Source organism: Rutidosis leptorrhynchoides, chromosome 9 (assembly GCF_046630445.1).
Source record: "Rutidosis leptorrhynchoides isolate AG116_Rl617_1_P2 chromosome 9, CSIRO_AGI_Rlap_v1, whole genome shotgun sequence".
Classification (NCBI taxonomy): domain Eukaryota; kingdom Viridiplantae; phylum Streptophyta; class Magnoliopsida; order Asterales; family Asteraceae; genus Rutidosis; species Rutidosis leptorrhynchoides.
Genome location: NC_092341.1, coordinates 141069339 through 141141427, shown reverse-complemented (window position 1 = coordinate 141141427; position 72089 = coordinate 141069339). Strand labels below are relative to the sequence as shown.

At 32.7% G+C, this 72089-nt stretch overlaps 2 protein-coding genes across 2 annotated transcripts; both read right to left on the bottom strand.

The window, feature by feature from the left end:
- Window positions 1–43126: 43126 nt before the first annotated feature.
- On the bottom strand, window positions 43127–43429 carry LOC139868407 (non-specific lipid-transfer protein 2-like). Its single transcript, XM_071856741.1, has one exon. It carries the CDS (start codon window positions 43427–43429, stop codon window positions 43127–43129), a length of 303 nt encoding a protein of 100 aa, XP_071712842.1.
- A 1468-nt stretch (window positions 43430–44897) lies between these two features.
- On the bottom strand, window positions 44898–64949 carry LOC139865982 (uncharacterized). Its single transcript, XM_071854104.1, has 20 exons — window positions 64665–64949; window positions 62447–62599; window positions 61897–62060; window positions 54572–54679; window positions 54195–54365; window positions 53632–54117; window positions 53478–53552; window positions 53245–53373; window positions 53071–53145; window positions 52555–52764; window positions 52257–52409; window positions 51950–52164; window positions 51754–51871; window positions 51539–51671; window positions 51242–51443; window positions 51053–51158; window positions 50821–50961; window positions 50585–50708; window positions 45511–45627; window positions 44898–45426 (listed from the first exon to the last, which is right to left on the bottom strand). The coding sequence occupies exons 1-20, from the start codon at window positions 64861–64863 to the stop codon at window positions 45038–45040; spliced, it is 3468 nt and encodes a 1155-aa protein (XP_071710205.1). The 5' UTR covers window positions 64864–64949; the 3' UTR covers window positions 44898–45037.
- Between the last annotated feature and the right edge of the window lie 7140 nt (window positions 64950–72089).

The following is a 72089-nucleotide window of genomic DNA, read 5'->3' as shown; positions in this document are numbered from 1 at the left end:
GCAACGGACTAAAAATTACAAGTTAACTATGTATATAAATATAATATAATATATAATTAATTATATTAATTATATATATATTATATATATAAATAAAAACCGTTGGTAGAGAAAGACTCCAAGGACTGAGCTGTAAATTCATTCTCCGCGACTCGCGGAGTTTGAAGAGGATTTTACCGCGAGTCGCGGAGCCCCAAAATGAATTTCTGCCTATAAAGCCAACCGAATTTTGATCGCATTTTCATAATCTATTTCTCTCTTCTCTCATATATACGATATATATATATATATAATTTATATTTTAATTTTAATTTTAATTATAATTCTAATAATAAGGGTATGTTAGCGAATGTTGTAAGGGTGTAAGTCGAAATTCTGTCCGTGTAACGCTACGCTATTTTTAATCATTGTAAGTTATGTTCAACCTTTTTACATTAATGTCTCGTAGCTAAGTTATTATTATGCTTATTTAAAACAAAGTAATCATGATGTTGGGCTAATTACTAAAATTGGGTAATTGGGCTTTGTACCATAATTGGGGTTTGGACAAAAGAACGACACTTGTGGAAATTAGACTATGGGCTATTAATGGGCTTTATATTTGTTTAACTAAATGAAAGTTTGTTAATGTTAATATAAATATTTACAATTGGGCGTCCCTATAAATTACCATATACACTCGATCGGACACGATGGGCGGGGTATTTATATGTACGAATAATCGTTCATTTAACCGGACACGGGAATGGATTAATAGCCACTAGAATAATTAAAACAGGGGTAAAATTACATTCAAGGGTAATTGGTGTAATTGTTAGCAAAGTAGTAAAACCTTGGTTTACACGCAGTCGATAACCTGGTGTATTCATTAAACAAAGTATTAAAACCTTGTTACAATTCGAATCCCCAATTAGTTGGAATATTTAACTTCGGGTATAATAATAATTTGACGAGGACACTCGCACTTTATATTTATGACTGATGGACTGTTATGAACAAAAACCAGACGGACATATTGAATAATCCAGGACAAAGGACAATTAACCCATGGGCATAAAACTAAAATCAACACGTCAAACATCATGATTACGGAAGTTTAAATAAGCATAATTCTTTTATTTCATATTTAATTTCCTTTATTTTATATTTAATTGCACTTCTAATTATCGCACTTTTATTTATTGTTATTTAATTGCACTTTTAATTATCGTCCTTTTTAATTATCGCAAGTTTATTTTATCGCACTTTTATTATTCGCAATTTCATTATCGTTATTTACTTTACGCTTTAATTTAAGTCTTGTATTTATTTTATATTTTACATTAGGTTTTAACTGCGACTAAAGTCTTAAAATCGACAAACCGGTCATTAAACGGTAAAAACCCCCCTTTATAATAATAATATTACTTATATATATGTTTGTATTTTTATAAAAGTAAATTAATATAGCGTTGAGCTTTGTTTAAAGATTTCCCTGTGGAACGAACCGGACTTACTAAAAACTACACTACTGTACGATTAGGTACACTGCCTATAAGTGTTGTAGCAAGGTTTAAGTATATCCATTCTATAAATAAATAAATATCTTGTGTAAAATTGTATCGTATTTAATAGTATTTTCGCACCAAAAATAATACTATTTCGTACCCTCACGCTACATCATCAAGTATTTTTGGCGCCGCTGCCGGGGAAATCTCTTAAAAGCCGGAAGCGGAACGCTAATATAAAAAAAAAAGATTTTTATTTTACTTTTATTAAAAGTCGCTTTTGTAAAAATACGTTTTAAAAATTCGAAAATATAAAAAGAAAAACAAAAATTTATATATTTTTAAGAGTTTGTTAAAAGTTTTATAAGTTTCTTTATTTTTATTTTAGTTTATAAAAATATAAGTTTTATTAACTATCTTTTATTTATAAAAAAAACAGAAAACAGATAAAAAATAAATAAATAAATAAATAAAGAAAAAAAAACGCGTTGAAATTATAAGCTGTCAGCTGAAATTTGTAAGAGTTTGTTAAAAGTTTTATAAGTTTCTTTATTTTTATTTTAGTTTATAAAAATATAAGTTTTATTAACTATCTTTTATTTATAAAAAAAAACAGAAAACAGATAAAAAATAAATAAATAAATAAATAAAGAAAAAAAACGCGTTGAAATTATAAGCTGTCAGCTGAAATTTGAAACCCCGCGACTCGCGGGGTTTGATGCAATAAATACCGCGACTCGCGGAGGGTACCTGACACACGAACAGAAGCCCTAATTCAGCATTTATTACGGTAATTATTAATTAATTATTATTAAACCCTAATTATTATTATTATTATAATTAATTTTACTTTAACTTTTACTTTTTATTTAATTTATGTATTTAGTATTAATAAGTTTAATTAAATTGTAAAATTAGTAGTTTTATTAAATAAATAATATAAAAATAATATTTTTATAAAAATTGTACTTTTTACAACTTTTTGTATATTTTTATATTTTGTCTCTTTTTAATCGTTGTAGCATAATATTTGTATTTTTCTCTCATATTTAATTTTAAACTTAGTTTTTGCTATAGTTATTTTTACTCCTAGATTTTTAGGCTTTGCCGTAGAATTCCTTAAGTGCTTTTTCTTTAGACTAAGATTTAGGTACTTTAGAATTTTGCGACGCCTTTTTAAGTTTTAGTTTCTTTTTAAGTGATTTCCATTTGGGATTTAGTTTTTCCTGTAAGCTTTAATATTTTTAGACCTTTTACTATGTATCAATTATCATTCCAATTAGTAATTTCAATTTGCGATTATAATTTTAAGTTAGTTGTAGTAATAAGATTAGGTTAGTTAAGTATTTTTAAGTTTTTATAAGTTTCTTTTATTTTTCCGTCACCTTTTATTTTTCAACCATTTTTTTTTTTCTTTTTCGACCTTTTGCGACGAACTCTTTTTCTCTCTTATTTCTCGCCATTCTAGTTTTTAGGACTTAGAATTTTTTCTACTTCTTATCTAAATTTCTTAAAATTACGAAAATTTATTTTAAGTGGTTAAATTAATAGACATCAAAATTTTCTAGTTCGTAGTAATAGTTGGATTTGTACGTGGACCGGGTTATTGGAGCCAAACAGTCCTTAATTATATTGAGACCAAACGAATCCTGCCCCTCTGCTGCATCTTTTGGCTATTCGAAACGTGGGCAAAATCAGAAAAGTCTATTAATTGGATAACTTATTATAATTTTTCTTTCCTTTTTAAAACTAATAGGATATTCAGTGAATGCACCGAGCAAGACGTTCATCACCTTTTGTACGTTCACCACCTGTAACTAGATCAAGACATTTAGCAAATATAACCGCCGTTGATTTTTCTTTAGAATCGTCATCCAGTCGACCAAGTACTTCAGTTCAAATTTCCGATAATCCATTTTTTGAACCCGACCTCACAATTGAGAATCCGGAGAATATTCAGGAACGGTTCGTAGATCCTGAACCACTAAACTTTCCTCCGGAACCACCAATCATTCAAACAGAGATTGTTGAGGAACGAACCATTAAATCAGAATCATCTAGTGATACCGATTCAACAAATTCAATTATGGAGAATCTGGAACCTTTAAGTATGGAAGACCGAATGAGAGCTAAACGCACTGGCCAAGGTCACGCAATTACTCATCCAGACATTAATGCGCCAGATTATGAAATCAAAGGACAAATTCTACACATGGTGACTAATCAATGCCAATTTAGTGGTACGCCGAAGGAAGATCCAAATGAACATCTACGTACCTTTAATAGGATCTGCACACTATTTAAAATCCGAGAAGTGGAGGATGAACAGATATATCTCATGTTATTTCCCTGGACTTTAAAGGGAGAAGCCAAAGATTGGTTGGAATCGTTACCTGAAGGGGCGATTAATACATGGGATGTTTTAGTTGACAAATTTCTTAAACAATTCTTTCCTGCATCTAAAGCCGTAAGACTTCAAGCAGAAATTGTTACGTTTACACAGAAACCAAATGAAACTCTATATGAGGCGTGGACAAGATATGGAAAGTTGTTAAGAGGATGTCCGCAACATGGTTTAGACACCTGTCAAATAGTACAAATATTCTACCAAGGATGCGACATCACTACAAGAAAAGACATAGATATAGCAGCTGGTGGTTCTATTATGAAGAAAACCGAAACTGATGCTTACAAAATTATTGATAACACTGCTTCCCACTCACATGAGTGGCACCAAGAAAAAGACATCATTAGATCATCTAAAGCAGCTAGAGCCGATTCTAGCCATGACTTAGATTCCATTTCCGCAAAGATAGATGCTGTAGAGAGACGAATTGAAAAGATGACTAAGGATATTCACTCAATACGAATTAGTTGTGAGCAGTGTGGAGGATCACATTTGACAAAAGATTGTCTCAGTATTGAATTAACAATGGAACAAAGAGAGAATATTTCATACATAAACCAAAGGCCTAGAAATAATTATCAGAATAATTATCAACCGCTAAGACCGATTTACAATCAAAACCAGAATTATAACCGAAATATTCCATACAACAACCAACAAGGTCCTAGCAATCAACAAGTATCCAATAATACTTACAATCAGCAAAGACCTAATTTTCAAAACAAACCACCACAACAAACCGATGATAAAAAGCCGAATTTAGAAGATATGATGACGAAGCTAGTTGAAACTCAAACGCAGTTTTTCACATCTCAAAAACAAACAAATGAACAAAATGCTCAAGCATTTAGAAATCAACAAGCTTCTATTCAAAATCTGGAACAAGAAGTAAGTAACCTAGCAAGGTTAATAGGTGAAAGAAAACCGGGAAGTCTACCTAGTGATACAAATGCTAACCCCAGGAATGAAACAGCTAAAGCTATTACCACAAGAAGTGGTACAACACTTAAACCACCTGAAATACCTGTAACTTCTGATGAAACTATTCCTACTCCACAAGAACCACAACCTGATCAAGATAAGGAAAAAGAACCGGTAGTTGAAAAGGTTAATGAAAATAACACAGTTAAGGATAAACCTTATGTTAAACCATACCAACCACCACTTCCTTACCCGAGTAAAATGAAGAAAGAGAAACTTGAAGCCGAGCAATCCAAATTCTTGGATATGTTTAAACAGATAAATGTAAATCTTCCTTTCATTGATGTGATTTCAGGAATGCCAAGATATGCTAAATTCTTGAAAGATCTAATCTCAAATAGAAAGAAAATGGAAGAACTCTCGGCTGTTACTATGAATGCTAATTGTTCAGCAGTGCTGTTGAATAAGATACCAGAAAAACTATCTGATCCAGGAAGTTTCACAATTCCATGTTTTCTGGGTAGTCTTAGTTCAATAGAAGCATTGGCAGACTTAGGTGCTAGTATAAATCTAATGCCGTATTCACTATACGCTAAACTAGACCTTGGAGAATTGAAACCAACCAGAATAAGCATACAACTAGCCGATAGATCAATAAAATATCCTAGAGGGATAATGGAGAACATGCTAGTTAAAGTTGGTACTTTAGTATTTCCAGTAGATTTTGTTGTTTTGGACATGGAAGAAGATTCTCAAGTCCCTCTCATATTAGGAAGACCATTCTTAAACACGGCTAAAGCAATGATAGACGTGTTCGGTAAGAAATTGACCCTAAGAATAAAAGAAGAAGACAGATATCGATATAAATCATCGATAGAAGAACCTCCGAAATTAGAGTTAAAGCCACTTCCAAACCATTTGGAATACGCTTATTTACATGGTGAATCTGAATTACCTGTAATAATATCGTCTTCTCTTACTGAAAATGAGAAATCACAACTCATTTCTGTGTTGAAAGCTCATAAACCAGCCATTGCATGGAAGATTCATGATATTAAAGGAATAAGTCCTTCGTATTGCACACATAAAATCCTTATAGAAGAAGGTCATAAAACGTATGTGCAACGCCAACGAAGACTAAATCCTAATATGCAAGATGTAGTTAAGAAAGAGATTATTAAACTGCTAGATGCAGGTTTGATATATCCAATTTCTGATAGTCCATGGGTAAGCCCAGTTCAATGCGTACCTAAGAAGGGTGGCATGACTGTCATTACAAATGAGAAAAATGAGCTTATTCCTACTAGGACTGTAACAGGATGGCGTGTATGTATTGATTATAGAAAATTAAATGACGCCACCAGAAAAGATCACTTTCCCTTACCTTTCATAGATCAAATGTTGGAAAGATTAGCCGGAAATAGTTACTATTATTTTCTAGATGGATTTTCCGGATATTTTCAAATTCCAATAGCACCCGAGGACCAAGAGAAAACCACATTCACGTGCCCTTATGGTACTTTTGCTTACAAACGCATGCCATTTGGACTTTGTAACGCCCCTGCAACCTTTCAAAGGTGTATGATGGCGATTTTTCACGACATGATAGAAGAATGCATGGAAGTTTTCATGGATGACTTTTCAGTCTTCGGTGATACATTTGAATCATGTCTAGTTAATCTGGAATGAATGCTTCTTAGATGCGAACAATCAAATCTAGTACTTAATTGGGAGAAATGCCATTTCATGGTTAAAGAAGGCATCGTTCTTGGACATAAAATTTCAAAAGAAGGAATTGAAGTGGATTGAGCTAAAGTAGATGTAATTGCTAAACTTCCACATCCCACCAATGTTAGAGGAGTTAGGAGTTTTCTAGGGCATGCCGGTTTTTACCGACGTTTCATAAAAGATTTTTCTAAAATTGCCACTCCTATGAATAAACTCCTAGAAAAGGATGCGCCATTCATCTTTTCAGATGAGTGTATCAAATCTTTTAATATTCTTAAAGAGAAACTCACTAATGCACCGATCATGATAACACCAAATTGGAATCTACCATTTGAACTAATGTGCGATGCAAGTGATTTTGCAATGGGAGCCGTTTTAGGACAAAGGATTGAAAAACGATTTCAACCTATATATTATGCTAGTAAGACGTTACAAGGAGCACAAACAAACTATACAACTACTGAAAAAGAACTCCTTGCTATTGTCTTTGCTTTTGACAAATTTCGATCATATCTCGTTCTAGCAAAAACGGTGGTCTATACCGACCATTCTGCTCTTAGATACCTATTTTCAAAACAAGATGCTAAACCAAGATTAATCCGTTGGATCTTACTCTTACAAGAGTTTGATATTGAAATCCGAGATAAAAGAGGAGCAGAAAATCTCGCCGCTGATCATCTTTCTCGTCTTGAAAATCCCGAATTAGAAGTTCTAAATGAATCAGCCATACAAGACAACTTTCCTGATGAATATCTATTGAAGATAGATTATAATGAAATCCCATGGTTTGCAGACTATGCAAACTACTTAGTTTGTGGATTCCTTGAAAAAGGATTATCGTACCAAAGACGAAAGAAATTCTTCAGTGATATAAAACACTATTTCTGGGAAGATCCACATCTGTTTAAAAGTTGTCCCGATGGAATAATACGCCGATGTGTATTTGGAGATGAAGCTAGTAAAATTTTAAACCATTGTCACACAGGACCAACAGGAGGGCATTATGGGCCTCAACTAACAGCAAGAAAAGTTTATGAAGCTGGATTTTATTGGCCTACAATTTACAAAGACGCACACCTTCTTTGCAAATCCTGTGATGCATGTCAAAGGGCCGAAAAAATAAGTCAACGTGATGAAATGCCACAAAATGTCATCCAAGTATGTGAAGTATTTGACATTTGGGGTATTGACTTTATGGGTCCATTTCCAAAATATCATAATAATCTATATATACTCGTAGCCATTGATTATATATCTAAATGGGCGAAAGCACAAGCTCTCCCAACTAACGATGCACGAGTTGTAGTCAACTTTTTAAAACGTCTTTTTGCAAGGTTTGGAACACCGAAAGCTTTAATAAGTGATCGGGGAACTCATTTTTGTAATAATCAACTTGAGAAAGTTCTTAAAAGATATGGAGTAACTCATAAAATCTCCACCGCATATCATCCACAAACAAGTGGACAAGTTGAAAATACCAACCGAGCTTTAAAACGTATTCTAGAGAAAACCGTAGGATCAAATCCGAAGGAATGGTCCATTAAATTGGAGGATGCACTCTGGGCTTTTAGAACAGCCTACAAAACTCCAATTGGAACCACACCTTTTAGACTTGTTTATGGAAAAGCATGTCATCTTCCAGTAGAAATTGAACACAAAGCATTTTAGCCTTTGAAAACATGTAATCTTGATTTACATGAAGCTGGACGTCTACGATTAAGTCAACTAAACGAATTAGAAGAATTAAGACATGAAGCATACGAAAATTCGTTAATCTATAAAGAAAGAACGAAGAAATGGCATGATAAAAGAATCAGAAGTTCAAAAGAATTTAAAGAAGGAGACAGAGTTCTTCTTTTCAATTCACGATTCAAGCTATTTCCTGGAAAATTGAAATCAAGATGGTCTGGACCATTCATAGTCAAAAGAGTTTTCCCATACGGAACGATAGAATTAATAAATTCAAATGGGATTGAATTTAAAGTTAATGGTCACAGAGTTAAACATTACATACATGGTCCGATGGAAGTCGACAACGAAGTTAATCACAATTTCGACACCACAGCTAACTAAGTGTGGGGAGAATCAAGTCTTTAAAGGATAATATGTATTTCTGTTAGAGTTAGATTGTCTGTTTTCGTGTAGTTCTCGAAAATGGAACCCGAATGGTCTTTCCCTAGCAGACCCTAAAGAACTAGTCTTCTCCCCCCATTCTGAATTTTTATTTTTTTTAGGTTTTTACGAAATGAAGACTGCCTGTGAACTAAACCATGGTCTAATGCTACATGCTTTGATCACTAAAAGAAATAATGACATACTACCGAGTGAAATAGTATCAGTAATCAGAGAAAGAATGGACGGAGTTAGAAAAGAATCCAGATGCGAAGATAATAAGTTACAATTTGGTAAAGGAAAATCAAAATCCGCAGCGAAAAGAAGAGCACGACACCTAGAAAGATGTCACAAATGCGGAAAATGGTCACATGGAGGTAAATGTTCAAATAATCAAACCTATTCAAATACCGAATTTGTTACTTTATGCAGAGACGGACCGTTCATATGTTTAGAAGAAAAGATACTGAATGCTCGAGGTTACGCCTATGTAGCCATGGAAAACCAATTAAACCGACTATCTTATGAATGGAATAGATCATATAACTAAGAAATCTATTTCACAGGTATGTATGTACAGTTTTTATTTTTATTTTTATTTTTAACCTTTTGATAATAAACGCTAATTTGTTCGCTAAAAAGTATTAAATTGGTATTGAATAAAATTAGGTTTGGCGACCGAAATTATTGATATCATTCAAAAATTTATTACATCACTGCGAAATTTAACGTTTATTCTTAAGGTATAAATATCTTTAAACAATCAACCCAAAATATTTCAAAAATTCGTCATGAGTTAAATTAGGTCTTGGAACCGAAATTACTTTACCGAAAAGAGGGGCGCATATTTTTGATAATATTTGATTGATTAAAGTGGGATAAAAAGACAAAAAGATTTTTAAATTTATTTTTACCATGTTTTTAAAATTAATATTTAAATCTTAAATTAATATTGTAAACTTTGTAAAAACAATATATTTAAAATTGTAAATATTTGAAAAATTAATATAAGTTTGATATGAATTTATAAATTTTTAAATTAAGTTTGGTGTGAATTTTTAATTTTTAAAATATAAATTCTTAATTTTATGCATTTTAAATTTTAAGTTTGGTGTGAATTTTTAATAATAATTTTGAATTTTATATTTAAGTTGTGTGAATTTAAAAACAAAAATTTACTTTATCTCATTAAGTTAAGAATATGATTTTTAAAATTCGTCGTAAGTTGAAGACTAGGTCTTTGAACCGAAATTGCTTTACCCGAGGGAGGGACGAGAACTTTTATTATCATTATTTTTAATCTTATTGAATTAAAGTATGCCAAAAACATTGAAAAAACCCAAAAATCTTAGCTTTTAAAACAATCGCTACAAAAAGACAAATTTTAAAATTTTATCGAGGGACGAACTAGGACATCGATCCGAAACGACCTCGTCCTAAATAACAAGGGAAACAAAATTTTAAAATTAATTACTTAATTGTTTTAATAAGTTAATGATTATAAAAAAAAAATATATATATATATATATATACCAAACTCCGCGACTCGCGGAGTTTGGAGGGTAAATCCCCGCGACTCGCGGAGGAGTCGGATTACAGAAAAAAAAATAAGAGCTGCAACAGCTCAGTTTCACACTCCACAAACTCAAAAACTGCTGCGAAAAAACTCCGAAAAACCACCCAAAAACACCCCAAAAATCACAATTTTTAACCGTTAATCACCAAATCTTTTGCTAAAATCATGTTGAGAAGGATGCTATCTAAGAATTACTCAAGAAAAATGGTAAATTTCTACACCTAAACACCATTTAATCCGAAATTTGGTGTTCTTGAGCAAATTTTTCCCCAATTTGATTTTGATGCTTTTTAGTGTAATTAAGCTTAAATTGTTTATGTATTATGCTTGTATAACCTAGATTGATGCTGTTTAACATGATTAGAAGCCTTAAACTTCAAATTTTGAGTAATCTAGGGTTTGTGTTCTTGAGCAATTTGGGGCTTTTTGATATAAACAGGTTATGACCGATTTTTGTCATGAATTGTTGCTAAATTGAGTGGTGTAACATGTCTAGGTAGTTAAATGATCCAAACTTTGAGCCTAAACATGATTTTGAGAATTAAAGTGGACTTTTTCAAATCTAAAATTCATGAACTTGATTTTTGAAAGATAATGCCATTTGAGACTTGTTTAATTGCTAGTAATGATTATTTTGACATGTTATTTGAGTTGAATGCTTATGAACTTGGCGAACATTTTCGTATATGCTTATTTGAAAAAGTGTAGATTTGATGAAAATATGAAAATGAGCTTAAGTTTGATATAAATTGATAATGTCATTGTAATTATTTTGATTGATGATTTTGCTGACACTAATGCATATTTGGATGCACAAAAATTGTGTTTGATGTGTTTTGTAGAATGAAAGGGATGAATCTTCATCCCAAGCCCGCAATGCTCCTGCTGAGAATTTGGAACAACAGGAGGTGGATAACTACTACAAGCAGGATATACCTCATCCAGTCATGACCTTTTCTGATATGCACTTGGAAGAGTTGCACCCGAACCTGAGATTTGACAGACTTTGGATAGATTATCCAAAATATCAAAGGGGTTTGCATACTCTTCATTCTAAGGTTGTTGAGGTACCGAGGGTCATAGAATGGGGACCCTTAGAAGCTGTAGAATTGGCTGGGCCAATTAGGGAATTACTTGTACAGAGGTATGGTAATTCTTCTTTTAATGACTGGATATGTTTATTCACCATACGTAGACCTGTATATAAAGTATGGTGTGAAGAATTGTTATGTAGTATAGAGTTAAATGATCGGGTAGCTAGTTTAACCGATCGTTCTTTTATTAGATTTTTGTTAGGCGGTTCGATGCGCCACATGTCTTTACTGGACATGGCTCAGGCTTTACGTATATATACGCCTGAGGAGTTAGCGTCTGCCGATTGTAGAGGATTGATACTAAACGGTAGAAAGATAGATGAAAATTTTGATACACACGGTGTGTGGAGTCAAATGACAAGCCATCACCGTTTCAAAGGGGGAAATTACTCTTATTTGGATATAGATAGAGCCGAATTAAGAGTGATACATAGATTTTTAGCTAATTCGATTACACAAAGGGGTAAGAACAAGGAAAAAGTAAATGAACAAGATTTGTTTTACCATATGTGTATTCGAGACCCACAAAGCGCTGTAAGTATACCATATTGTGTGGGTTATTATTTATCAGCTATGGTTCGGGGGATGCGACCGCATAGCATAATAGGAGGTGGTATTTTTATTACTTTGATTGGTGAATATCTCGGTGTGGATATAAGTCGGGGGGATTATTAGTAGAAGAACCAGAACCCCGCGATACTATAGGTTTAAATGTATACCATGGTGCGAAAGTTTTGAAGAGGCGAAATAACGCCGCAGTACGATACCATGGTAAACATCCACAGGTGGAGAGAAACCAACAACAAGGTAATGTAGGAGGGGGGAATGAGATGCAAGAAATGCATAGGTTTATAGCTTCTCAGGAATACGAAAATGCTAGACAGAGAGCATTTGAAGATTGGCAAGTTCATCAGAACCAGATCATAGCTCATTGCCAACATATAGGTAGAAACTATATTCCTACACCGAAACCCATCTTCCCTCCTTGGTCTATAGAGATGCAGCCACCATATCCTACGTATGACCCTGCCGAAGCATTCTATAGCACCTATGGTTATGCCTGGAACCCCTATTGGTACCAATATCATCCTTAGTTTACTTATTATTTCGATTTATTTTTTATTTTATAATTTGTAATTATTGATACGTTTAATACTTTTGTTAATATTGTAATCATTTTTATAATTATCTAACTTTTATTCTTAGATTTTAATAATTTTTGAATGTGGAGTAATATACCAAACTTCAAAAATATGTATATATGTTTGCAGTTTATCTTATGTACACAACAGGGTAAAACAACGCATTTTCAAAGACTGGCATTAAGTTCAGCAAAAGCAACTAATTTTGACGACAAGATGCAAAATATATGTGAAATAACAACAAGACGGAATGAACAAATGATGTGCACCATTTATCATTCAGCAAACAAACGCCAATATATTTGGAAACTTTGGTAAAAATTTAATCATTTTCACACAAATCACCCTCAATAATTTAAATTGTTACTAATTTCTTGCAAATGAGGGCATTGCAAGATCTTAAGTGTGGGAAGGGGTTAAATTCTTTCGGATTTTAAAATTTTTATCTTAAACACTTGGTTACCATTAAAAATACTAGTAAAGCAGTAGTTGTATTAGAATCTAGTGCTCTCTGATAAAAAAAGAACAGCCCTAGTCTTATATACTGACTACCCAATTCTAGTAAAAATTTTTAAAATTTTCAATTAATTCAAAATCATGTTTATACATATTTATGAACGATAAAACTAGGTTTTAACACCGAAATTATTGTTATCTCGGAAAGGACATAAATTGAGAAACAAATCAAAATGTTAAAATTCATTTAAAATGGAATAGAGGACGATAAAAAGGAAAATAAAAGCCAAGTGTGGGAAAATTTACCAAGTTATCTTAAACATATGTCACATATATCTGTAACAAATAACTGAAAATACTTTTACTTTGGACTAAACTAAACTGTTTTACCCGATGAAAGAAAAGAAGAGATGGATCTACACGATGAATCAATTCCATCATTAAGAGGAAGTAAAGTCTTCTGAAAAAGACACGCGCTTCTTGATTTAGGTCATGAAGTTGTCGTCCAGACCAGCTGTAGGTTGACGAAAAATCTAGAAAAGTCATCACTAAAATCAGCAGGAAATCCACGGACCTCAGCATTAAACAGGGTCGCCATGTGGTCAGATTTATCCTAACCATGAGAAGGATTTATCTCGTACAATGGGGGGCACCGTGCAAATTAGCTTGATAAGACTAATGAATCAGATCCCCAGAAAGGATAATCTCCTTAAAGATTAAAAATCAGCTTTTAAGACTGATATTACTCAATCCTAGAGATTGACCTTAAAGATTGAGAATTACAAACTCATGGAATTCAATGATATCTAAACTCGAGCTCGAACGAGAAAATATTTTGATCAAAATTACAAACCGATTTGTTTTTTGAAAACCCTATTTTCAATACGTTCATTACCATTGAACGTAAAATCCTAGGAATTCACCTGGAATTCATTAGGTCACCTGAACTAAATCGGGTGTCAACCGTAAGAACGGTGGTTGCATAGTGGTCAAAGACAGGACCTTGTGCCATACCGAAAAATTATAAGGGTGAGCTTTACTATTGCTCCTACCAAGGATAGTAATTGCGTTCGACACGTTATAGACCATAATTAAAAGCATGTCAGGGGACATTGCCTTAACAGTTGCTTGTTCAACGCTTTCCTTTCAACCGGACGGTAGTTTACCGAAAGGTAATATACGGGACAAGTAAACTGGACGTGTTGCTTTCCAAATACAAGGTTAGCAAGTGGGTGACACAAAACCATAAGTTTTGAGCTAAAATTTTCAAATCTAAAACCCACACAACCCACAAAAATAATTTGCAAACACCGGTGAAGGGTTATTTCGGAAAATTTATCTAGGGTAAAAACTAGATTTAATTTTCAAAAGATCAAATGTTTTCATAAAGATCCAATTTCCTTAATGGATCTAAATTTTTATAGTCATGTGGGACTGTAAACCATATCGTTACTACCATTGTTTATACCGCCGTATAGATATCACTGATGTACAAAGTGTGAAGAATAAAGAAGTGATTCTAGTATTTCAAGACGATATTGCTTGAGGACAAGCAACGCTCAAGTGTGGGAATATTTGATAATGCTAAAAACGAACATATATTTCATAGCATTATTCCTCAAGAAAGACAAGCTTTTAGTTGCAATTGTTCTATTTACAAGTGATATTCGTTTAAATAATAAAAGGTGAAGACAAAAGACAGATTCGACGAATTGAAGACGCAAACGACCAAAAAGCTCAAAAGTACAAAAGACAATCAAAAAGGTTCCAATTATTGATAAGAAACGTCTCGAAATTACAAGAGTACAAGATTCAAAACGCAAAGTACAAAATATAAAATTGTACGCAAGGACGTTCGAAAATCCGGAACCAGGACCAGAGTCAACTCTTAACGCTCGACGCAACGGACTAAAAATTACAAGTTAACTATGTATATAAATATAATATAATATATAATTAATTATATTAATTATATATATATTATATATATAAATAAAAACCGTCGGCAGAGAAAGACTCCAAGGACTGAGCTGTAAATTCATTCTCCGCGACTCGCGGAGTTTGAAGAGGATTTTACCGCGAGTCGCGGAGCCCCAAAATGAATTTCTGCCTATAAAGCCAACCGAATTTTGATCGCATTTTCATAATCTATTTCTCTCTTCTCTCATATATACGATATATATATATATATATATAATTTATATTTTAATTTTAATTTTAATTATAATTCTAATAATAAGGGTATGTTAGCGAATGTTGTAAGGGTGTAAGTCGAAATTCTGTCCGTGTAACGCTACGCTATTTTTAATCATTGTAAGTTATGTTCAACCTTTTTACATTAATGTCTCGTAGCTAAGTTATTATTATGCTTATTTAAAACGAAGTAATCATGATGTTGGGCTAATTACTAAAATTGGGTAATTGGGCTTTGTACCATAATTGGGGTTTGGACAAAAGAACGACACTTGTGGAAATTAGACTATGGGCTATTAATGGGCTTTATATTTGTTTAACTAAATGAAAGTTTGTTAATGTTAATATAAAGATTTACAATTGGGCGTCCCTATAAATTACCATATACACTCGATCGGACACGATGGGCGGGGTATTTATATGTACGAATAATCGTTCATTTAACCGGACACGGGAATGGATTAATAGCCACTAGAATAATTAAAACAGGGGTAAAATTACATTCAAGGGTAATTGGTGTAATTGTTAGCAAAGTAGTAAAACCTTGGTTTACACGCAGTCGATAACCTGGTGTATTCATTAAACAAAGTATTAAAACCTTGTTACAATTCGAATCCCCAATTAGTTGGAATATTTAACTTCGGGTATAATAATAATTTGACGAGGACACTCGCACTTTATATTTATGACTGATGGACTGTTATGGACAAAAACCAGACGGACATATTGAATAATCCAGGACAAAGGACAATTAACCCATGGGCATAAAACTAAAATCAACACGTCAAACATCATGATTACGGAAGTTTAAATAAGCATAATTCTTTTATTTCATATTTAATTTCCTTTATTTTATATTTAATTGCACTTCTAATTATCGCACTTTTATTTATTGTTATTTAATTGCACTTTTAATTATCGTCCTTTTTAATTATCGCAAGTTTCTTTTATCGCACTTTTATTATTCGCAATTTCATTATCGTTATTTACTTTACGCTTTAATTTAAGTCTTGTATTTATTTTATATTTTACATTAGGTTTTAACTGCGACTAAAGTCTTAAAATCGACAAACCGGTCATTAAACGGTAAAAACCCCCCTTTATAATAATAATATTACTTATATATATGTTTGTATTTTTATAAAAGTAAATTAATATAGCGTTGAGCTTTGTTTAAAGATTTCCCTGTGGAACGAACCGGACTTACTAAAAACTACACTACTGTACGATTAGGTACACTGCCTATAAGTGTTGTAGCAAGGTTTAAGTATATCCATTCTATAAATAAATAAATATCTTGTGTAAAATTGTATCGTATTTAATAGTATTTTCGCACCAAAAATAATACTATTTCGTACCCTCACGCTACATCATCAACCCGAAACAACCTTCTTCCTCCTCGATTGAGCTTTCTCTCACAAGGAAACTCTCTCTCTCTCTCTCTCTCTCTCTCTACTTGAAGTGGATGAAGATAAGGTAGGTAAAAGTGAAGTAAAGGCACCCACCAACTGACCTTTGGAGTGAAAGGACCCGTTCATATACATTATAAACGATTCACAATAGTTGATTACATTGCGAGGTATTTGACCTCTATATGATACATTTTACAAACATTGCATTCGTTTTTAAAAGACAATCTTTCTTTACATCAAAAATTGACAGGCATGCATACCATTTCATAATATCCACTATCCAACTATAAATTGATTTAATAATAATATTTGATGAACTCAATGACTCGAATGCAACGTTCTTCGAAATATGCTATGAAAGACTCCAAGTAATATCTTTAAAATGAGCAAATGCACAGCGGAAGATTTCTTTAACACCTGAGAATAAACATGCTTTAAAGTGTCAACCAAAAGGTTGGTGAGTTCATTAGTTTATCATAATCATTTATTTCCATCATTTTAATAGACCACAAGAATTTCATTTCCAGTTCTCATAAATATACGTCCCATGCATAGAGACAAAAAATAATCATTCATATGGTGAACACCTGGTAACCGACATTAACTAGATACATATAAGAATATCCCCTATCATTCCGGGATCCTCCTTCGGACATGATATAATTTCGAAGTACTAAAGCATTCGGTACTTTGGATGGGGCTTGTTGGGCCCGATAGATCTATCTTTAGAGTTCGCGTCAATTAGGGTGTCTGTTCCCTAATTCTTAGATTACCAGACTTAATAATAAGGGCATATTCGATTTCGATAATTCAACCATAGAATGTAGTTTCACGTACTTGTGTCTATTTCGTAAAACAGTTATAAAAATTACGCATGTATTCTCAGTCCCAAAAATATATTGCAAAAGCATTTAAAAAGGGAGTAATGAAACTCACCATACTGTATTTCGTAGTAAAAATACATATAACGTCATTGAACAAGTGCAAGGTTGGCCTCGGATTCACGAACCTAAATTAATTATATATATTTATGTGTTGGTCAATATTTGTCTAACAAATTAGGTCAAGTCATAGTGTACCACAATCCTAATGCTCGAGACTAATATGAAAAAGTCAACAAAGTAAATTTGACTCAAAATAATTTCCAAAAATCTATACATGATTAATATATAGTTTAAATATCGTCATTTTATATTTTTAAATATTTTTAAAAGATTTATTAGAGTAAATAATATAATTTATTTTTTAATAAATAAAATTTATATTATATTTATATAATAAAATATACTTTTATATATATTAAGTAATAAAATTTATAGGGTTCATTTAATATTATAAAGATAATATGATAGGTATTATTAAGGTAAGTTGTTACACGTAGTAAAATATGTTTGTATCAAATATTTATTTGATAAAATAATATCTATAATGATAGTAAGTAAAAGTTGTATTATTTTGTAATAATAATTATTATTATAAAAATATCAATATTTATAATTACTAAGATGACATTATGATAAAACGATAATTCTAATTATGATAACTTTAATATTTACCATAATTTTTAATATTATCTTTAAAATAATAATTCTATTTAAAATAATAATAATAATAATGATATTTTATAGTAACAATGACATTTATATTAAAATGATAATTTTTGTTAAAATGATAGTTTTAATACTAACGATAATTTTAATAATAATAATAATGATGATAAAAATAATAAGAACGATAATTTTATCTAAATCAATATCTTATAATATTTTAATTTCATCATGATACTCTTATCCATTATTTCCTAATCGTTTCATTTAATATCTTTTAATCGTCGTTTATATCGTGTTCGTAATAATGATAATAATAGTAATCAAAATAATTAGGTGTTACAAATATTTGTTTTAATTACACTAATATTAATAATGATAGTTACTATAACATTATTAACGATAATACTAATAATTATCTTAATGATAATATAGTAATAATAATAATAACAATAACAATAACCATTTTTAAATAATGATACATATATTAATAATGATAATAATAATAATAATACCAATAATAATAATAATAATAATAATAATAATAATAATAATAATAATAATAATAATAATAATAATAATAATAATTGGATAATAATAATAATACTAATTATAACTTTAACGATAATAACGATAGTAATAATAAAAAAAAATAACAATTTTTAATGATAAATCCTTTTATTGATAAAGATAATAATAATAATAATAATATAAAACTAGAACGACGATAATAATAATCATTTTTAATAATAATACAAAAATTTGATGGACTATAACTTCAAATCCGTTCATCGAAATCATTCGATATCTAAATGAAAAGTTCTTAATTTTTCGCTAGCTTTCCAACGACATGCATATCTTATACCTTATCTCAGTTGCATATATAACTAATTCAGGATTCAACATAACCTAACTAAAGGCAATATAAAAAGTACAAACATGCATAATCCTATATACTCGAGCACTAGTCAGGGATACACTATTAGTATGTAAAAGTTAAATTATGAGTACTCACGTATCAATATTGAGATTCAATATTGCAGGAAAGGTACGTAGACGCAACGGAGATGATAAACACTATATTGATCTCACGAGCATACCCATGAACCATACCCAATCACCTCCATAGCTATAACCCATAATTTCCTTAATCCAATCCCACTCGAAAAACAATTTCGAAATCACTAGGACAGCACTCTGACGTAATATTTTATGTATACTAATAATATCTTGAAATAATACGGAGTAACTATATATATGTAAATCGATTGAGAGAGTTTAGAGAAAAATATTTTCAAGTTTCTTATGAAATAATGAAACATATTGAATTCTATTTATAATAGTTTTTTTAATTATTAAAGTGAATTATTAAAGTATGAATTATTAAAGTGAATTATTAAAGTATGAATTATTAAAGTGAATTATTAAAGTGAATTATTAAAGTATGAATTATTAAAGTGAATTATTAAAGTTAAAGTAAAGTAAAAATAAAGTAAAGGTAAAGTTTAAGTATAGTAAAAGTATAAAACTATGTACGTATAATACGCGTATAAATATATATAATATTAATTTAAATCGTTATATATATTTAATAAAATAAAATATAAATATCGTTATCTTTATCATACTGGTTAAGTAATGAGTTGTCAAAAGTGGTTCTAGATATTTATAAAAGTTATATACGTTTTAATAATAAAGTTCTTTTTAAACTGAAAACGTTTTTGTACGTTTGAAACTAAATCAAATAAATATAATAATTTTGTTTTCCAAAACCAGATATATTTTTAAGAATCATTTTGTTTAAAGGTTAAAATAATGGAAATCGTTATATCATAAAATGTTTTAGAAAAGTAGAATCATATATATTCATAATAGGTTTCAAGTTTTTAAATTACAGTTTGTTGGTGAAGCATGGGATAAAGTTCAAAGGTTAAATAAACGTATGAAATCATCTTAATGAAAAATGTCGAGTTACATAACTTGTCGATATCCAACATCTAAGTTATTTACACTTCACGTTCTTACTTATAAATCACTTTACCATTTTCCGAATGTTGTAAAAAAGAATAGATTTCTTAAATCACAGTGGACCTCATAACATAGACCCGTAATCATATCATAATGTATCTGATAAATCAATCATTTGATATTATCTTCTAATTCTATCGATAAACATATTGAAACAAATACGTTCATGTAAAGTATTATACGTTTAATACTTTATTAATATTCTCAAGTTATAATATATATATACATATATATACATATTTATTTATATATAACGGTTCGTGAATCGTCGGAATTTGGTCGAGGTTATAATGAATGTATGAACACAATTTAAAATTCTTGAGATTTAACTTAACAAACTTTGCTTATCTTGTCGGAATAATATAAAGATAAAGTTTAAATTTGGTTGGAAATTTCCGGGTTGTCACAGTACCTACCCGTTAAAAAATTTCGTCCCGAAATTTGAGTGGAAAGGTCGCGAATGATAATAAGTATGTTTTCATGATGCATACAGGCTGAAAATTAGAGTTTTATCATCAGCGAATAATTTGGATAAACAATCCATTTATATGAAGAGTACGAATGAAGCTAACATAGAAGAGTGAAATGAGTAAGTGTAGATTCATCTTATCATTTGACGTAGATATGATTGATTTCCAGATTTCAAGGGATTTGAAGAAAATCTTTGTAATAAGATTTGATTCTCCGGTAACAAAAGGAATTAGGATCCGCTTTAAATGTGATCGTCCATTTTAATTCTTCTGTCGGAGATTTTCTTATAAATTCACCTCCTTCGTTTTCTTACAACTCACACCTTCTGTTGATGCATTTTACGCAAGTCCCTAGACATCTACCCACGTCCATTGCAGGTACAACAGTTTACAGGCTACCATGATCGTTCGTTATTATCCTATCCGTGTTTGTATGTGGTTACAGCAACTGCAGGAACGAGATTTAGATGTTTGACTATGTTAGACTTAGTCAGACGTCCGAGTGAAGCCTCACTCGTACTGCTGATAGGCTCATACGCACGGTTGATGCTGAGATAAGTCACAATTACAACCTAAATGAGAAAACACGAGTGAGTGATCACCCGTATGGCTGATGAAGCCAACTCGTATGTGTGATGGATGAATCGTACGGGTGAGTCAACAGCAGGGGTATATAAAGTCTTATGTTCTTCATTTTAGGTTAAGCCTCTCATTTGTTACACACACTCAGATCTGGTGAGCTCCTCCGATTCTCTCTCAACCCAAATCACCCAGGTGGTGAATAATAGCTCTAGGTGTTGATCTAATCACACTTGATTTAGTTGTGGTATGACTAAATTAATCCCAAAAAGCTTAACCTATTCACTAGAGGGTTTGATTTACTTATTCCGTCATTGTGTGTGTTAAATCTGTTGATTTCTAAGTTCCTAGTCATGTTTCATCACCTTCTATTCTTTCCCCCTCAACTCATATTTTAAAGTATTCATCAATATGCTCCATCCAGTTCTGATTCTTGATATACTTATAACTTTCATATCGGTCATTCTTCTTTTTCATCTACCGCCAGAAGAATCTATTTACTTCTACTATACTCTTGGGTTTATAGTGTTTCTAGTTCTCCCGTGTCTTTATATTGCTATATGCATTGATATATATATGGTTTATAATTTTTGGTTTGTCGTTGGGCTTTATATCTTCCCTTATATTTCAAAGTCTCTGTTTCTATCTTCTATAATCATTGTCATCCACAGTTAATGCTCTCTTTTATTTGCTGCAATTTATACCCCAATTTCTATTTCGGAGTTTTGTCCTTTCGTTTCTTCTTCTTGCGATTAAGCACCGCTTGTAATGGTCCAGAATTCACAGATATGAATTTCGGAATGAACATTGTTAATGTTCTAGGAAAGAAATTGTGATGGCACGATCTTGACTTGTCAAATTACTAGAATACCTTGTAAAAGGCCGAATCATCAAGAAATATTTTCTTGATATTTTAGAGGTTAAATAGAATACAATAGTCGTATAACATGGTACATGATGATGTTATGATCTGTGAATCATCACGTTCCATTTAGAAACTCAGCATGAATTACTGTAATATAATCACGTTGATCAAGTGTCATTATATTATACTAACTCATGCTTCAGTTTCCAACACTACTTCAAAAACATTCATATTTTAAACTCAAAGGTTTACAGAGTATAGGAACTAAACAGTTTCCTTTTTGATGTAATACAGATAGTGCAAAGAGATAAATAATTCCAGATAAGAATAGTTATGGAAATATCTTCAGAAATATGGAGGATATTTATAATGAAAGATACGATGATATCTTAGAATTTCTAATATCAGAGGATGCTGAAGAATATTGTCTGTAAGGGTTTAGTGTCAGGAGCAAGGTATTCGTTAATGACTTCAGCAGACACTGAATCATTTGGATTCTTTGAAGGCAGGTTCAGTCTTTGTGATTTGTCCACAGCCTCCTTCATACTTTGCTCAATCCGTTTTCCAGTTCTAAAACTTCTCTATTTCTGAGCTTTGTTAATACACTAATCTTTATCATCAAACTTTTTACTGCTAAGGTCGTTTACAGTTTTTGTTGCTTCATCAGCATTTCGAGAACTAGTTCGCTCAGAGTGTTTTTCAGAAACTTCACATTCGAAGTATGTAAGCCTTGGAAATAGACGTTATGTATAACTATTGGCGTCAACATGCTGTGAGATTTCAAAATACTGATTGCTAATTCCCAATGATTCGTATGGCAATTCTCGTTACAAGAGGCAGATGAGTAAATGATGAGGTTTCGATAAATATAAAGATTCTTCGGAGTGCCCAAGATCAGTGAAGTTGTTGGTAAGTTTATTGCTAATGTGGTGGAATATGAAAGGTTCTCCAGTAACAAAAGGGTAATCACATATATCAAAATTATGATAAGGCTACTCCGAATGAAAAAATCGAAGTTGTCTTGCTGGAGCTGTGATATAATTTGCTACTTTGCAAAGGAATTGCAAGGTTATTTTGGCTAATAAATACCAAAAGATCTGACACAGATATGTGTTGAATTATGACTTTGGTTTTGAGAGCTTTTTAAGTACATAACTGTGGGTAATATGTGGTTGGATCATCATCTCGATTGCTCATTATTTGAAGTGTCTTCAGAGATTTTTGAAGGGTTTGAACACAGATTGTAATCGTTTGTATACATTTGATGTTCTAACACACTTTTGAAGTCAAAGTATAGCTTTGAAAGATATAAGAATCTAAAAGTGATGGTACCGGTTATATCTCGAATTGAATTCTGAGACTTTAAAATCAGAATATGTAATTGGGTTTGAATGAGTATGGTTGTTTTGATTTCTATGAAAGAATGTATATTATTGTGAAAGTAGGAAGTATAATTGATAATTTGCTTAATCTGATTCGAAGAATGTAACATATTAATTGTGAATTTATATATCTCTCTCGGGTATTACCTACCCGTTAAAAATTTTTCACAATTAATATTTTGTACATAAGAATTTTATTACAGTCTTTATGAAAATATATATGTATATATTCTCCTCAGATGTAACATAGATTTTAATGAGTTAATACTAAATTAAACTCATTCGATTTACGGTTGGAACTAGAATTGAATAATTCCTTGAAGGCTTTAGAGGTTACATAAGTATTTCTTCAATAATATTGAAATTACGAATCAATACTTCGTTATTTGTTGAGATGTGATGTTGGTTTTCGTTAAATTGTTGTGAACTTCGCCAAGTACGAATGATGTTATCTGAAAAGTTTCGGTTACATTAATGATGAAGTGTAAAATCAAATATATACTTGATTTATTAGGAATTGGAACTTGTTGAATTGAGACAGAGATTGTAATTAACGATGGTTAAGTTGCGGGCGAGGGACGGACATTATTGCATATTTGTAATATGAATTAACCGAGTAGTTAAGATTCACACACAATAGCTTAGCACGGAAAGATTTATTTTTTATTTCAAAATATATATATATATATATATATATATATATATATATATATATATATAATTTCTTCAGAGGGAATGAGTTAATTCTTCATAACTTGTTGATACAATATACACGTTATTGATTCGTAATGATGTCCACAGTGATTCTTGAACTGATGGAGTTTGTGATGTTATAGGTGTTGTTGATTCTGGTGTTGACTGTACTGACGATGCTGGTGACGTTGACGGTACTGTTGATGCTGTTGGTAAAACAATTTTAACTTGTTAATCACACACCATTTTTGTCAGGGTTTCTACTCTTCCTTCTATCATTTTGGTTCGCTTAACTGATTTATGGTTAGGGCTAGATTAGATAATCTCTAAGACTTTAGAGATTATATAATCGCTGCGGAATGTTTCTCCAATGAAGTTATGAATTAATACTTCGTCAGTTATTGTTGTTGGTACTCCATGGTATCTATGGTGCGTATGATGTTGATGCTCGTGGGACAGATTGTGAAGTTGAGGTTTACAACGCGGTTGTGGTTGGAGGTGGTAATGGTACTGTTGGCGTTGATGATGGTGGTACTGGTTATGCTGCTGGTGCTGCTACTGGTGCTTGTAATCTCTGCACCATATTCTCCAAAGCCACTACCCGAGCGCGAAGTTCGTTGACTTCTTCTATTATTCCAGGATGATTGTTGGTCGGAACGAGCGGATAAATAAAATCTAGAATTTGATGTAGTATATAATCATGACGAGATACCCTGGAAATGAGAGAGAAAATGGTGTCTCGAACAGGTTCGCCGGTAAGTGCTTCAGGTTCTTCGCCAAGAGGGCAATGTGGTGGATGGAAAGGATCGCCTTCTTCTTGTTTCCAATGATTGAGGAGGCTACGAACCCATCCCCAATTCATCCAGAATAGGTGATGACTGATTGGTTGATCCATTTCGGTCACACTGCTTTCGGAGCTTGAGTGAGATTCCATTTCGGAATCCGAGTGACTTGAACTGATGACAAATTCCATTTCGTACGATTGGATAAAGGATTTTCGATATAAAATGATTTTTCGGCTATCGGGTGATATTCTATTTACATAGGATATCTATATATAGAGATCAAAAGATTTCATAGATTACGGAGGAATTTGCGGGATATGTCAGGCAAAGTTTAAGTAACAGATACGATAAGATATGATTTAGCAGATACGCTAAGATATGAATTTTGTCTATACACTACTCATGCAATTAATGTAGCAAGATGTGTCTAGACTAATAATGATAAGCAGGTAATTTCCTATGGATGATAAGCAGATGATTTCCGACTAGAAATGATAAGCAAAACTTTTGACATGCAGACACGGTCGAAGTCCAGACTCACTAATGCATCCTAACGACTTATCAGTTAGACACACTAATGCAGAACTGGTTCGCTAAGACCACCGCTCTGATACCAACTGAAAGGACCCGTTCATATACATTATAAACGATTCACAATAGTTGATTACATTGCGAGGTATTTGACCTCTATATGATACATTTTACAAACATTGCATTCGTTTTTAAAAGACAATCTTTCTTTACATCAAAAATTGACAGGCATGCATACCATTTCATAATATCCACTATCCAACTATAAATTGATTTAATAATAATATTTGATGAACTCAATGACTCGAATGCAACGTTCTTCGAAATATGCTATGAAAGACTCCAAGTAATATCTTTAAAATGAGCAAATGCACAGCGGAAGATTTCTTTAACACCTGAGAATAAACATGCTTTAAAGTGTCAACCAAAAGGTTGGTGAGTTCATTAGTTTATCATAATCATTTATTTCCATCATTTTAATAGACCACAAGAATTTCATTTCCAGTTCTCATAAATATACGTCCCATGCATAGAGACAAAAAATAATCATTCATATGGTGAACACCTGGTAACCGACATTAACTAGATACATATAAGAATATCCCCTATCATTCCGGGATCCTCCTTCGGACATGATATAATTTCGAAGTACTAAAGCATTCGGTACTTTGGATGGGGCTTGTTGGGCCCGATAGATCTATCTTTAGAGTTCGCGTCAATTAGGGTGTCTGTTCCCTAATTCTTAGATTACCAGACTTAATAATAAGGGCATATTCGATTTCGATAATTCAACCATAGAATGTAGTTTCACGTACTTGTGTCTATTTCGTAAAACAGTTATAAAAATTACGCATGTATTCTCAGTCCCAAAAATATATTGCAAAAGCATTTAAAAAGGGAGTAATGAAACTCACCATACTGTATTTCGTAGTAAAAATACATATAACGTCATTGAACAAGTGCAAGGTTGGCCTCGGATTCACGAACCTAAATTAATTATATATATTTATGTGTTGGTCAATATTTGTCTAACAAATTAGGTCAAGTCATAGTGTACCACAATCCTAATGCTCGAGACTAATATGCAAAAGTCAACAAAAGTAAATTTGACTCAAAATAATTTCCAAAAATCTATACATGATTAATATATAGTTTAAATATCGTCGTTTTATATTTTTAAATATTTTTAAAAGATTTATTAGAGTAAATAATATAATTTATTTTTTAATAAATAAAATTTATATTATATTTATATAATAAAATATACTTTTATATATATTAAGTAATAAAATTTATAGGGTTCATTTAATATTATAAAGATAATATGATAGGTATTATTAAGGTAAGTTGTTACACGTAGTAAAATATGTTTGTATCAAATATTTATTTGATAAAATAATATCTATAATGATAGTAAGTAAAAGTTGTATTATTTTGTAATAATAATTATTATTATAAAAATATCAATATTTATAATTACTAAGATGACATTATGATAAAACGATAATTCTAATTATGATAACTTTAATATTTACGATAATTTTTAATATTATCTTTAAAATAATAATTCTATTTAAAATAATAATAATAATAATGATATTTTATAGTAACAATGACATTTATATTAAAATGATAATTTTTGTTAAAATGATAGTTTTAATACTAACGATAATTTTAATAATAATAATAATGATGATAAAAATAATAAGAACGATAATTTTATCTAAATCAATATCTTATAATATTTTAATTTCATCATGATACTCTTATCCATTATTTCCTAATCGTTTCATTTAATAGCTTTTAATCGTCTTTTATATCGTGTTCGTAATAATGATAATAATAGTAATCAAAATAATTAGGTGTTACAAATATTTGTTTTAATTACACTAATATTAATAATGATAGTTACTATAACATTATTAACGATAATACTAATAATTATCTTAATGATAATATAGTAATAATAATAATAACAATAACAATAACCATTTTTAAATAATGATACATATATTAATAATGATAATAATAATAATAATACCAATAATAATAATAATAATAATAATAATAATAATAATAATAATAATAATAATAATAATAATTGGATAATAATAATAATACTAATTATAACTTTAACGATAATAACGATAGTAATAATAAAAAAAATAACAATTTTTAATGATAAATCCTTTTATTGATAAAGATAATAATAATAATAATAAGATAAAACTAGAACGACGATAATAATAATCATTTTTAATAATAATACAAAAATTTGATGGACTATAACTTCAAATCCGTTCATCGAAATCATTCGATATCTAAATGAAAAGTTCTTAATTTTTCGCTAGCTTTCCAACGACATGCATATCTTATACCTTATCTCAGTTGCATATATAACTAATTCAGGATTCAACATAACCTAACTAAAGGCAATATAAAAAGTACAAACATGCATAATCCTATATACTCGAGCACTAGTCAGGGATACACTATTAGTATGTAAAAGTTAAATTATGAGTACTCACGTATCAATATTGAGATTCAATATTGCAGGAAAGGTACGTAGACGCAACGGAGATGATAAACACTATATTGATCTCACGAGCATACCCATGAACCATACCCAATCACCTCCATAGCTATAACCCATAATTTCCTTAATCCAATCCCACTCGAAAAACAATTTCGAAATCACTAGGACAGCACTCTGACGTAATATTTTATGTATACTAATAATATCTTGAAATAATACGGAGTAACTATATATATGTAAATCGATTGAGAGAGTTTAGAGAAAAATATTTTCAAGTTTCTTATGAAATAATGAAACATATTGAATTCTATTTATAATAGTTTTTTTAATTATTAAAGTGAATTATTAAAGTATGAATTATTAAAGTGAATTATTAAAGTATGAATTATTAAAGTGAATTATTAAAGTGAATTATTAAAGTATGAATTATTAAAGTGAATTATTAAAGTTAAAGTAAAGTAAAAATAAAGTAAAGGTAAAGTTTAAGTATAGTAAAAGTATAAAACTATGTACGTATAATACGCGTATAAATATATATAATATTAATTTAAATCGTTATATATATTTAATAAAATAAAATATAAATATCGTTATCTTTATCATACTGGTTAAGTAATGAGTTGTCAAAAGTGGTTCTAGATATTTATAAAAGTTATATACGTTTTAATAATAAAGTTCTTTTTAAACTGAAAACGTTTTTGTACGTTTGAAACTAAATCAAATAAATATAATAATTTTGTTTTCCAAAACCAGATATATTTTTAAGAATCATTTTGTTTAAAGGTTAAAATAATGGAAATCGTTATATCATAAAATGTTTTAGAAAAGTAGAATCATATATATTCATAATAGGTTTCAAGTTTTTAAATTACAGTTTGTTGGTGAAGCATGGGATAAAGTTCAAAGGTTAAATAAACGTATGAAATCATCTTAATGAAAAATGTCGAGTTACATAACTTGTCGATATCCAACATCTAAGTTATTTACACTTCACGTTCTTACTTATAAATCACTTTACCATTTTCCGAATGTTGTAAAAAAGAATAGATTTCTTAAATCACAGTGGACCTCATAACATAGACCCGTAATCATATCATAATGTATATGATAAATCAATCATTTGATATTATCTTCTAATTCTATCGATAAACATATTGAAACAAATACGTTCATGTAAAGTATTATACGTTTAATACTTTATTAATATTCTCAAGTTATAATATATATATACATATATATACATATTTATTTATATATAACGGTTCGTGAATCGTCGGAATTTGGTCGAGGTTATAATGAATGTATGAACACAATTTAAAATTCTTGAGATTTAACTTAACAAACTTTGCTTATCTTGTCGGAATAATATAAAGATAAAGTTTAAATTTGGTTGGAAATTTCCGGGTTGTCACATGGAGCCTTAAAGTCGTTCCCCAAGTGAAATTACCCATTTACCCCTTTTTTATGAAATGTCCCGTTCTTATTGATTAAAAACGTTCCATATTAATTGATTTCGTTGCGAGGTTTTGACCTCTATATGAGACGTTTTTCAAAGACTGCATTCATTTTAAAACAAACCATAACCTTTATTTCATCAATAAAGGTTTAAAAAGCTTTACGTAGATTATCAAATAATGATAATCTAAAATATCCTGTTTACACACGACCATTACATAATGGTTTACAATACAAATATGTTACAACAAAATAAGTTTCTTGAATGCAGTTTTTACACTATATCATACAAGCATGGACTCCAAATCTCGTCCTTATTTAAGTATGCAACAGCGGAAGCTCTTAATAATCACCTGAGAATAAACATCCTTAAAACGTCAACAAAAATATTGGTGAGTTATAGGTTTAACCTATATATATAAAATCATAATAATAGACCACAAGATTTCATATTTCAATACACATCCCATACATAGAGATAAAAATCATTCATATGGTGAACACCTGGTAACCGACATTAACAAGATGCATATATAAGAATATCCCCATCATTCCAGGACACCCTTCGGATATGATATAAATTTCAAAGTACTAAAGTATTCGGTACTTTGGATGGGGTTTGTTAGGCCCAATAGATCTATCTTTAGGATTCGCGTCAATTAGGGTGTCTGTTCCCTAATTCTTAGATTACCAGACTTAATAAAAAGGGGCATATTCGATTTCGATAATTCAACCATAGAATGTAGTTTCACGTACTTGTGTCTATTTTGTAAATCATTTATAAAACCTGCATGTATTCTCATCCCAAAAATATTAGATTTTAAAAGTGGGACTATAACTCACTTTCACAGATTTTTACTTCGTCGAGAAGTAAGACTTGGCCACTGTTGATTCACGAACCTATAACAATATATACATATATATTAAAGTATGTTCAAAATATATTTACAACACTTTTAATATATTTTGATGTTTTAAGTTTATTAAGTCAGCTGTCCTCGTTAGTAACATACAACTAGTTGTCCACAGTTAGATGTACAGAAATAAATCGATAAATATTATCTTGAATCAATCCACGACCCAGTGTATACGTATCTCAGTATTGATCACAACTCAAACTATATATATTTTGGAATCAACCTCAACCCTGTATAGCTAACTCCAACATTCACATATAGAGTGTCTATGGTTGTTCCGAAATATATATAGATGTGTCGACATGATAGGTCGAAACATTGTATACGTGTCTATGGTATCTCAAGATTACATAATATACAATACAAGTTGATTAAGTTATGGTTGGAATAGATTTGTTACCAATTTTCACGTAGCTAAAATGAGAAAAATTATCCAATCTTGTTTTACCCATAACTTCTTCATTTTAAATCCGTTTTGAGTGAATCAAATTGCTATGGTTTCATATTGAACTCTATTTTATGAATCTAAAAGAAAAAGTATAGGTTTATAGTCGGAAAAATAAGTTACAAGTCGTTTTTGTAAAGGTAGTCATTTCAGTCGAAAGAACGACGTCTAGATGACCATTTTAGAAAACATACTTCCACTTTGAGTTTAACCATAATTTTTGGATATAGTTTCATGTTCATAATAAAAATCATTTTCTCAGAATAACAACTTTTAAATCAAAGTTTATCATAGTTTTTAATTAACTAACCCAAAACAGCCCGCGGTGTTACTACGACGGCGTAAATCCGGTTTTACGGTGTTTTTCGTGTTTCCAGGTTTTAAATCGTTAAGTTAGCATATCATATAGATATAGAACATGTGTTTAGTTAATTTTAAAAGTCAAGTTAGAAGGATTAACTTTTGTTTGCGAACAAGTTTAGAATTAACTAAACTATGTTCTAGTGATTACGAGTTTAAACCTTCGAATAAGATAGTTTTATATATATGAATCGAATGATGTTATGAACATCATTACTACCTCAAGTTTAGTAGGTAAACCTACTTGAAGTGACAAGAAATGATCTAGCTTCAAAGGATCTTGGATGGCTTGAAAGTTCTTGAAGTAGGATCATGACACAAAAACAAGTTCAAGTAAGATTTTTACTCGAATTAAGATAGTTTATAGTTATAGAAATTGAATCAAAGTTTGAATATGAATATTACCTTGAATAAGAAAGATAACCTACTGTATATAACAAAGGTTTCTTGATCTTAGATGATTACTTGGAATGGATTAGAAAGCTTGGAAGTAAATTAGTAAACTTGAAGGGATTTTTGAAGTGTTCTTCCTATGATGATTATAGCTTGATTCTTGAAGTGATTTTTGATGAAGATGATGATTAAATACTGGAAAAATACGTTCATAATAGTGTGTGTGTGTGTGTGTGTTGAGAGAGAATTAGAAAGAGAATTGGAAGTGAAATGGAGTGAATGATGAGTGGTAATTGGTGAGTGGTGAGTGGGGTTAAAAGGAGTTCTAGTTAGTTGACTAGCTCATGGTAGAAGTTAAAATTGATTAGTCATACATGACATAATAAATAGTGGAATCTCATGCTAGTTCCTATTGGTATATACCCAAAGTAAGTACGTTTTGAAGCTGTGTATAATACGGGTAAGAATACGACTAGAATTCTTGATGAAAGAAAAGAATGGGAAAGTAACTGTAACCATTTTCGTTAAGTATGAGTGTTTTAATATATGTCTTGAAGTCTTCCAAAAGTATTTTAATACATCTAAATACACTACATGTATATACATTTTAACTGAGTCGTTAAGTCATCGTTAGTCGTTACATGTAAGTGTTGTTTTGAAACCTTTAAGTTAACGATCTCAATTAATGTTGTTAACCCATTGTTTATTATATCTAATGAGATGTTAAATTATTATATTATCATGATATTATGATATATTAATATATCTTAATATGATATATATACATTTAAATGTCGTTACAACGATAATCGTTACATATATGTCTCGTTTCGAAATCCTTAAGTTAGTAGTCTTGTTTATATGTATATAACTCATTGTTAATATACTTATGGAGATACTTACTTATCATAATCTCATGTTAACCATATGTATATCCATATATATATCGTCATGTCGTTTTTACAAGTTTTAACGTTCGTGAATCGCCGGTCAACTTGGGTGGTCAATTGTCTATATGAAACATATTTCAATTAATCAAGTCTTAACAAGTTTGATTGCTTAACATGTTGGAAACATTTAATCATGTAAATATCAATCTCAATTAATATATATAAACATGGAAAAGTTCGGGTCACTACATTTTAAATATCATAAAGGAGACAGCTGGTCCGCCAGACCATTTGGACGGCGTCCAATGGTCTGGACGGCGTCCAGCCCTTCACATTGGGACGGCGTCCCACCATTTTGGACGGCGTCCCGATCAACTGGGGAAACAGGATCTTACATGTTGCTCTATTTGTAGTTATACTTGAGTACAGATGTGAGTAAGCTGCTTATAAGAGACTATAAATAGGTTATGAGTTTTCGTTTGATTTATCAATTATTTCAACACATACACACAAACATATATATATATTAGATATAATCTTGTTCCTCAAGTGGTTGTAATAGAAGGAAGCTAAAGCTACAAACATAAAGCGTCATGATCATTAGAAAAGATCACAAAGTGAGTGTTCTCGTGTTATTTTATAAAATTGAGATATGTGCTATTATTGTGTTTAATTGATATTTGATTTATATACGAGCTATGTGCATTTATTATGAGACTTGCATTGTATAAAAAGTTTGAATATATGTTATATATGTATTAGTGTCTTTCGGACCATGGATCAGAATATGGTGGAAAGAACACGGGGTTTAACACGGCCACCCGATGTTGTCTAATGAGAGAAACACGGGGAGAGCACGATTACCCGATGTAATGGGAATGTTGATAGAGGCTCGTGCATTAATATATAAAGCTCAAATACTATTATTTACGTATGTATCTTGAACCCTGAATGTATGTGTGTGGTATTTTGCACGAAAAACACACGACCCTCACTAAGCCTTTAGGCTTACGCATACTATCGTACATATCTCAGGTCATCCAAGAGAGATCAATCCAACGGAGTGACTCTGATTGATTGAATAAACAAAGTGAAGTGGGACCGATGAAATGACATTCGACGATGTCGAAAGAGAAATGTTTTGCTATAGTTATGTACCGAGTCGAATGTTGAATAAAATGAAAAAAAAAATATTATTTGACTTCCGCTGTGTATCTATGACTATTTGCTTAATTTTATAAGGACCGAAAACCGGGTCTTTACACATGGTATCCGAGCCTTTAGTTTAACTGAATTCGGTATTCTTTACCTAGTGTTAAACTTGGAGTAATTAAGTCATAGATCATTAAAGTAATTAACTATATTGTTTTAGTATTCTTAAGTTGAGTTTTAAAATATAGATTATGATTTAGCTTGCCTTGTTATATGATCAAAGTGCACAATGAAATCGTAATTAGTTAACAATATTTCTATATAAATTTTACAATGTATACCACTTCGTATTATAAAATTTCGAGGACAAAATTTCTATAAAGTTGGTGGATTTGTAACATCTCAAAATCCAGACTATCATAGATATATATTTAAATTAAGAAAATATTATGTTAAATTATATAAATAATATATAAAATAAGGGTTTATAATTAATACATGACAAATAAAATGCAAATATAAGATACTTACGTCATATAACTCTAAATTAAAGTGAACAACCTAGTTGAATTCTATCCTAAAATGACTAAGCTACTTGTCATTTACTTTGAAGTTAAGGTATGGATAAATGATAGCCATGTGTTTCTCTACTTGTAGTTATACTTGAGTACAGATGTGAGTAAGCTGCTTATAACAGACTATAAATAGGTTATGAGTTTTCGTTTGATTTATCAATTATTTCAACACATACACACAAACATATATATATTAGATATAACCTTGTTCCTCAAGTGGTTGTAATAGAAGGAAGCTAAAGCTACAAACATAAAGCGTCATGACTTTTAGAAAAGATCACAAAGTGAGTGTTCTCGTGTTATTTTATAAAACTGAGATATGTGCTATTATTGTGTTTAATTGATACTTGATTTATATACGAGCTATGTGCATTTATTATGAGACTTGCATTGTATAAAAAGTTTGAATATATATTATATATGTATTAGTGTCTTTCGGACCATGGATCAGAATATGGTGGAAAGAACACAGGGTTTAACACGACCACCCGATGTTGTCTAATGAGACGACCCGTCTTAATCCATAAGGACGAATACAATAACATATGGTTACATTGCGAGGCATTTGACCTCTATATGATACATTTTACAAACATTTCATTCGTTTTTAAAAGACAAACTTTCATTTCATCGAAAGTTGACAGGCATGCCTACCATTTCATAATATCCAAACTATAAATGACCTAATCTGTCATTTACTTAATAATAATCTTTATTGAACTCAACGACTTGAATGCAACGTCTTTTGAAATATGTCATGAATGACTCCAAGTAATATCTTTAAAATGAGCAAATGCACAGCAGAAGATTTCTTTAATACCTGAGAATAAACATGCTTTCAAGTGTCAACCAAAAGGTTGGTGAGTTCATTAGTTTATCATAAACAATCATTTTCATTATTTTAATAGACCACAAGATTTTCATTTCCATTTCTCATAAACATCAACTCATATCAGGCATTTCGCACTGCATAGAGATAAATATCATTCATATGGTGAACACCTGGTAACCGACATTAACAAGATGCATATAGAATATCCCCATCATTCCGGGACTCCCTTCGGACATGATAAAATCAAAGTACTAAAGCAGTTCAAATTCTCTGACTGAGGTTTGTTAGTGCCCATAGATCTATCTTTAGGATTCGCGTCAATTAGGGGCCAGTTCCATAATTCTTAGGCTACCAAGCTAAAAGGGGCATATTCGATTTCGATAATCCAACCATAGAATGTAGTTTCGATTACTTGTGTCTATTTCGTCAAACATTTATAAAAGCGCATGTATTCTCAGTCCCAAAAATATATATGGCAAAAGCATTTAAAAAGGGAGTAATGAAACTCACTATACTGTATTTCGTAGTAATTATGCATACGATGGCAATGAACAAGTGCAAGGTTGGCCTCGGATTCACGAACCTATATTAAGTATATATATTTATATGTTGGTCAACATCTGTCTAACAATTTCGATCAAGTCGTAGTTTATCACAATCCTAATACTCGAGACTGATATGCAAAAGTCAATAAAAGTCAACTTGACCCAAAATGACTTCCAAAATCTATACATGATTATTATATAACTTAAATATAGTCGTTTTATATATTTAAATATTTTTAACATATTTTATTAGAGTAAATAATATAAATCATTTATTAATAAATAAAAATTTATATTAAAATTTATATATGATAAAAATAAACTTTTATATATCTTAAGTAATAAAATTTATAAAGTTCACTTAATATCATAAAAATATAGTGGTATGTATTATTAATGTAATTATATTATATGTGGTAAAATATCTTTGTATCACATATTCATTTGATAAAATAATATTGATAATAACAATAATAAGTAAAAGTTATATTATTTTGTAATAATAATAATTATTATTATTCTACTAATAATAATAATAATAATAATAACAATATTTATTTACTAATGATGATTATAATGAAATGATAATTCTAATTATGATAATTTTTAATGATACTTTTAATATTAATTATAATAATAATATTTTCTATAAAAAAAATAATTCTATTCAAAATAATAATTTTTAATAATAATAATACTAAAATGATAATAATAATGATATTTTATAATAACAATGATATTTCTATTAAAAATGATAATTTTAATAAAAATGATAGTTTTAATATTAATGATACTTTTAATAATAATAATAATAATGATAAAAATAATGAAATGATAGTTTTGATAAAACATATTAATTATTTTAATAATAATAATAATAATAATAATAATAATAATAATAATAATAATATTTATATTAACTAATGATAATAATAATTTTGATAATAAATAATAATCTTTTGTAGTAATACTAATGTCATTATAATAATAATATTACTACTAATGATAAAAATAATGAAAACGATATTTTTATCTAAATCATAATCTTAACAATATTTTAACTGAATCATAATACTTATACTCATTATTTCCTAATCGACTTGTTTAATAGCTTTTAGTCCTCTTTTATATCGCATTCATAATAATGATAATAATAGTAATTCTAATAATTAGATGATACTATTATTAGTTTTAATGATAATGATACTGATACTAATAATAATAAACATTATAATAATATTACTAATAATAATAATAATGATGATGATAATAATAATAATGATAATATTAATAATAACTTTAATGATAATAAAGATAATAATAATAACAATAACAATTTTTAATGATAATACATATATTAATAATGATAATGATAATAATAATAATAATAATAATAATAATTAGGTAATAATAATAACGACGATAGTAATAATAATCATTTTAATAATAACACTAAAATTAATGATAATTCTGACTATATCTTTTAATCCATTCATCGAAACCATACGTCTTATAAATGAAAAGTTATTAATTTTTCGCCAGCTTTCCAACGACATGCATATCATATACCTTATCTCAGTAGCATATGTATTAAATTCATGATTTATCATAAACTATCTAACGACAAAACTAAGCATACAAGCATGCATAATCATATATACTCGAGCACTAGTCAGGGATACACTATTAATATATAAAAGTTCAGATATGAATGCTTACGTATCAATATTGTGATTCAATATTGCAGGAAAGTACGTAGACGCGACGGAAATGATAAACACTAGTTTGACCTCACGAACAATACCCCCGAATAATATCCATCACCTCCATAGTTATAACCCATAATTTCCTTAGCTCTATCCCGCTCATAAAACTCGTTTTGAAATGACTCGCTCATAACCTCTTCGTAGTATTTTATGTATATACTAATAATAATAATAATTTTAATACTACTACTAATAATAATAAGATTAATAATAATATTAATCTTAATAATAATATTAATTATAATTATAATTATAATTATAATATATATATATATATATATATATATATATATATATATATATATATATATATATATATATATATATATATATATATATATATATATATATATATAGAATGCGAGAGATTGAGAGATAGATTGATTGAATGAATTGATCAAAACGCGATCGAGCTTTATACCCATTTCTGTGTCACCTAGCTCCGCGATTGCGACACTCTTCAGGCACACATTTTTTATTAAAGTTATATTTTATCATCTTGAAAATATATATATATATATATATATATATATATATATATATATATATATATATATATATATATATATATATATATTCATTTAAAAATATAAGTTTATATATTAGAAATATTTATTTAATAATATAATATTTAGTTTTTCAAACATAATTATACTTCAAAGTTCATTTATAATAGAAAATGTTATGTCATATCACGTTTACGTTTTTTTTTTTTTTAAATAATATATATATATATATATATATATATATATATATATATATATATATATATTCATAATACAAAGCTTTTAGTTAAGTTTCTCCAAATTCATAAATCGATTATCTTGTAAAATGTTTTAATAATAAAGTTCTTTTTAAACTAAAAACGTTTTTGTACTTTTGAAATTAATTCAATTAAACATGATAACTTTGTTTTCCAAAACTAATTATATTTAAGAATCCATTTTGTTAAAAGTTTAAAATAATGAAAATCGTTATATCATAACATATTTTAGAAAGGTAAAATCATATATGACACATAACAGGTTTCAAATTTCAAAATCATTGTTTGTTGGTGAAGCATAAGATAAATCCAATGGTTAATTAAATGTATGAAATCATTTAATGTACAACGTTGATTTTCTTAACTTGTCAATATTCAACATCTAAGTTATTTACACTACACGTTCTTACTTTCACATTAAACAAAATGGAAGTTATAATAATTATCTTATCAAAGTCATGGGGAAAATATCGTAAAGTAAGAATTGAAAATCAAACAGAAATCTCCACTAATCCTTGTCTAGTTCTCGTTAATTGACATATTTGTTCTTACTTGTAAATCACTTTACCATTTTCCGAATGTTGTCAAAAAGAACAGATTTCTTAAATCATAGTGGACCTCATAACAGAGACCCGTAATCATAATCACAATGTATCTGATAATTCAATCATTTGATATTATATTTTAATTTCCGTCGATAAACATATATTGAAACTAATACGTTTATGTAAAGTATTATTCATCAAGTACTTTGTTAATGTTTTCAAGTCATATAATAATTTCATAACTTATTTTCATATCAACCAAACTGTTAAATGTTTTATTAATATTTCTCAATTTAATAATCACACATATGTATATATTCATACATATCTATTTACACATAATTGTTCGTGAATCATCGAGAGCAGTCGAAGGGTAAATGAATACATGAACATAGTTCAAAGTTTTTGAGATTTCAACATTACAGACTTTGCTTATCGTGTCGGAAATATTAAATCATTTAAAGATTAAGTTTAAATTTGATCGGAAATTTCGGGTTGTCACATCTAATTAGAGAAACACGGGGAGAGCACGATTACCCGATGTCATGGGAATGTTGATAGAGGCTCATGCATTAATACATAAAGCTCAAATACTATTATTTAAATATCTATCTTGAACCCTGAATGTATGTGTGTGGTATTTTGCATGAAAAACACACGACACTCACTAAGCCTTTAGGCTTATACATACTATCGTACATATCTCAAGTCATCCAAGAGAGATCGATCCAAGGGAGTGACTCTGATTGATTGAATAAACAAAGTAAAGTGGGACCGATGAAATGACATTCGACGATGTCGAAAGAGAAATGTTTTGATATACTTATGTACCGAGACGAATGTTGAATAAAACGAAAAAAAAAATATATTATTTGACTTCCGCTGTGTATCTATCACTATTTGCTTAATTTTATAAGGACCGGAAATCGGGTCTTTACACAGCCATTGATTTTGGAGGAAGCTGTAATACTCACCTTCCAGTTGGTCTATCGTTTTTGGGTGTCTTTTCTTTTTTTTCTTTTGAACGGCGATTTTATTGGGTGCCTCTTTTGTTTGTATTTTTTTTTTTCCTTTTTTAACAGCAGTACGAGATCACTCAGGGAGACTTAATCATCCACGCATTCATCTCACACAGTTATGTAACCCGCCCCCAACTGTCGTCCAGGAGAAAACTCGGCCTAATCCGAGGGCATAAGCGGTAAAACCCCCCTCCCCCACTGTCCCCGCAATGCGATGTGCGGAAGGCACTCTTAGGTGGAATTCAAGGGTAAATGAGCAATCTTGTGTGCAATGTTGCACCACACGGGAGTCGAACTCCTGACATCTCACTAAGAGAGGCAGGCTACTACTATATGACCCTTCGCTTTATTTGTGTTGTGTTGGCATTGGTTGAGGTTTGCGAACTGTTTTTTCCTGTTTAGTTGTAGCATTTTGTTGGTATCTAGCTTGTTGTTGTGTTTTGTTTTGTGTGATGGGCATTAATAGTGGTTAGGTTAGTTTTCATGCCTCGTTTGATAGGTCTTTCATATGATGAATGCAATTTGATTATATACTTTTCGTCTTTTGCAAAAAACTATATATGAGTATAATAATTTTATACATTTTAAGAAGTTTATAATTACTAGAAAGGATATCGACAATGAATACAAACTTTTTACTAGATAATATGATGAGAAAAAAAATAAAGATACTACATATTCTAAAAAAGTTTTTAAAAATATCTAAAAAGAAGATAAAAATATTTACGATGAAAATTAGGGTTTGATATTGCACAAATTACACATACTTTTTGTTGCAATCTCAGTTCCTAATTTGGTGATTTCGAGAAGGTTTTGAAGTTATTTGGTGTTCATTTGATTAGAAAGTCGATTCCGAGCATAGAATGTTAAAAGGGAGCATTATGGTTGATATTGTTGAAAAATTCAGCTCCTAAGTGTTTAAATGGAGAAATCGTACTTTCCAGATAGAGATGCGGCACATCCCTATGTGATGTGGCGCATCACTCGAGGCCCAGAGATCAAGTTGTTAACAGTCTAAAGAGGTTGCAGCGCTTCTAAAGGAGATGCAGGATGCGACGCATCGTCCGAACTTCGCCAGCAAGTCAGAAAAACCTTATAAATAGAAAGGTGTTTGGCCAGTTTTAAGGATCCAATTTTCAGCTACGAATTTTAGGGGGTTTTCAGCTATTTTTCACCATCTTCAAGCTAGTTCATCATCAAGATTGAAGGTTGAAGATTGGATCAAAGATCATTATTGGTACTCTTAGTTTTCATTATTTTAGTGATTTAATTATGAATTCCATTGTTTCAAGTGTTTGTTAGAATTCTTGAGAACATGCTAGGCTAAAACCCTTTTGTTTGCTTAGATGTGAAGCTTTTAATTGTTGAATTGTCTTATTTTTTTATGAATTATAACGTTTGAATGATATATAAAGCTTGAGTTTAATTAAAAGAACCATTATTGTGATTGTTTGTTACTTTAATTAAATTACGTAGGTTTTTGATTAGTTAATGTGAGTTAATTGATGATAAACAACTTATGCTTCAACACTTAGTGATTTAGGCACTTGCATATGCGTGTAGGTGATAATTGAATGGTAATTCAACTTCACAGTCATGTAATTTCATTGATTGATCTTTGTAATTAGGATTCTACATGAGTTTAATCCAGATTATTGTTTTAACTTCTTTTTTGAAAGCTAAGAGATATTAATTGGATCAAACTTTACAACAATTGAGAATAGATCAAGATGATACCCTAACATATCACTTTTCATTTTAGTTGTTAATTCAGATTTAAATCCTTCATAAAACCCCTTTATTTAGTAGCTACTATAATTGATTTATTAAGTTTACTACTCCTTGAGAAACGAAATTAATTTACTAATAATTTTTTTAGGACATCAGTTTGGTCGTTTGGGATCACCCAATGGACTAAATCACTCACGCGTTCATCTCTCATAGTTGCATAACACACCCTCAACTACTGCCTTGTAGAAAAGCCGGACCAATCCGAAGGCATGACTACCAGTTAAGCTACAACTCAATATTAACTTACTAATTAGTTTCTATTACACGTTTAAGTTATTCATTAACGTCAAAATGTTATCATTCATAAATAATATAATAACATCCGGATGATGAAGAAAATATAATAACATCCCGATGATGAGGAAAAAATAATAACATCCCAATGATGAACGATAATTGTTTTTTCACTCATTAGTTGTTTACTCGTGTTCGTTCTTATATTCAGTGCTTTATTTATGATATCTAATGAATTGTATTATGTTTTTTTTTTTTTTTTTTTTCATGTCAACTGTTTTTATTATAGTTATGAATGATAATTGTTTTTTGAAAAATGATAACTGTTTTCTCATAAATGATAACTATTTTCATGAATGATATCAGTTCTTATGAATGATAACTGTCATATCATAGTTAATGTTTTATGCTGTTTTCGTGTAAAAAATTAGTAAATATTCATCAAAATGTCATTATTTTTCTACATAATGTTATAATTTTTCTGTTGAATGAAATTATTTTTCTGATGAAAGTTATTAATCTGGTAAATAATATTTATTATCATTTTTATTTTTGTTTTCCTATGAAAAAATAGTAAACATTCACCGGAATGTTATCATTTCGCTAATGAATGTTATCATTTCGCTAATGAATGTTATCAATCTGACGAATAATATTTTCGTTCTTTTTCAATTATTGTTCGAATCAATATTCACTTGCTTTTTGTTTATGATTTCGCCCATTACCATTCATTTGAAAAATAATAACATCTGATCAATGCATTCATCTAATAAATGTTAACGTAAGAATGGGCCAATAGCCTAGTGGTGAATGACTCACTCTCCCTTAGGGGAGGTGAGGGTTCGATTCCCGTGAGGATTTTCCAAATAATTGGATCAAAAACCATTCTTACCGGACCCAAATGATCCCTTGGTCCCACGCATGCGAAGATTGAAACAATGACAATGCATGTTCGTTTATCGGGCCTGGCATGCTGTGGGGAAATGGGTGATGGTGTTTCGCCAGGCTCCAGTGGGCTACGGGGACCGCTGGATGGGTTGACAAAGTCAACACAGGACTAACATGTACCTGCCGATACACATGTTTTGAAACAATAAATGTTAACATCATAAGTATATTTACCAACCTACCCTTCCCTCTTTTTTAATTCAATACCCCAAATTTACTTCCTCTCTTTCTCTTATTTTTGTTTCTATAAAGAGCATATTCAGAAAAACGTATTGCAATTAATCATTATCATATAATTGAACATCACTAATGGCTACACAAATATAACATCATCGCAGATGATTGCAAGTACACAAATAACATCGCAAATGTTTACACACGACTCACTGCAGTAACATAACGTCACAATTGGTTTGCCACATAACCAATTTTATTGTAAATGCTGAATCTTAATACCATTGTACAAAGTAATCTGTTCGTTGGTAATTTCAGCACTTATTTGGTAGTATTTAACTTGAAACATACTGAACATCCATCAATCGCCATTATCCTTTAACAATTAGGATAAGTAACATGACATTTGTCACAAACCATCTTGGCACCAGGAAGCCGAAGATAACCACCAAAAGTGGGGTCACTCATTTCTTTGCAAAGACAAGCTTCCTGTCCCTTGAGCCTTCGACAACAATCAGGGGTAGGCGGTAAGTAAGAAACAATGGATTGTAGACACCAACTGATCTGAACTGGATCACATGTTACCGATTCAGTTAGCTGCAAGTGTCCTACGAAAAGTAGCAATACCATCGATGCCACCATGAAGAACCGTTGTGTGTTGTACGGGCACGAGTTTGACATGATTGGAAGGTTAGTATATTAATTAATTATTATTAGTATTTGATAGTAATCAATGGGATTTTGTAGAGAGTTATATGTCGTGACCTCCATTTATAGTGATGCTAAAGAGAAGGTTTAGCTTGGTGAGTTGGTGGCATGGTTCTTTCCTGAAATTAAAATGAGTTTTAAAACTAAAGTACATGGACCATGCCATATTTCGTAATAATGTTCACGCCACTTGCATTCCAGCATTCCAGTTGTGCCAAAGTCAGCTTTAGGGGTTTTAGCTTATTGAGATTAATGGACAAAAAATAATATTCCATCATCCCGTGAGTTTCATCCTAATCTTTTTGAGAGACTGTTAGAAGATTATTGGCTCACTCAATAAAGGAGCATCCTCCCCATTAATCCAAACTAATTCCCTACATACCCTTTCTCACAACTTGATATCATAACTTCTCTATTCAAGCATACAAGCAATTCATGTTTTCATCATTGAAGAAAAATTTATAAAAAAAAAAAAAAAAAAATAGTTAATCGATTTTAAAGACACAATTGGAATTCTCTAATAAAACTTTGGATTTAAAAAAATTAACCCTAATTCTCGCCCTCATCTTGATAACACCAAAATTTTGTTAATAAAATACAAAGTATGTGGCCAGAGCTAGAAACATGTCTGATCATTTCAAGATAAGGGAAATTGTTCAAAATACACTTTTTTTTAAGGCTTCAAACAAAATACACTTTTTTTTAAGGATTCAAACAAAATACACTTTTTAAAAAAAAATTGTCTTTTTACACCATTCGGTAGACGGAATTTCTGTCTACCACCTTTATCTGTCGTCTACTACCATTTTTACAAAGTAGTAGACAGTAACAACAAGGTAGTAGACAGTGAGAACAAAGCAGTAGACAGTCAATTACAAGGTAGCTGACCGTCTACTGCCTTGTTGTTATTGTCTACTACCTTATTGTAGGTGTCGACACCAATAATACATATCAGTCGACACCTACAACAAGGTAGTAGACAGTAACAACAAGGCAGTAGACGGTCAATTGGCTGTCTACTGCTTTGTTCTCACTGTCTACTACCTTGTTGTTACTGTCTACTACTTTGTAAAAATGGTAGTAGACGACAGATAAAGGTGGTAGACAGAAATCCCGTCTACCGAATGGTGTAAAAAGGCAATTTTTTTTAAAAAAGTGTATTTTGTTTGAAGCCTTAAAAAAATGTATTTTCATCAATTTCCCTCAAGATAATCTGGTGTGCCTCATGTTCAAACATCACCAACAACATATCTTGAAGTGACCAAATAAAAGGCATGGAATAAGACATTTAGACCACATAAATCTGAGTAAAAATACTAATCATCACGGGCTTAAAAAGAGAACCTTATCCGTTCGAAATAGAAACAGGCCCACAACTCTGAGCACTTCTTAAATCAATTAAGAAACGCCTTGAAATATGAAAGACATTTCTTTATTCTAATGAAAATACATACATTTATTTATTCTTTTGATCAGTATAAGATATATTTAGCTTTTACATTGTAGATTAGACTCTTACAAAGAATAAGGTATTAATAAACAACAGCAAAATTCATAAAATTACAAGGAACAATAACATTTCTAATGGGAAGGATTAGTTTTACCTCTGAGCATATCAGTCAGACCACCTCTCATAATTCTACGAAATCTTGTATCTTCCGCTGGTGACGGGGAATTTATGGTAAGTTCGGGATGCTCGTTCAGATTAGTAGGCGGTGGGACCGGTTGTTGTAGCTCGACGGAATCTTTCTTTCCAAGCAGCCCACCTTCACCGAACAAACTTGTCATTGAAGTCGGCAGCGCAAACTGAGTCCCCATTACCTTACTGAAAGCATCCAACGTTCCACCTGACCTTTCCTTCATTATGATTTCCAAAGCCTCCTTGTGTGCTGGATCGAGTGCGTCGGTGTCTTTTAGTACGTTTTGTATCGTTGGCAGAAGTAGATCACGGACACTGGCGACTGACAGATCTGCAAACGTGTCAAAAAATTATCTGCTGTTGTTTTAAAGATGAATGTGAATGAGATAGGGATGTTGTTGGTAAAGGGATAAACCTGTAGCATCTAGAGCACGGATCGCTTCACAAAATGTGTTGGAACTTTCACGTCGTTGCACCATATTAGTTGAAGGTAGTTGATTTGCAGAAAGATGAAATATCTTTGATAACAAATGTATGATAGGTCAAAGATACAATTGTAGTATTACCAGTGTTGTAAAGGGCGTCCGTTGCGATGTTTGGTGACTAGCCCGTTTCGACCCCATCCCGTCTTCTAATAAGTCGGTTAACGGTCAAAAGTCGGGTCAAACGATAGAAGGGTCGGGTCAATGCCGGTCAGAAGTCAAAAATTCAGTTTAAATCGGTCGAAGTCAGTCAAATCGATCAAAATTAACGTAGTTTAGTGCAACTTTTTTGTATTATATTAACGATAATAGCGATTATAGGTACAAACTGGTAAACGAAGGTTTTTTGGCTTTAAAATATGTGTGTGTGTGTGTGTGTGTGTGTATATATATATATATATATATATATATATATATATATATAAAGTGGTAGGATCAAGAGGGAAGTAACCATTCGGGGGGAAGCGGGGGGAAGCAAAAACTTTTTTTTTTTTCGTTTTTTGAAAAAACTTTGTTCACGAACATTATAGATGAGATGAAAATATGAACATTTAGTAGAGACACTTTGTGATAAATGTTTTTATTTTGGCGGGAAAACGCTCGAAGAAGTAATATATAACAATTATCGTGTTTTTCGAGCGTATTTTGAGGTTTTAGCTATTGGGATTTAGATATTAGCGTTTATAGGGTTTAGATATTAGGGTTTAGAAATTTAGGGTTTAGGGTTTAGATTTAGGGTTTAGATTTAGGATTTAGATTGAGTTTTTAACACGGACGGTTTAGAGTTTAGGGTTTGGTGTTTTGGGTTTTTGGAATAAACCCAAAACACCAAACCCTAAACCCTAAACCCTAAACCCTAAACTCTAAATCGGGCTAAATTTTACTTCACAAAACATGGAAAAAAAACGTTCATGTTCTTCACGAACAATATTATCTTGAATGTTATTTTTGTCGATCGTTTTCCCGCCTAAATAATAACATTCATCACGAAGAGTCTCTTCTAAATGTTCATATTTTCGTGTGATCTTGATGCCAGAAAAAAAAAATTCAAAAAAAATAAAAAAAAAAAAATTTTGCTTCCCCCCGATTGGTTACTTCCCCATTGATCCTGCCCCTATATATATATATATATATATATAGTGGTAGGATCAAGGGAGAAGTAACCAATCGGGGGGAAGCAAAACTTTTTTTTTCGTTTTTTGAAAAAACTTTGTTCACGAACATTATAAATTGGATGAAAATATGAACATTTAATAAAGGCACTTTGTGATAAATGTTTTTATTTTGGCGGGAAAACGCTCGAAGAAGTAATATATAACAATTATCGTGTTTTTCGAGCGTATGTTGAGGTTTTAGATATTAGGGTTTAGATTTAGCATTTAGCTTGAGTTTTTAACACGAACGGTTTAGAGTTTAGGGTTTAGGGACTAAACCGAAAACACCAAAGCCTAAACCCTCTCGGGCTAAATTTTGCTTCACAAAACATGAAAAAAAAAAAAAAAAAAAAAAAAAAAAAAGAAGTTAACATTCTTCACGATCAATATTATCTTGAATGTTATTTTTGTCGATCGTTTTCCCGCCTAAATAATAACATTTAACACGAAGTGTCTTTTCTAAATATTCATATTTTCGTGTGATCTTGATGCCTGAAAAAAAAAATTCCAAAAAAAATGAAAAAAAAAAAAAAATTTTGCTTCCCCCCGCTTGGTTACTTCCCTATTGATCCTACCACTATATATAGGGGCAGGATCAATGGGGAAGTAACCAATCGGGGGAAGCGGGGAGAAGCAAAAATTTTTTTTTTTTCGTTTTTTTTTGGAAATTTTTTTTTTCAGGCATCAAGATCACACGAAAATATTAACATTTAGAAAAGACATTTCGTGATGAATGTTATTATTTAGGCGGTAAAACGATCGACAAAAATAACATTTAAGATAATATTGTTCGTGAAGAATGTTAACGTTTTTTTTTTTTCATGTTTTGTGAAGTAAAATTTAGCTTGATTTAGAGTTTAGGGTTTAGGGTTTGTGAAGAATGTTTTTTTTCCATAAACCCAAAACACCAAACCCTAAACCCTAAACTCTAAACCGTTCGTGTTAAAAACTCGATCTAAATCCTAAATCTAAACCCTAAATTTCTAAACCCTAATATCTAAAACCTCAACATATGCTCGAAAAACATGATAATTGTTATATATTAGTTCTTCGAGCGTTTTCCCGCCAAAATAAAAACATTTATCACAAAGTGTCTTTATTAAATGTTCATATTTTCATCCAACCTATAATGTTCGTGAACAAAGTTTTTTCCAAAAAACGAAAAGAAAAAAAAAAGATTTTGCTTCCCCCGCTTGGTTACTTCCTTCTTGATCCTACCACTATATATATATATATATATATATATATATATAGATTTAATCAAGAGGGAAGCACTTTTTTGGGGGGAAGTGGGGGAAGTAATTTTTTTTCGTTTTTTGAAAAAACTTTGTTCACGAACATTATAGATTAGATGAAAATATGAATATTTAAAAAAGACACTCTGTGATGAATGTCATTATTTTGGCGGGAAAACGCTCGAAGAAAAAAATAAAAACATTCAATGCATTCAATGTTTTGCTGCTGAGTTTTTTTTAAGGGGTTAGAAATTAGGGGGTTATAAATTAGGGTTTAGCTATTAGGGTTTAGAAATTAGGGTTTAGATTGAATATTATAACACGAACGGTTTAGAGTTTAGGGTTGAGGGTTTAAACCCTAAACTCTAAATCAGTCTAAATTCAAAAAAAACACTTCACACAAGATGAAAACAAAACGATGCAAATAAACTCAGCAGCAAAACATTCAATGCATTGAATGTTTTAATTTTTTTATTCGAGCGTTTTCCCGCCAAAATAATGACATTCATCACAAAGTGTCTTTTTTAAATGTTCATATTTTCATCTAATCTATAATGTTCGTGAACAAAGTTTTTTCAAAAAACGAAAAAAAAAAAAATTAATTTTGCTTCCCCCTTCCCCAAAAAAGTGCTTCCCTCTTGATTATGACCCTATATATATATATATATATATATATATATATATATATATATATATATATATATATAGGGCAGGATCAATGGGGAAGTAACCAATCGGGGGGAAGCGGGGGGAACCAAAATTTTTTTTTTGTTTCGTTTTTTTTTGGAATTTTTTTTTTCCGGCATCAAGATCACACGAAAATATGAACATTTAGAAGAGACACTTCGTGATGAATGTTATTATTTAGACGGGAAAACGATCGACAAAAATAACATTCAAGATAATATTGTTCGTGAAGAATATGAACGATATTTTTTTCATGTTTTGTGAAGTAAAATTTAGCCCGATTTAGAGTTTAGGGTTTAGGGCTTGGTGTTTATTCCATAAACCCAAAACACCAAACCCTAAACCCTAAACCCTAAACTCTAAACCGTTCGTGTTAAAAACTCAATCTAAGTCCTAAATCTAAACCCTAAATCTAAACCCTAAACCCTAAATTTCTAAACCATAATATCTAAACCCTATAAACCCTAAAATCTAAACCCCAATAGCTAAAACCTCAACATACGCTCGAAAAACACGATAATTGTTATATATTACTTCTTCGAGCATTTTCCCGCCAAAATAAAAACATTTATCACAAAGTGTCTCTACTAAGTGTTCATATTTTCATCCCATCTATAATGTTCGTGAACAAAGTTTTTTCAAAAAACGAAAAAAAAAAAAAAAAGTTTTTGCTTCCTCCCGATTGGTTACTTCCCTCTTGATCCTACCACTATATATATATATATATATATATATATATATATATATATATATATATATATATATATATATATATATATATATATTTATATATATATATCGGGGGGAAGCAAATTTGTTTTTTTTTTTTTTTTTTGTTTTTTGAAAACACTTTGTTCACGAACATTATAGATGGGATGAAAATATGAACATTTAGTACAGACACTTTGTGATAAATGTTTTTATTTTGGCGGGAAACTCTCGAAGAAGTAATATATAACAATTATCGTGTTTTTCAAGCGTATGTTGAGGTTTTAGCTATTGGGGTTTAGATATTAGGGTTTAGATATTAGGGTTTATAGGGTTTAGATATTAGGGTTTAGAAATTTAGGGTTTAGGGTTTAGATTTAGGATTTAGATTTAGGATTTAGATTAAGTTTTTTACACGAACGGTTTAGAGTTTAGGGTTTAGGGTTTGGTGTTTTGGGTTTATGGAATAAACCCAAAACACCAAACCCTAAACCCTAAACCCTAAACTCTAAATCGGGCTAAATTTTACTTCACAAAACATGGGAAAAAAAAAACGTTCATATTCTTCACGAACAATATTATCTTGAATGTTATTTTTGTCGATCGTTTTCCCGCCTAAATAATAAGATTCATCACGAAGTGTCTCTTCTAAATGTTCATATTTTCGTGTGATCTTGATGCCAGAAAAAAAAAATTCCAAAAAAAACGAAGAAAAAAAAAAAAATTTGCTTCCCCCGCTTCCCCCCGATTGGTTACTTCCCCATTGATCCTGCCCCTATATATATATATATATATATATATATATATATATATATATATATATATATATATATATATATATATATATAAGTCAACGCCAGTAACGTCCGTCTCGACATTTTAAGGTCCCGACCATCTCGACCCCGTCTCGTGTCTTTTTCAACCTTGAGTATTACTGAACATTTGCAGAACTCGGAATCACACGGCGAGTACTCTGTTTTTTAGTACTCGGCAAGTACAGGGCGAGTACTCGGTCAAACTTGGTTAAACTCGGCCAAAAACTCGGGATTACTCGGAAAATCGGCCAAAACTTGGGATTACTCGAAAAATCAGTTAAAATTGGTCAAAACTTGGTCAATATCCGAGTACTCCCTGAGTTGCCGATCCCTTAAAAGTCCCGAGCGAGTACTCCTGAGTAGCGATTTTTGCAACCTTAGTTATAATTATAGATGATTAAAGGATATAATCTCTTAGGCTCTCCGTTGTGTGTGGTACGGCTACTACTAATGCACGAATAACAGCAATAGTAGCTTCATGAGATCCATCTTCAAGAAAAGCGTCCATTTGAACACGTATTTTGTCGACAATCTGTTAGAAATAGATTTCAATCACACAATTGCACGTAGAAAAAAAAAAGAAAAAAAAAAGAGAAAAAAAAAAAAACTTTAGAAAATACATGTTGATGAAAGCATCAACTTACGACATCATTTTTGAAGTTCTGAGCAACAGTTCCAAAGCCATCAATGCTTGCATATAACACTTGTAAATTCGGTTCAGATCCCAAAGTTACAAGAGCAGGCAAAACATGCGATGAAGTAACTTTCGCATCAATATACGGTACCTTGTAAATTCAAACAGATTACAAGTTATAAAAAAAGGGCGAGGTTATTACAAGTAAAACGATAGATAATTCAACGCAAATCTCAACTTACTATCACTTTCAAAAGTTTAGCAGCGTTGATCTTGAGATCCATGTTAGAACTCACAACCATTTCCCATAGAATATTGAAAACAAGATTATGGTGTTCTTCAAACAAGCTGCATTAAAATGGTGTAAGGCGATAAAGTAATTCAGACTCAATTATAAACTTGACTGACAAAACAATTAATGAAACACTAACCAAAGGAAACGGACAGAATTATAAACATCGGCATTATGCATAGCTGATTGACCATCCAGCTCAGCACTTTGGACCAAAAGATTCCTCAAGTACTCTGTTAATACTTCATGCTTGCTAGATGATCCGAGGACTCCTGATAACAGAACCGGCAAGACACACAAAATAGCAATTCTCTCGTCTACAGCAATTTTCGGTTTTAGAGCTGAAGAGTGAAAAAAAAAAAACATTGTTGGAATTAATAATTTATAAATATATGTAAACTAACATGGGTAAGAGTTGAGCACTAAAGAGTTGTACCTTTAACTTTTGATTGAGATGCTGAGGGGAAGTATGCCAGATCAGCATCCTCACCAACCGCCACGGAAAATACAGGTAACATTATATGGGTCAGATAATCGTCACCAAATCTTTTTGAAACTGCTAACAAAAACTGAGAAAAAAGAACGAAAGTCAAATTTTGTTAAGATATGCTATGGATATAAATGGAAAAAAAAGTAAGGAAAATTGTGTACACTTGATATGCGGTTTCTCAAACTGTCTTCCTTTTGTGGTAATAGAGAGGCAATCTGTATCAGACTTGGAAAACAATCATCATGAAGCCACCCAAATGTAGGCCAATCAACATTACCCCTGTTCAAATTTGTAAGATTCATTAACTCAACAAAAATTTAAGCTTTAAACAATGAGGACGATGTTGGTGAAACTCACTCTGAATACTTTTCAAGTAATGGCTTTGGGAATAATGTTTCTATGGAATCCAAAAGAGACGGATATGGACAAGTCTCGATAGATAGCAAATGTATAGTTGGAAGTAATTCAAGCAGTAACCGTAGTAACACATCAACGGTCCAACGTTCTCTTTCTCCTAAAACATGGAAATGTGACTCTACAGAAGTTTCAACCCCTGAAAGTGGTGGACAACACTGAAGAAAATACCATTTAAGTGACTATTTGTTTACCATATTTATTTATTTATTTATTTAAAAGATTAATTACTAAATTAAAATTATTGTACCTCAATGGAGCTCAATATGTGAGAATGTAACACTCTTAGAAGGTGATCCAATTTGTTTCCCCACTTGAGTAAAGCAGGAACTAGTTCTTTGATTGTTGTTTCTACAACAACTCCAGACGGATCACAAACTAACTGAAACATCATTTCCTCCACCTAAAAACATAAAAAAAAAAAAAAACAAGTTGGGAAAATTGCGTAATACATTTACAATTTCCTGTCATGTAGCTTACATTGTATAAATTCTGTCAAGTCAGAAAGCTTCTCCATGATAGCCTCGAAGCAATTAAGTGAGGCTGACCTTTATATATTTATCTGTATTTGGGAAGAGTGGAAGCAGCAAAGCCAGATTACGAGCAGCAGCTTCTCGAACCACAGTTGCAGAATCCTCTATCAGTTGTTGAACGATCGATAAGATTAGAGAATCTCGAATCTCGGGTCGAACAAATTCTGCAAGCTCCCCACATGATTGTGCAACCAGCAGCCTACGTTCCTCGTACATGTGATTAATCTGCATCAAATCCAATTAAGCATGCATTAGAATTCAATCTTGTTACTCAGTCAAACTCGGTCAAACTCAATCAAAACTCGGGATTACTCGGCAAAGCGGTGACAACTCGGCCAAAATTCTGGATTAATCGGGAAATTTGTCAAAAATGGTCAACACACGGTCAAAATCGGTCAAAGTCAAACTTGGTCAGCATCCAAGGACTCCCCGACTACTCCCTAAAAAGTCCCATTCGAGTACTGCCCGAGTAACGATTTTCGCAAGCTTGTTATTAGTTGATAACAAGGCATGTAAAATGAGAAGTCTTACTTGCTCCCAACATTGGGGAAGTAACTCTGTTTCTGTCCGCATTTCTCCCACATTCCTAGCAAGGCTTACACATGCCTGAATTAAAAAAAATTAAATAAATAAATAAAATGGTTGCATTATAATCCAAGTAAGACAAATAAGTTAAAGAGAAACATATGCTTTTAAAAACCATACATCCATAATAATCCGCCTTTGTTGTTCATCAGGTCGCTTAATCAAGTTAAACAATGTGTGAGTCAGGGAATCTCTTGTGTTGCTATCTGGGTGACGCTCAATTGCACACATCATGAGGGGAAGAAGTTCCTATATATGGTAATAACAGCAAACAATGAAAGAAGATTTATACTATCAAAGTTTTCAGCAGTTACTTATGAGGAAAAAAGTAACGAAATAAAAATATAGATAACCTCTCGATGATTGATCAGCACATAAGGAACAATTTTAGGCAACGCGTCTGAAAGAATTTGAATGGTTCCAGGACCCTAAGAAATTAAAAGTTGTATACATAAGATCCATAAAATGTAAAGAATATTTTGACGGCAATGCAGTCAATAAAATTACCTTGTTTTCTGAATCACGGTCAACCGATGGAGAATTTGACTCGGTAAGCAACCCATTATTTGGCACAACATTTTCTTTTGAAACATTTACAGTTACATCAGTGACATAATTGTCATCTGATTTGAAAGAGTCGTCTGGTTTATCTACAGTATCTTCTATGTTTTGTATGGCTGCATTATGATACTCTGTGCTTTCTGAACTTATAGACGGAATACCACTTGATAGTGGTAACATATCATTTTCACTTAGCTTTATATCGTCATTTTTACTATCAGTTACTTCTTTTAAGCTATTTATAGATTGATCATCATCAGATTTTGTAGGATTCAGACTCTCAATCTCCTTTGGCCTGTCCACTATCTCTCCTGATGCAGTATCTCCTATAGGTTGAGTACCTTCCATGTGCTTTTTAAGTGAAGTTATTTCCGCTTTGCAGCTAGTTAGTTCTTTTCTATACTGTCCTAGTGAATGCTTTAGATCTTGAACCTAAACCATAGAATGAGAAAATATTTATACATGATCAACCAAAAGTATATAATATTGTTAAAATGCGATTTAAATACCTGATTCTCTTTCTCCTTAATATCCCTTTGGAAACTATCCAATGACTTCTTCAGAGTTGCTGCCTGAGCATCAGCCAAATCTCTGCTTCTCAACAAAGACTGCTTTTCTAGTTTGAGCTTATCATTCTCTTTGAGCAATGATTCGTTGTTCTTAAGCATAGAAAACTTCTCCTATAGATTTAAGGCAAACAATTAGTAGCATGCGATCATGTGATGTTTATAAATACAGACGATTATTAGTGTAGATGATAATGCAAATGCAGTTTTCATTAATACTAGTATGTTTTTATTATGATTTATGTTAAATTAATATAAAATAATGTTTAAAGATGAGAGGCAAGTTATGTAATTACTACACCATTTGCTTTACAAAATACCTCAGCTGCTTCTGTAGTGGATGAAAGGTACTGATAATAGTAATGGCGCAGGGCATCGGGCACAGATGCAGATGAGCTCTGCCAATCATCTAGATCCTGGTCGCTCACCTGCAGTTAACACAGATTTTCAACAGTGACTAACAAACCTTGATATGTACATGAGTGTTGCCTTTTTCCCAAGTGAAAGCTTTCAAGTATGTAAAGGGAGCAAACGTGACAGTAAAGAGTGATGTGAACAGTTCAGTTATCGGCACGAATATTCCTATGATTTGCATATGACGAATTCTCGTATCAGTAGCTTTCTTGTGGTCTAAATTGATCATTTAGCATAACAGAAAGCACCGACAGTTTAATCCTGAGGTCATTAATTGAGTATACACACATGTACCTAGAAATAGTTCAGTTTACCACCAGCTCGAATTATGTATCTCTCTGTTGGTGTGGTACTTACTAAAGATTATGAACTTTCTACCATTTTTAGTTAACTGTAGGATCGCTTTAGCCTAACAAACTGTAGGATCGCTTTAGCCTAACAACATGGCCCACATATAAGCCCATTGAGTTCCTTAGTACTCTAAACCCAATTGGTGATAGAGGGAAGTGCTTATTCGTAGACATTATTTCTTTCTAACTTCCGATGTTGGACAAGATTACCCAACAAAAAAAATCTGGGAAGAGTTGAGATTTATATGTGTGTCAAAGAACGCATTTATATGTGATGATGAGATTCTCTACCAATTGCACCATATTATGTTTGATATTCATTTGTTTGATCCAACGAAAAACAGGTGTAATCTCACTGGTCAAATATAATAAAATGATCAATTAACTAGATAATTGCGCTAACTCAAGAGCTCCACAGATTCGCTCCAAACTTGATACACAGGATCTATGCATAAGGGAGGGGTTGTTAATGTATGTAGGCTTCGGTATGCTTAGCAGTTAAGCAAAGTAAAACGGCAGGAGAATTACTTGGTGGTTAAGTTAGGCTTTGGCTAACCCTAATTTAAATGGGCCGGTTTAGGGTTTACATAGATTAGGGTTATGCTTAATCCTTGTCTATACATACTCTCTCATATGTACTTGTAATGTATCACCTTCAAATTAATAATACTCTCTAGTTCCAAAGTGGATGTATGTTTCACATCGAAACTGAACCACTATAATTCTTGTGTCGTGTTATTTCTTTTCTGTGTTTTATTCGGCTATTGTGTGTTACTCTGATCAAGTGCAGGTTAAAGCATAACAACTGGTATCTAGAGCTCAGGTTCTAACCCTAGCAGCCACCAAACATTCAGTGCTGCTGTTACAGATCAGGTGCATCAGGTGCAGACGACACCTATTCTGTTGATCATAAATCAGGTGCATCAAGTGCAGACGACACCTATTCTGTTGATCATAAATCAGGTGCATCAGGTGTAGACGACACCTATTCTGTTGATCATAAATCAGGTGCAGACGACACCTATTCACACCTATTCTTTTCTGTTGATCATAGCTACTGTCAAGATCATCACAGCTGCTATTCCTCAGATCTAAAGCTAGTACAATGGCAGAAGAAGGAAGGATTAGTATTGATAAGTTTGATGGGCAAGACTTTGGGTAGTGGAAGATGCAGGTTGAGGATTTGTTATGTCAGAAGGATCTGATCGATGCTTTGAGTGAGAATAAACCAGAAAGATTGAAAGACGACGAATGGAAGACGCTTGACAGGAAGCCCTAGCTGTTGTCAGGCTCACGCTGACAAAAAGTGTTGCCTTTAACATTGTGAACGAAATACATGGTTTGATGAAGACCTTAGCAAATATGTATGAGAAGCCGTCTGCTTCTAACAAGGTGTTTTTGATCAGACAGTTGGTAAGAACCAAGTTGAAAGAAGGTGCTTCAGTAACAAACCATGTTAATAACTTCAACAATATTATCTCTCGGTTACTGTCAGTTGATATCAAGTTCGATGACGAAGTTAAAGCTCTTCTATTATTATCTTCGTTACCTGAAAGTTGGTCAGGTTCAGTCACAGCTATCAGTGGATCCACAGAGTCCTCAAAGCTCAAGTTTGAGTCGTGATTTTATTCTTGGAGAAGATATAAGGAGAAAGAGCTCAGGAGAACCATCAGGAAACTTGCTCAGCACAGAAGAGAGGGGTAGGAGAAAAGGCAGAAGTAACATTAGGGGCAGGTCAAAGTCAAGAAGAAGGAGTGTGTCGAGAACAAGGAATGATATTAAATGTTGGAATTGTCAGGAGACTGTGCATTTCCGAAACCAGTGCACTAAGCCAGCAACATCATCAAAGCCAAGGGAAGTTAATGTTGCAGCTGCAACACATGATTATGATAACGTCCTTGTTTGTTGCATTGAGAATACAATTGATGCTTGGGTTATGGATTCAGGAGCTTGGGTTATGGATTCCGGAGCATCGTTTCATGCTACTCCAAGTCCACATTTGATGAAAAATCTACGAACAGGTAATCTTGATAAAGTTCGTTTGACTAATGATCATTGTCTTGACATTATAGGGATTGGAGACTTAGAGCTGAAGACCTCTTTGGGCACTAATTGGACCTTGAAAAATGTCAGAGTTATTCCTGGCCTAAAGAAGAAACTAATCTCTGTTAGACAGCTTGATGATCAAAAATATAGTGTGCTATTTGGTGAAGGTCAATGGAAAGTAATAAAGGGGAACTTAGTAATAGCCAAGGGTAAGAAGAGAGGCACTCTTTATATGGTAGAAGTTACAGCTAATGAAGTAAATGCAGTTTCCAATGATCGAAGCTTAACCAGTCAGTGGCACCAACGTTTAGGTCACATGAGTGACAAAGAAATGAAAATGCTAGTGTCTAATGGTAAAATTACTGGTATGAAGAGAGTTGAATTAGGCTCAGAAGAAGGTCACCTTTGCAAAAGCAGGCAGAACTTTAAAGGCTCAGAAGTTGGAGCTAATACACACGGATGTGTCCGGGCCTACTCATGTTTCTTCATTGAGAGGAGCACGCTATTATGTTACTTTCATCGATGATTCAACACGCAAGGTATAGGTTTACTTTCTCAATAATAAATCTGATATATTTGAAGATTTTAAGAAATGGAAATCTGCTGTTGAATTATCTTTTCTGGTTTGAAGGTAAAATGCTTGAAGTCGGATAATGGAAGAGAATACATCAGCACCGAATTCGTTAACTATTGTGCTGATCATGGCATTCGGATGATCAAGACGGTTCCAGGTACTCCACAGCAAAATGGAGTTGCAGAAAGGATGAATCGTACTTTAAATGAGAGAGCACGTAGCATGAGACTTAATTGTGGGCTACCGAAGACTCTATGGGCTGATGCAGTTAGCACTGCCGCTTATTTGATCAATCGTTCTCCATTAACTCCACTTGATTTCAAAATACCCGAAGAAGAATGGAGAGGAAAAGCAGTCAGTTATGGGCATCTAAAAATCTTTGGGTGGAGTACATATGATATTAATAAAGATGGTGACAAACTCGATGCAAAAGCAAAGAAGTACGTGTTCATTGGTTATGGGGGAAGTGCATTGGTTACAGGTTATGGGATAACAAGGGAAAACATGTTATCAGAAGTAAACATGCCACCTTCAATGAAGCAGAATTGTACAAGGATTTCAATTCAACACCAAAAGAAAAAGAATCAGTTGAATTTGAGGTTGACACAGAGAGAACAAGAGAGGATGAAAGGGAAACTCCAGAGTATGAAACTGAAGTTCCAGTTCCAGTGGGAGTTCCTAACAGTGAAAGCTCGGATTCTGATCACGAGCAGTTTTCTAATAGTGGGAGCTCAGATTCTGATGATGAGCAGCCCCCACCACAACCTGACCAGTCCAATTGGGTCAGGAGATCTACACGAGTCACAAGACAGCCAGAGAGGTTTAGTCCAACAGTTAACTATCTTCTTTTGACAGAAAATGGAGAACCAGAAATTTATTTTGAGGCAATGAAGGTGAAAGATTCGTTCCAGTGGGAGCAGGCTATGAAAAGCGAGATGGAATCTTTATTGAAAAATCAAACTTGGAAGTTGACCAAGTTACCACCAGGAAAAAAGGTCTTACAGAATAAATGGGTTTTCAGAGTCAAAGATGAAGCAGATGGTTCTAAACGATACAAAGCAAGATTAGTTGTCAAAGGATTTCAACAAAAGAAAGGAGTCGACTATGCTGAAATCTTTTCTCCAGTAGTGAAGATGACGACTATCAGATTGGTTCTAAGTATGGTGGCAACCGAGAAGTTACACTTAGAACAGTTGGATGTTAAAACAGCCTTTCTGCATGGCGACATTGAAGAAGACATTTATATGTCTCAACCAGAGGGGTTTTGTGTCAAAGGAAAGGAGAATCTTATGTGTAATCTAAAGAGAAGCTTGTATGGTTTGAAACAAGCTCCCAGACAGTGGTACTTGAAATTTGATAATTTCATGGAGAAGACGGGATTCGTGAGAAGTTCTACAGATCATTGTTGTTATTTGAAGAAGTTCAAGAGCTCCTATATTATATTGCTCCTTTATGTCGATGATATGCTAATTGCAGGTTCTGATATGGTTTAAATGCGCAATTTGAAGAAGCAATTATCTAAAGAATTTGAAATGAAGGATCTCGGGCCAGCTAAGCAGATTCTTGGTATGAGTATATGCAGGAATAAAGATGGGTCAGTTTCTTTATCTCAAGAAAAGTATATTCGCAAGGTTCTTGAAAAGTTCAGAATGAATGGTGAGTCTACAAAGCCAAGAAACACACCGTTGGGAAGTCATCTAAAGCTTTCTAAACATCAGTCTCCTAAAACTGAAGTAGAAAAAGCAGAAATGGCTAAGGTTCCTTATGCATCCGCCGTGGGTAGTCTAATGTACGCTATGGTGTGTACAAGACCTGATATAGCACATGCAGTTGGGATGGTTAGTCGCTTTATGTCAGCTCCGGGGAAAGAACATTGGGAAGCAGTGAAATGGATACTGCGGTATTTAAAGGGTACTTCCAAAGTTGGGTTATGTTTCAAGGGTAGGGATACTACTCTCAGGGATTATTCTGATGCAGATCTGGGTAGATGCAATAATACCTTCAAGAGCACCACCGGGTATGTATTCACTATAGGAGGAACAGCAGTGAGTTGGATGTCTAGACTTCAAAAGAGCGTGGCTCTATCTACTACTGAAGCAGAATACATGGCTTTGACTGAAACCAGTAAAGAACTAGTATGGTTGAAGACATTCATGAAAGAACTGGGTAGCAAACAGACAGAATATGTCTTATATTGTGATAATGAGAGCGCAGTCAAGTTAGCAAAGAATCTAGTCTATCATGCTAAGACAAAGCACATTGGCATGAAGTATCACTTTATCGGAGAAAGGATAAGCAATGGAATATTTAATCTGGAGAGCATTCCAGGTTCAAAGAATCCAGCAGATATGTTCACCAAACCTGTAACGCTGGATAAGTTGAAGCTGTGCATAGCTTCAACTGGCCTTCAGGAACATTGAAGAGAAGGCAGGAACTAGAGAGAGTAGAGACGAGTAAAGTCTTACGAAGCAGAAGTACACGAGTGCAGATCGATGATATTCGAAGCCTCCAAGTGGGAGATTGTTGAGGTGTAGGCTTCGGTATAGCTTGGTTGATAAGCTAAGTAAACCGGCCAGGAAAATTACTTGGTGGTTAAGTTAGGGTTTGGCCAACCCTAATTTAAATGGGCCGGTTTAGGGTTTACATAGATTAGGGTTATGCTTAATCTTTGTCTATAAATACTCTCTCATATGTACTTGTAATGTATCACCTCCAAATTAATAATACTCTCTAGTTCAAAGTGGATGTAGGTTTCACATCGAAACTGAACCACTATAATTCTTGTGTCGTGTTATTTCATTTCTGTGTTTTATTCGGCTATTGTGTGTTACTCTGATCAAGTGCAGGTTAAAGCATAAAAGGGGTCTATGTTAAAGGTACAACCGCATATTGCCTACATAATTGGGAAAGTATTTAGCACTTTAATATTATTAGCAACAAATTAATGCATCAAAAGTCAGATATAGAAAGTTTCCCTAGTCCCACTGTGATTTATTACAATTTACAAATGCAATAAAATAAACTATCCAGGCTACCATCGTGTCTAATGAACTTTAATATATTTCAATTGTAGGTATTTTGTGACATGACAACTTGTATGGACGCAACGTGGCACCTTATATAAATGACATGACAGTAGAAGTTCCATAAATGACACACAATGGCAATAAAAAAACAAGTTCATTACACACAGTGAAAGGTCGAATAGTACGTTACATACTATGAAAGTCAGATCTTAATTTGATACATTCTGGAGCACTTACGCTAGATTAATTAAAGAATTTTTATTGGTCCAACTCGCAAAGAAGGATTGATCAACAATGCAGAAACTATCCCTCATGTATGAACCAGCTACATTTTGTCTATTGTGTGCGCTCTCCCTCTCTCTTCCTTTCTCCCTCCTCTCTCTGTCTCTCTAAAATTGGCTAAGAGCATGGATACATAGAAATACGTTTTCGGTCATAAAGATAATTTCTTATTGCACACCAAAAGAGATTTACTAATATGCACCGGACTTTGAATACAGAGAAGAGAGTGGTTTAAAGATAAACATCAACTCGCTTTTGAACCTCATTCACCTTTGTAAAAAAAATTTATTTCATCAGCCATGGACTACCCCCTAGCACTAAAGGTTATTCACATATATCGTTTGTGTCATTTTTACTTGCTTGCTCCAAACAATGAATTGTAATTTTGTAATCTCATCCTACCACGTAGCATTTTTCCAGCTATTACAGATACGCAAATAATTTAGAAGGATAAAAGCATTTATATTTAAAAATTATACATCTGGAGGCCACTGAGGTTTATCAAATTTGTTTAGGTAGGCCACCCATATTTAAAGACAATTTTGTACGCCATCCATATTCGTATATTGTTCCATATATACCAAATCTACTACAAAATCATCAGAAAATTGTAAGAGCAAACGCATACTCATTTATTTGTTAACTACCATTATTTATAATATTTTATGTTTCTCAACACACGAGCATAAAATAATAAATTTGGGTGGCCTCCAAATATATAATCCATTATATTTAGTAAACAAGCTGTTTTTTCAGAACATTTACTCCCACGGGCATATATAGACATACACTTGATATGTGTGTTCATGTACAACTTAACTATACAGCAAACAAGAAGTTCCTGCTCATGCGGCCATGTAAGGGAAAACAGTTTAATACCATGACACATATTTCAGCAATTTAGTACCATGAAACACGATGCAATGTAACAAATAGACAAAATTAGCATGTACCTCCTCATAGAAGGTCATGGCAGTCAAACGATACCCTGCTAAGAGGAGATATTGCTTTACAGCACAGTTCAGGTCTTGACGCTCTTTTGACTTTAAAGGACCCAATTCCGATACGGTTGTCTCCCTGCTTTGTTGAAGATCTGATCCGTTTTTTTCTTTAGCATCTACAGACATCACAAATTGCATATCTTATAAGAAGTAAATTAAAAACATAAACAAGATTATTTCACGAATGCAGACATAAAATAAAAATAAGGGTTTTCTAGCTTAAATTCATAGTTCTGAAGAACATCACAAACTTAATGAAAGGGGAAATGTATAGAAATATCTTGAGGTTTAGTTGACAACCAAATATGAATGTTAAGAAAGATTTTTTTGTTTTATTACCCATTAAAGAAATTACTTATGAGTTGTAAAATAGTATGTAGTATCGGCTTGGTTCTGTTAAGATGATAGTTGCATTTCTGTACAAAAATGTATTTAGCACACTAGAAAATTGGAAACAGAGCAAACAAGCCAGTTGTAAATGAAAAATTACAAGAGTAATTACCATTTAATTCATCCAGTCTACCCTCAGATTTCTTTTGCAACTCAGTTTTGAACTTCAGAATGTCTTCTTGAGCTAAACGGTTCTCGTAGTCCCTGATTGCTAGTTTCTCCTCTAGTGCTTCTTTTTCCTCTAATAGACTCTGTGGGTCGGCAACTAGTTCATGTAAATGAAAAAGGATTTATGCTTTCAGTATAAGCACATTCACATCTAAACATACATGTTTATGCTAAATATCAAGATTTATAATGGTATCGAGCATCAATTATTAACAGCGTTGCCAGAGAAGGATATCCATATCAGCAACGAGTATAGTCATGAGAGAATGCTCTACACCTCTACATAATATAGCATGGCAACATAGCAAGATGATGTAACTTTTACTCGAAACACACAAACTCACTAAATTCTTATCATTATCCTGAAAATGTAAATGCGGAGCCCTCATTCCATTTCTCAAACATTTGCCTCAATTACTTTAATGACTGCTGCATGAATTTTTCCGGTGTCAAGTAACTTTTTTAAATCGACGATTCGTTCCGTGTTTTAATAGAAAAAGGGGTAGTTAAGAGCATGCTATAAGGTCATCATCCATCAAAATTAAGTGCCATTTAATTGTCACAATGATACAGATGTTTTGTTCCACGAAAATAACACCACACGTATGGCCTACCTATGTTTTTTTGGGGGGAACAGCAAACACACACCCACCCTTTTTTTCTCCAAGGCGGGACTCGAACTTGGCCAGAAGCCCTTTGGTATGACCTACATATGCATTGATTATGACAAGTCTATTTACTCATATTAAAAAGTTTTGTAGGTCTTGTAGGACAAGTCCATTTGATATTTAAATAAAATAAATCATTCTTCTATTGGGTTAGTAGCAAGTAAACAAACTTATTGGAGTTAATTATACGAAAATGACGTCAGTTGTTTAGTTGTACATTGACTAGCATTGCAGAACTCGTTGAGTACTCGGTGAGTACTTGGTTAAAAGTTCGGGACCTGGTTAAAAGTTCGGGTCGAGTACTCGGACAATTGGGATTACTCGAGATTACTCAGCTAAAACTCGGGATTACTCGAAAAATCGGTAACTCGGTCAAAATCGGTCAAAGTCAAACTTGGTCAAGATCGACCATGAGTTGCCGCTGACTCCCTAGAAAATCTCAGCCGAGTACTCCCCGAGTATAGATTTTTGCAACCTTGATGCTGACTCATGGTCAATATCCTAGAAATCTTGAGTGATCCTTACATTTCTCTCTTTAACATCAAAACTCACAAATGAACGAGTTCCCTTTAGTGCTAGAGAAATGATAACAGAGTGGAATAATGTGCTAAAAATTATCAAATATATATTTAATTATTTGTTAAGAATGTGATATAATAGAATGGAGAGAGGGATGACTTTCTCTACTTTTGAGAGTGTTTTTACTCTGAGTGGAGAAATGACTTGTCTTTATTCTCGGATAGGGGAAGGATTGTCTACATCTCACCTCCCCCATACACCACTTATTTGGTATTGGGTTTTGTTGTAGTTGTTGTAGTTGTAGTATTGTGATATAATAGATCTAAATCATGTACATGAATGTTAAATTAGTGTATTATTTTTTTCCATAGAAGTTTCATAGTGTAACAAGCAAAACCCTAGAAATGATTGATTTACAACAATAAAATGGTTTGTTGGCCAATTAAGTTCGACAACATGTGAACAAATATCATCCATATACAATGCAATTCTAACAAAAAATGTCTATTGAATACATAAACTTGTACAGGTCTCAGATTATATACCTAATCAGGCACCAACAGTATCTAATCTCAGTAGTCGCAACGTTGCCCTTTCGGAACAGACACAAAATTAACAACCACATATAAACTTATATAACTAAAAAAATGTCAAGCCAATTCAGCTTTCATTTCCTATAGGCACTTTGAGATCACATCAACTCATACTAGAAGCATTTTAAGATCACATTTCAAACTAGAAGCATTTTGAGATCACAATTCAAACTAGAAGCATTTGAGATCACATCAATTCAAACTAGATGCATTAGAGGTCACATCAATTCAAACTCAAGATCTTAATAATTAGGGCAAACACTCGGACAATAACACATCAATAAGCGTACGTATTGTATATATATGTACACAGAAACACATATATACATACATATATGGAATAACAATAACTATATTGAGTTGTAATGCAATTAAATTGAACCTCTGAGAGCATTAAATCGAGAGATCTGATCTGGAGGAAACTGAATAGGATCAGCGAAGAATTCTTTAAGACGAATAGCTTGATCAACACGTCCATCATCAAGGAGCTCATGAAGCAACTCAAACGCCGATAATAAGTAATTTTCTTCCAATAAGAAGTTTACAACGCAATTACACAGCGATGATTTCTCCACATCCATTTTTCTTAATTACTACTATAATTATTTTTATTACATCCAATGCATTTCGTGATTTCAAATAAGTTTCATTAATTAAATTTTGTGAGTCTCGGTTTCATGAATTTTGAAAATAAGATCTGTTGTTGTTCAAGGAGGCTGACCAGCAAAACGAGTAATTGTAAAATGGGCGGGGTTTCCGGGTCGGGTGTGACGATTTCTTTCGGTCGGTGAGGATGGTTCGTGTCCATGTTAAATTAACCGAGATAGTCACTAGACCGTTCACGTAGAACCGATTTTTTCCCAAAACCGAGGAGAAACCGACCCAATCGAAATACAAGAAACTTTTGGTTTTGGTCGTTTATTAAACGGAGTTCCGCTGATTTTTCTATAATTTGTTGAAGTGGACAGTTTGGTCATTTTAAAAATTTAAGAGTTTTACATATTATTGATTAGTTCAACTAACCGAAACACGCACTAAGATAATACAATTATATAATAAACATGTATGGGTTTTAAAAGTCGTTTTTGGGTTGTGTTGACATCAGTTGATTATCGGTTGACTACTGTTGACTTTTGCTGATTTTGTGAGTCGGAATTGAGCAATAGGATCTGTTTACTCTGTGACCCAACTTAGTTGATAGACACTTTTTGACAAACATATGTTCTTTAGGTTGAGTATTAAGGTCAAGAATTGTCAGCGTATTTTATCATGTGTTGAATACTTTGTTGAACTTTCAAGGTGAGTTCATAGTCCTGACTTTCAAACTGTTAAATGTTTATATATGGGATGAGATACATGCTACCTTATGATTTACAATGTAGACACGAGTACTAAAATTTATATATACATGAGTTACTAGCAGAAATCCCTTAGCTCGAATACGTTAATACTTATGCGCGAACCATATGTACAGATTTGTGGGGTTTGACAACCCCACCCTACATTAACTGAGGTGCATGTTACTTTGTACACAATACACTTGCTAGGGTGTGCACTTAGAAAGAATTAAAGAAGACTCGTATGATATTATGAGCAATGTTAAGTTTCGTATTTCGAGTGCTCATAAATGTATATGTTTTTAAACCAGTTTTATAATGAAATCTCGTGATCTATACTAGTTCATTAATTATTTTAAAAACTTGTGAATTCACCAACTTTATGTTGACTTTTAGCATGTTTTATCTCAGGTAGTAACTAGCTGTGTTTCTGTTATGTGCTTAGGAATGCGCATACTACGTCATCGAGCATGACGTCACTTGATTTATTACAAATTTTACTATTTCGCATTCTTTTTAGATTTGGTACTTTTGTTACTACTTTTGGGGAATTGTCGTGTAACATCCCGCCTTTTTCCGTTTACTTTCCGTTTATTCATTTTAAAGTCCGTTATATATTTATAACATCTCCCGTTGATACGCGTTTTAAATTATCTCGTTTAAGTAATTCACGCACCCGAATGAAAGTTGAGGGACCAAACTCGCCAAAGGATCAAACCTTTGACTAGGTCAAAGGGTCAAACCCCTCTTACCCATTCATTCATCTCTCTCTCATTTTACTACTTCCTCCATTTTCTCTCAACACCCCATTTCAAAGAATCATCATCCAAATCCGAGCTAGCGGGTGTTTTGCAAAACAAATTACATTTTTGGAATCCTTGCAACTTCCTCTTCGATTCCATACCGATTACATTACATTTGGGTAACTTTCTAAAATCACTAGATTTTGTGTTCTTGATGTTTTTAACTTATAAAGTTGTTAGTTAGTGTCTATGGCTCAAGTATAACATGAATACATGTTTTGTTTGCTCGATTTGTTGTTTTGAGTAACTAGTTTGAACATTTGAAATGGGTGTGCTTAATCCTTGCTTTTGATTGATTAAATGTTGTTTAAATGTTAAAGTTCATGTATTAAATGTGTTACTAGCATCATTAGCTTCATTTTGATGTGTAGGTTGATTTAGAAAAGCTTCATTTACAAAATGGTTGAATTCATGATTTTGATTAGGGTTTGATGAACTCTAAAACGAACTTTTGATGTTTTGAATGCCATGAAATGTTATTAGTTAGTGATTAGTTGTATTGTATGTTTCATTACCTTCAAAACGGCGTATCGTATGTGTAAATTGGATTCCCGAATCATGAAATGCGTTTTTAGAACTTGAACCTTTGATTATGAAAGTTTAATGCGGTTTTGGGTTGTTGTAGGTGTTAAATTACTTGTTGAAATGTGTCTAGTCGTTTTCTTCGTCAAATTACCTTCCCAACGGTATAAAATACTTGACTTGATTGTTTGCGGATCATAAATTGTGTTTATTTGGTTTTTGGTTCGTGTACTTAGAAGCTTACTGCATCAGACTGGAATACCAATCTGGACGCCGTCCAGATCCTTGGACGCCGTCCCAGATTACAAAGCTGGACGCCGTCCAGATCTTTGGACGCCGTCCCAGCCTTCAAAGCTGGACGCCGTCCAGAAAATCTGGACGCCGTCCAGATACACTGGCAGCTTCTGTCTTCGTTGGTCGTTTTACGAAAAATGTTTGCTATGCTATGGACCTCCGATTCACATGTAACTTGTTCTAACATGCTCATATATGATTAAAAACCTCAGAAAAATAGTTCGGGACCCGACCCGAACGTGTTGACTTTTTCGTTGACTTTGACCCGACCAAGTTGACTTTTAATCAAACTTAACCAATTGTTTGTGCAATCATTCTAACATGCTTTTATACTTGTACCTTGCATGAAACATGACAATTTGATTCACATGCTATTATGATCGAGTCTTAACGAGCCATAGGACTAATTGAACATCTTTGACCTATCGTGCTTACCATTATTGATACAACTTATTGTTTAGGTCAAGACTAGCATTGTTCTTTGCACACGTTTACTTGTTGAAGTACTTTACTACTAGTGCACTCAAGGTGAGATCATAGTCCCACTTTTACTCTTTTGCACTTACATTTGGGATGAGAAAACATAAACGTTTCTTTTTACTAAGTGAACACAAGTACAGGAAAACAAACATTCTACATACGAGTTTGAACAAAAATCCTCAATTCGATTATCATTAGTTACACTTGCCGGGTGTAAGCGAGAACTTATGTTATATGGCCATATGGGTTTGACAAACCCTCATTCAAACGGTTCGCTACCGTTTACGAATGAAATGTATTTTCGAGAAACAGTGTATGTTCTAACACTATTGTGATGGGGTTCTATGGAAGGAATGTTAAGCATTGATAATTGGGTGCTCGTGAAACAAACTTTTGGAATGTATTACTATCATCTCATTGTTGCAAATCTTGTGGTTCACTTGTACTTACTTACTCAAACCTATGATTTCACCAACGTTTTCGTTGACAGATTTCTATGTTTTTCTCAGGCCCTTGAATGATACATGATACATCCTTCCGCTCATTATTTTGATACTTGCATTGGATGTCGAGTATATATGCATACATGGAGCGTCTTTTGGCTACTTTTAAATTGTGTCGCATAAGTTTCATTTGTACTTATAACTTTGTAACGTAACTTGTGGTGGAACTATTCTTGTAAACTTTGAACAATCTTTACATTTGAAGTGAATGCGACATATCTTTTGGTCAAACGTTGTTTTAAAGACTTATGACCACGTAACGGGACCTAAGTAGACGGCGCCGTCAAACATGATTTGGTCGGGTCGCTACAGATGGTATCAGAGCGTTGGTTGTAGGGATTTAGAGTTCATTGGTGTCAACCTCGAGTCATAGGGTACATTGGTGAGTCTAGACTACAACCGGCATATAGACTTGAAGTAGGAATTACTTGACTACTTGTGCATTTATACTCGAACGCTTCTACTCATATCTACTCTTAGTTCATCTTAATCTCACGTTGTTTAATTTGATTGACACGCCACCTTGACTATATGAAATGATGTCGAATGCACATATGAATCAGGGTAATATAATTTCCGGGATTATATTACGGTGACTCATATGAACGTTCCGACATTGTGGCATAAAGAATTTAAGGCGAGTCAAGGAAAATTTTCTCTTTATCTTTATTCTATATCACGGTTAGTATTATTGAGAATACTAATCAATGATATTCTTGTGTCTTGAAGGAACAATGGCTCCTCGTCGTGTACGCCGCAATGAAACTCCCGAACAAGCTCTCGAACGGATGATAGCTACCGCCGTAGATGCGGCCATGGCCGGTCACTCATCCAACAACAACAACAATAATAACAACAACCACAACAACAACAACAATGGAGCCGGTAACTCAAACGAAGGGTGCTCCTACAAATCCTTCATGGGGTGCAAACCTCACACTTTTGATGGAACCGGGGGACCGGTCGTGCTCACCCGATGGTTTGAGCAAACGGAAGCCGTCTTTAGCATAAGCGGTTGTCGGGACCAAGACAAGGTCAAATACTCCACTCACACCTTCGCCGGTGTCGCTCTTACATGGTGGAATACTTATGTACAATCGGTGGGTACCGATGAAGCTCACGCCCTCTCTTGGGCCGACTTGAGGGAAAAGATGATTGTCGAATATTTCCCTCGTGAAGAAACCCGAAGGCTCGAACAAGAGCTAAGAACTTTAAAGGCGATCGGAAATGATCTCAAGGCTTATAATCAACGATTTTACGAACTAGCCTTGATGTGCCCAAATCTTGTGAACCCCGAAGCTTTAAGGGTTGAACTTTACATGGATGGTCTTCCAAAGAGTATCAAGCACGGAGTAATGTCATACAAACCCACTAATCATCAAGAAGCTTTGAACATGGCCCGCAAATTGATAGAAACGGTTGACGAAATCGTAGTTTCGGCACCTAAGGCCGAGGATAAATCGGGCGGCAACAAAAGAAAGTGGGAACCCTCCCAATCAAACAACAACAACTTTGCTAAGAAGCCTTACACCTCCGACGGCAAGAAGGGTTATGCCGGGAACCTACCTCCTTGCAACAAATGCAACAAACATCACTTTGGTGAATGTGGTAAGTTAATTTGCCACCGGTGCCAAGGAGTTGGTCATAAGGCCAATGAGTGTAAAAGTGTTGCCCCCATCACTCGAAAGGGGCCCAATGCACCAAAAACGGGCACTTGTTATGAATGTGGCCAAACGGGCCATTATAGAAATGCATGCCCGAAGAGGAAAGATAACCCCAATACGCGCGGCCGAGCTTTCAACATCAACACCGAGGAAGCCCGAGATGATAATGAATTAGTCACGGGTACGTTTCTTCTCAACAACACTTATGTTACTTGTTTATTCGATTCGGGTGCCGATAAGAGTTTTGTATCCAAGACTTTGACTCATTCTTTTAATACTCCACCACGTCCACTAGATACCACTTATACCATTGAAGTGGCCAACGGAAAACTATTAAGTGCCGACACATATTACCGGGGGTGTACGTTAAGCATTTTGGGTAAGGAATTTGAAATTGACTTGATACCCATGGAACTAGGAAGCTTTGATGTAATAATCGGTATGAATTGGTTAGTCAAAATGAAATCTCACATCCTTTGTGATCTTAACGCAATCCGAATTCCTATCGAGAATGGTGAACCTTTGATTGTTTATGGCGATAAGAGTTGCACCAGACTCAACCTCGTTTTGTGCCTTAAAGTTAGAAAACTACTCTGTAAGGGTTGTTTTGCGATCCTTGCCCACGTTAAGAAAGTCGAGTCCGATGAGAAGCATATCGATGATGTGCCAATTGTTAGTGACTTTTCCGATGTATTTCCCGATGAATTGCCGGGTCTTCCACCTCATCGACCGGTAGAATTCCAAATCGATCTTATTCCGGGAGCCGCACCCGTAGCACGTGCACCGTATAGACTTGCTCCATCCGAAATGCAAGAATTGCAAAGTCAAATCCAAGAACTACTTGACCGTGGTTTTATCCAACCTAGCCATTCACCATGGGGCGCTCCGATTTTGTTTGTTAAAAAGAAAGACGGATCCCTACGAATGTGCATTGATTATCGTGAACTAAATAAATTGACGGTTAAGAACCAATATCCTCTTCCTCGCATCGATGACCTCTTTGATCAACTACGAGGGTCTTGTGTATATTCGAAGATCGATCTCCGCTCGGGTTATCATCAATTAAGGGTTAAGGGGGAAGATGTCTCCAAAACCGCTTTCCGGACTCGTTATGGTAGTTATGAATTCCTTGTCATGCCATTTGGTCTCACTAACGCACCGGCGGTGTTCATGGATCTTATGAACCGCGTGTGCAAACCGTATCTCGATAAATTCGTTATTGTGTTCATCGATGACATATTGATCTATTCTAAAAACGAAGAAGAGCACGAACAACATCTCCGACTTGTGCTTGAACTCTTGAGACAAGAACGACTTTATGCCAAATTCTCCAAGTGTGAATTTTGGTTAAAGGAAGTTCAATTTCTTGGTCATGTTGTAAGTGATCAAGGTATTAAAGTCGATCCCACAAAAATCGAAGCCATTAGTAAATGGGAGACTCCTACTACTCCTACTCACATTCGTCAATTCTTGGGTCTCGCCGGGTACTATCGTAGATTCATCGAAAACTTCTCTTTGGTTGCACGTCCTCTAACCGCATTAACTCACAAGGGAAAGAAATTCATTTGGGCGACCGAACAAGAATCCGCATTTCAAATCTTGAAAACCAAGCTAACCGCCGCTCCTATCTTATCACTTCCCGAAGGCAATGATGACTTTGTTATATATTGCGATGCCTCGAAACATGGTTTTGGGTGTGTATTGATGCTACGAACGAAAGTCATTGCTTATACTTCTCGACAACTCAAAATTCATGAACGGAATTACACGACTCATGATCTCGAACTCGGAGCCGTTGTCTTTGCACTTAAAATGTGGAGACACTATCTTTATGGAACCAAGAGTACTATCTTTACCGACCACAAAAGTCTCCAACACATTTTCGATCAAAAGCAACTAAACATGAGACAACGAAGGTGGATTGAAACCTTAAACGATTACGATTGCGAGCTTCGTTACCATCCCGGGAAGGCAAATGTAGTAGCTGATGCCTTAAGTAGAAAAAAAGGAGCGGTGCCTCTTCGTGTCCGAGCGTTAAACATCACCATCCACACAAACCTTAATAGCCAAATTCGGGTAGCCCAAGATGAGGCTCTCAAGGATGAGAACCTTTCACACGAGCTCTTGAACATTCTCGTCTCTCGATTCGAAATTAGGGAGACCGGACTCCAATATTACGCCGAAAGGATTTGGGTGCCTAGTTA

Excerpts from the sequence above, each read along its gene's own strand:
- LOC139868407 (XM_071856741.1), bottom strand. The coding sequence starts at position 43,429 with ATGTCAAACTCGTGCCCGTACAACACACAACGGTTCTTCATGGTGGCA.
- LOC139865982 (XM_071854104.1), bottom strand. The coding sequence starts at position 64,863 with ATGGATGTGGAGAAATCATCGCTGTGTAATTGCGTTGTAAACTTCTTA. Across the intron at positions 51,872-51,949 it reads TTACTTGAAAAGTATTCAGA|GGGTAATGTTGATTGGCCTA; the intron begins GTGAGTTTCACC and ends AAATTTGAACAG. Across the intron at positions 50,962-51,052 it reads CTAAACTTTTGAAAGTGATA|GTACCGTATATTGATGCGAA; the intron begins GTAAGTTGAGAT and ends TGAATTTACAAG.